This window comes from Sinohyriopsis cumingii, chromosome 12 (assembly GCF_028554795.1).
Source record: "Sinohyriopsis cumingii isolate HCF-2022 chromosome 12, ASM2855479v2, whole genome shotgun sequence".
Taxonomy (NCBI): domain Eukaryota; kingdom Metazoa; phylum Mollusca; class Bivalvia; order Unionida; family Unionidae; genus Sinohyriopsis; species Sinohyriopsis cumingii.
In genome coordinates this window covers 129,232,567-129,304,655 of record NC_142972.1, presented here as the reverse complement: position 1 = coordinate 129,304,655, position 72,089 = coordinate 129,232,567, and the positions used below count along the sequence as shown (strand labels likewise).

Below are 72,089 nucleotides of genomic sequence, written 5' to 3'. Positions count from 1 at the left end.
CCTTAGTGATTTCAACCCAATCATCATCAACATTACGCAGTCCAGAAGTAGACCTTGGCCGTGGCAAAGGCATAAGGCAGTTAAAGTTGATTGCTTAAACTCACCCCTTCACCATGAAGAAAAAAAGGCCCTTTTCAGGGCCACCCACATTTCTCGAAAAGAAATACAATTTCAATTTGCCAATAACTCAAAAAAAACTCACCCATTTTACCCTTATAGTACGTGTCTGTGTATGAGTGCGTGAGTGTAGCTTCTTATTTTAAAATCAAAACTCAAAGACACTTACCTTATATCATTCATTTATTCTTTTCTCCATTTTTTACAATCCAATTCACAATTCACAACACAACACTTTAATAAAAAGTTCATTGATTTCTTCTTGTTTAGTCTCTCTGTTTTTTGAATTTCTTCACCGTCACACTCTTTTCCTCTTCTTCTTCCTCCTCGCTTTCTTCCCTTCTTCTTTTTTTCTCCTGTTTCTTTTTCTTCACCTGTCTTCTTTCTTCCTCAGAAGAATCCCTCTCTTCCTCTGAAGAATCCCTCTCTTCTTCTGAAGAATCCCTCTTTTCTTCTGACTCCTCTTGTTTCTTTTTTGGGCAATCTGGAGACCAATGTCCTTTTTCTTGACAATAATAACAGGTATCTTGACTTTTGTCTTTTTTAGTCCCTGTTTTTGTTCTTTTTTGACGGTCTGGACACTCTGAAGACCAATGCCCTTTCTTCTGACAGATATAGCAAGTATCTTGACTTTTATCTCTAAAGGAAGGAGAGTAGTCCGTAGGCTGGTCTGAAGAGAATTTTCTAATGACCCCTCGCAAAGCTCTGACGAAACGTTCCATCTGGTTAGTCTCTTCCATCGTTGTGCTCGGCTTGAGAGTGAAATGAATAGTGAAAGGACAAGACACACACCCTTTTATATACGCTGGTCTGCTATGACTATAAAGTAGTTTATGGTGTTTGAACTTGAGTCATTTGACTTTTTGCTTTCAAGATGAAACGATCCCATTCATTCGAGAAGAAAGAAGAAGAAGAAAGTAAGAGGCAGAAACGTGATCTATCGCCTCGTACCAGGGCTGAAATCTTGGCACAAATTCATGCCAGTGATTTTGAAGAGGACATGAGTGAACCAGAATCCGAACCCTCTAAACCAAGTTCACCACCCTTTGTCAACCCTGAAAAGTACTATTCCATTCGAGAGACGGAAAAGCGCTCCTCTAGAAAATTTAGAACCACGGCTTACAAATACACGGTGAAGTTTAAAGATTTCAAGGCTGAAGTGCCGTTAGAGAAAGCAGAAGTGTTCATCACTGAGGTGTGGGATTCTTTGCTCACCTCACTCAAGCGACAATGTCAACCCAAAGAAGACGATCGCTTGAGACTTTCCATACAACACGACGGTTTGAAATCCCCTGTTTGGATCGAGTTTAGCACCCCTGCAGAATTGACTGCTTCCAAAGTCATGGACAAGATTCAACACGTACAACAATCTAATGATCAGTTTGACATCACCGATGGTAAAGCCACACTGGACATGACCCACGTCTTTCCTCCTCAAGGGACCGGACGCAAAAAGATGTTATTGGTGGACGACCTTCGCAACACCAAAAAGAGTCTCGTCCGAATTAACAACCCTCATGACCAGATGTGTTTAGCCCGTGCCATCGTGGTGGGACGAACCTATGCCAACAAGAACGACACGGTAGAATGGAAAAGAACCTGGGACACTATTCAACGTTCCGACCGAGCCAAACAACGAAACGAAGCAGAACTCCTGTTACAACAAGCCGGACTGCCCAAAGACACACCCTGCGGCATTCCTGAGATGCAAAAATTGCAAGATGTCCTAGCTCCACGATACACCTTGAAAGTGCACCCTCAAGAAATGCGCGGGCCTCTATTGTTTCGAGGCCAAGATTTTAAGGACGGAAAATACATTCATGTCTATCATCACGATGACCATTTCGAAACGATTACCAGTATCACCGGATTTCTGGGATACGGTTATTACTGTGAGAAATGTGACCATGGTTAAAATAATCGAGAGCAACACAAGCATTGTGGATTGAAATGCTCAGGATGTTTGGCCTCTTCACCCTGTCTGAGCGAAGAACCAGTGCCTTGTTCCACTTGTCTGCGCACGTTTGTCAGCCCTACCTGTTACCAACAACATCTGAAAACGCAAGGTTCACAGAAGAAATGTGCTTGTCAACTCCTGAGATTGTGCCCTACGTGTGAACAAGTCATATGTACCAATGCTGCCAAGGCACACGTATGTCGAGGAAAGAAAAAATGTCACATTTGTCACCACATCGTGGACTTGGAACACCAATGCTACGTGCAAAAATACCAACCCCCACCAGAGAAAGAGGACGGTCACAAGAAGAAAAGCAATTTCATCTTTTTCGATTTCGAATGCATGCAAGAGACTGGCATTCACATTCCTAATTTCTGCGTGGCTCATCGAGCGTGCGAGAAGTGCATTCAAGAACCTATCTTCAGTCATTGCCCTCACTGCAGCAAGATTCCCGGAGGGCGTGAAAAAATCTTTCGGGGACCAAACACGTTAGCCGATTTTGCCCAATGGGTCTTAGACCCCGTCGACAAGACGTGGAGCCAAGAGGACATCGAACGTTACGGAGATTGTCATCGTCATGCCACGGTGATGGCTCACAATTTCTCCGGATACGATGGACAGTTTCTTCTCAGATACTATACGGAACAAGGCACCGAGCGTCCTAAAGTGACTTTGAACGGAGCCAAAATCATTTTCATGCAAGTGGGACAAGTACAGTTTAAAGATTCGATGAGCTATTTGGCCATGCCTTTGAGTCGAATGCCTAAAACGTTTGGAATGACAGAAATGGCTAAAGGGTACTTTCCACACTTTTTCAATACGGAAGCCAATCAACATGTCGTTCTACCCCATTTACCAGAGGCTCACTATTACGACCCCGACAACATGCGTACCGAACAACGAGAAGCTTTCTACGCTTGGTACCAGATTCACGCCTCGGACCCTTTCGACTTTCAGGAAGAAATGCTAAAGTATTGTCGTTCCGACGTGGACATTTTACGGCGTTGCTGTGGAAAATTTCGAGAACTGTTCATGGAACACGGAGGGGTCGATCCTTTGAAAGAAGCTTGCACCATTGCCAAAGCGTGTTCCTTAGTGTATCGACAACGATTCATGCCTGAAAACACCGTGGCTGTCATCAGTCCTCAAACGACCCACTTTGTCAAACGTCAATACTCGGTCAAAGCCCTACGCTGGTTACATTACTTGTGCGACAAGGAAGACAAGTGGATTCAGCATGCCCGCAACGGAGGAGGCGAAAAGACCATCGGAACGTATTCGGTCGATGGCTGGGACTTAGAAAACCCCAAGATCGTGTACGAGTTTAACGGTTGCTTATTTCACGGATGTCCTGTTTGTTATCCTGACCGTGGCACTAAAAATCAGTTTTTGCAACGAACCATGGAAGACATGTACCAGGACACTTGTCAGCGACGCCTAAAGTTAGAACAGCAAGGATACCAAGTGGTGGAAATGTGGGAACACGAGTACGATCACCGTTTGAAAACCGATCCCGAGTTTAAACGCCTCGTGGAAAGTTACCAGTTCATGGACCCGCTGAACCCGAGGGATAGTTTGTACGGAGGAAGGACCAATGCCACCTGTTTGCTGTACCAAGCCGACGAAGAGAAAGGAGAAGAAATCAAATACTTGGACGTGTGTTCGCTGTATCCCTACGTGTGCAAATATTGTCGCTTTCCTGTAGGGCACCCGCAATTGCTGACGGAACACATCGACCTGAAAAACATTCGACAATACGAAGGCTTGATCAAGTGCAAAGTTTTGCCTCCCACGAACCTATACCATCCCGTCTTACCTCACCATTGTCAAGGCAAACTGATGTTTCCCTTGTGCCGTACTTGTGCCGAAACGTGCAACCAAGACCAACCTTGCCATCACAGCCAGGAAGAACGGGCCTTGACGGGAACTTGGGTCAGCGTAGAATTGTTCAAAGCTCTGGACATGGGATACCAACTGTTAGAAGTGTACGAAATTTGCCACTTTCCCAAGACACAACAGTACTGCAAGGGTGACCCCACGCAGAAAGGCATTTTCGCAGACTACGTGGATGCCTTTTTGAAACTGAAGCAAGAAGCCAGCGGCAATCCTTCCTGGTGTCACACTCCCGAAGACCAAATACAATTCAAAGAGAAATACTACGAACAAGAAGGCATCACTTTAGACCACATCGAGAAAAACGAAGGCAGGCGATCGTTTGCCAAAGTGATGTTAAATTGCTTGTGGGGTAAAATGGCACAACGACCGTGTTTACCCAAGACGGAATATTTGACAGAACCTTCCCGCTACTTCCAGATGATTCACGACAAAACCAAATTAATGAAACACGTGGACGTCGTTCGAGAGAATTTGATCTTGGTCAATTACGAAGAAGATCTGGACTTTGTACAAGACGACCCTTTTGGAAATGTCATCATTGCGGCTTACGTGACAGCCCATGCTCGCTTAAAATTGTACGAAGCTTTAGAACTGTTAGAAGAACGCGTCCTGTACTTTGACACGGACAGTTGCATTTACATCCATCACCCGATTCAACATCACCCTAGCATCGAAGGAGACCGTTTAGGAGCCTGGACAGACGAGCATCCCGACGACAAGATTCTAAGTTTCGTCAGTGGCGGTCCCAAAAATTACGGCTACGAATACCGTGACAAACAAGGAGAAGTGCACACGACGTGCAAAGTGAAAGGACTGACTCTGAATTATCGTACCAGTCGTGTGGTCAACTTTGGGGTATTGAAAGAAGCCTTGCAATCGGGAGAGGATGGAAACTTTAAAGTGACCACTTACCAACCGAACAAGATTGTACGTTTACCCACTCACCACATCGTCAGTCGACCCTTGCAAAAAGTCTATCAAATCGTGTACCAGAAGCGAGTGAGACTTCCCAATCATTTCACCTTACCGTACGGTCACGTCGGTATTGGTCTGTATATAAAAAAGGAACCCTAGGCAAGATCGATAGTTCATTGTGACTACCAAGACCGAGCGAACAAGATGAATACTTTGAAAGAGACATCGTTCCAGTTTGGGGATTGTAAAAAAGCTGTATCTTTCTCTAGTGTGACTAATACTGGATGGATAAGACCCAGGCATTGCGACGGAAAATGGCCGGAAGGAAACTGCGATTGTCCATGTGGTTACCATTGTAATTGCGTAACGGAGTTTGCAGACGAGTGCGATTGTGAGCCTTGCGATGGGACCGATGCTGTACGTTGTGACCTGAGCGATGCCGTAAAGCATCATGGGAACTTTAGTGCCCCTACCCCTATCATGGAAAGTGATGCTGTGCGTGTCAAACCTGTGGGGTGCGAAAGCGATGCTGCTCGTCCTCTTGGACATTTTACTGGGTTTCGTTTTAAAGGGGAATGTTCACCTTCACGTCTACCCCCCTACGGATGTCATCCAGCCCTGAGCAAACTCCTGTTCCTGTCACCCAACCCTTATCGAAACGAACCTGTGAAAAACGAATATTCGTTCCCTGTGCGTTTGTCGGAATACTGCGACTTTGAAAATCGTCTTCAATCGTTCAAAGGAAAATGGCCAAAGTATCTGGGAGGACCGACCCCCGAAGAATTAGCCAGAGCCGGATTTTTCTACTTGGGCGAAGGAGATAAAGTCAAGTGCTTCAGTTGCGGTGTGTCACTTCACCACTGGGAACCGCAAGATTCGGCCTACGTAGAACATGCTCGATGGTCACCGAATTGTCATTACTTACCTTTAGTGGGACCGAGACATTGAAGTAACTTTTTACCATAATAATCTGTTCATGGATACTTTACAAGAGAACATTCGTGCTTTCCCTGTGGAGTTGAGAGAACGCATTTATCGAGAACTGGTCAAAATACAAGTGAAACGTAAAGAACAATGGCATCCGTTACGTCACCGGTGTTTGAACCACTGGTACCTGAAGGCTATACAAGGATTGATTCAATTGAAAGTGTTCCATCGGACAGACATTGATCAACGATCCTCTAGTTTTAAAAAGGATTGGTTTGGTATGGACGATTGTAGTTACATCATTGTAAACGTACTGCATCGAATTCCAGAGGAAGAGTTAACGAATTACCAACATCTTGAACACAATGTCAACTTAGTGAAAGAGGAAACTTCTGAACGAATTGTAATGTGTAGATTAGTGACTCAACGATTTAAATTCGAAACTGAAGTGAAACCATGATTGTGCAAAGAGTACATTTCTTGTGTCAGACCAAAGAGGATTTAGTATGACCTATTCATGGATACTTTGCTAGAGAACATTCGTGCTTTGCCTGTGGAGTTGAGAGAACGCATTTACCGAGAGCTGGTGAAAATACAAGTGAAACGTAAAGAACAACTGCATCCGTTACGTCACCAGATTTTTAACCACTGGTACCTGAATGGTATAAGAGAACTGATTCGTCAGAAATTGTTTCAGTGGTCAGACCTTGTTCAATACTTCCAGGCCCCCGATGATTCACGTGTTGATCATTTTGGTTACTTCGAGATTCACCTAGAGCAACCCATTGAGGAAGACGAGGTAAAGGATTACCAACATTTGTTACGTGGAATCTACTTAGCGGAAGAGGAAACTTCTACACGAACTCTGACGTTTCGGTTACAGTATGCAAGATTTACATTCCCAACTGGAGAACGAAGATCACTGGCTAGAAAGTACGTGTATTCTTTTCGAAACAAAGAGACTATAAAAACAGACTGCTATTCCACGACTTATGTCGTATGTAATCCAACAGATTCCGTGGAAGGAACTCAATGACCATATTCAAACCGTGGATCATTACCATCGATTATTACAAGAATTGTATCCATTCAATTTGGGACGACAAGTGGTGTGTGTTTTAGTGACTTGTTTTCTGGGATTTCGTTTACCAGCCGATTCCTTGTGGACTCTTTAGGATCAGTACTTACCACCTCAATGGTCTTAAATGGTCACGAAAGACTCCTTTTGCTCAAAGCCTTGCGGTTTCATCTGGATACTTCTCGACCTCTACGGGAAAAAAAGATTCGTCAACTTTTAGGTACCCAAGACGTGTATGACGATGTGTGTGTAGCTTGTGACTTACATCCCCATTGGACAGATGTCCGTGCCTGGAAAGAATGGGATTTTGAGGCTTGGACCCAAGAAGTGGCCCAGTATGCACGAGAGTTGTTCAAGGAAAAAAGTTACTTTTCAACCTGTGTTAGTGACGGTGCCAGAAGAACCCGTCACCCAGGACGGGACTGTCGTGGACAGGCCTGAAAGACCCTTTCGGGAGGACACTTGTGTGACCTTACCCCTTGTTGAACTGGTTAGAACATTACCCAAAACATGTGGTTGTTGTACAGACACTTGTGTTTATTCCACATTCATCGTTATCATGTGCCTTTTATTCTTGTACTTAAGCCTTTGGCTTTTATGTATTTTTGTCTTTCGTATTCATGTTTGAAAAAAAACATTCAATAAACGTGTTCTGAAAAAAGTATATAAACTCTTGTCTTGTTTGTTTTTCGTGTCACAAGTGACATTTCTCACACCATGGCTACCTCTACTGTCTCTGCTCCCTCTTCCTCTTCCTCTACTGTCAAAGTCATCGACGAACACTTAGATCGTGCCAGTTGGGAGGCTTTGTATCTTCGACATCCCTTTAACATGCTCATTGCTGGACCTAGCGGTTCAGGCAAAACCGAATTCGTCAAACATTTGATCGAACATAAACATCATTTGATCGATCGGCCCCCTCAACGGATCGTGTGGTGTTACAAAGAGTGGCAATCGGCGTACAGCCTCTTGCGAGAAAGTCAAGGCGATTCCATCGTGTTTGTGGAAGGCATTCCTAAAGAAGACGACGGCATCGTCTCTGACTCCCGTCAAACCCATTTGGTCATTTTCGACGACATGTTAGGAGAAGACGAAGAAGAAATTAAACTGTGGTTCACGCGCAAAGGGCATCACCGTAATGCCAGTGTCGTTTACATCACCCAAAATTTGTTTCAACAAAGTAAAGCCCATCGCACCATCAGTCTCAATGCGCATTACGTGGTCTTGTTTAAAAGCCCTCGAGATAAATCGCAAGTGCAAGTCTTAGCCAAACAGTTAGGAACGCCTTGGCTGACTCAGGCGTACGACGATGCCACTCAAACTCCACACGCCTATTTACTCGTCGATTTGAAACCTACGACCCCCGAGGATTTGCGATTTCGTACCCACTTGTTTCACCACTGGTGCCAAGATGGAGGGCCTGTCCTGTACACGTCTCCGTCCTCGACTTCATTTCACTCCCCATGAAAAAAAAATCTATAAAAACCTCAGACCCTTTTTCGTCTGTCTCACACAGTGTGAACATGACGTCCCTTCAGTCGCATCTTCCCGTCAAATTGATTCGTGCCTTGTATGGCATCAGTCGAGAAAAAGATCCACAAACACGAGCTCGTGACTTAGAAGCTAGTCTCAAAGAAGTCTTACGATGGTTCACGGTGACGGCACGTCAAATACTCCAAGGAATCATTCAGATTCCTCATCAAACCCAACGCTTTTTCGATCGAAACAAAGTCGCTTTGGTCCAACTGGCCGATCCCCGCATCGACACTCAAACCAAAAAACAAATCATTTTGAAACCTGGAGGGAGCGGTACTCTAGGAGGGGTCATCATTCGCTCACTCTTAAGATGGGATCCTAATGCCCCCAAAGTTATCCCCAAGACAAAAGTTCAACGAAGCCCCAAGAAGAAAAGGAAAAAGACCAGGTCCCCAAGAAGAATAACTTCTCCAGTGGCAGGACCCTCCTCTTACCAGACACCACCACCATCACCCCGGAAAAAGAAAAGAAACCCCCATAAAAAGAAACAGAGAAAAAGTCCCCAGAAAAAGAAAAGTCCACAGAAGAAGAAAACTAGTCGCAAGAGAGGCACTTCGGCCAGGACGCAACCTTACACTCGCAAGCCACGACCTGCCACAGCGTCTCCGGCAGCCTCACGTTTGTCCACTTCTCCGTTGATGTCACCAGGAACTGAAGAGTACTTGGAGACGTTGATTACACCAAGAACTTCTCCGTTGATGACCCCCAAAAGAACTTCCCCAGTGGCAGGACCTTCCAATTTAGCGGCAGTGGCTGCAGCTCACAAAGTACCTTCTCCCAAAATCAAAGTCCAAGAAAGATCGGGCATGTTACAAAGTTTACTGGATTTGTCCAAACAAGAACTGGCTCGATTTAGTCCGTTACGTACCCCTGCACGACGTGTCATGCCTGTCCTCAAACTGATAAAACGTAAAGACAATCAGTGGCGACGCGTTCCAGTATAAAAAGACCTGTGACCAAGTCGGGGGTATCAGTGAACTTGTAAAAGATGTCACCTCCAAGAAGCCACAAAAGAAAGAGACAAAGGCAGACGCGTCATCCGACAAAGCGCTTAGCCAAGCATCGACGTTACCCTAAAAAAAGACACAGTCGTTCCAAGAAAAAGAGGCGCCAACAAAGGGGAGGATTCCTTGGCGATTTTCGGAAAAACATTGTCACCTTTATGACAAAGCGATAGTCCCAAAAAAAAGATAAAAGGGTGTGCGTTAAGTCATCGACGTTAGTGTCTGTTCGGTGAATGTCCCGGAACACACAAGCAAAAAATGTCACCCTCCAGAAAACCCCAAGGAAAAAAAAGGAAAGGACTGCCACCACGTTTAGCCAAACATGGGGACATGTTATCTGTCCTGTCCAAAGCTTCTCCACCCCTACGAAAAAAACTCATTCAAACGGCCTCCAAAGAGGTCATCGATACCGTGTGCGAATGTTGTTTGAACGTTTTGAAAGGTACGATCCCTTTGTCCAAACACCAGAAACAATGCTTAGGCAAACATCGTCACGTTCTTCGGAAAATGGTTCAAAAGAAAATTCCCATTCGTCAAGAAAAGAAGATGTTGGTCCAACGTGGAGGCATTTTACCTCTCTTGTTAAGCCCCATACTGAAAGGAGTCTTGGGAACCATGTTGGGAGGACTGGTGGGAGCAAGATAAAAAGGCCTTCGGAAGTCCCAAGATCTCAGAATTCACCCCTGACAACCCCATGGAAGGACGAAAACTAGCTTTAGTGCCTTACAAACGATGGATGGAATACCATCGGTGGCAAGAACAACGCACCCCGCATTTACCTCCCAATCCCAATTTGAGCGAGATGTCCCAGTTACAACACGAATTGCAATCCTTGATGGATCGCCAAGATTTGTTCGAAACAGAAAAATCGCAAAAGTACGGTCAACTCTTGCAAAGACTGCAACTCTTTCACCAGAAAGCTTTAGACGAAACAGCTTTACCCACTCTAAAAGATTTTAAGACCTTGATGAAAAGTCCAGCACCATCATCATTACAACCACCACCACCACTTCCATCCCCAAGGGTCACCAGAGATGCTACCCCACAAAGACCTGAGGAAGAAGAGATGCGCGAAGTGTTTCAAACACCGTCAGCAGCTCCCATTTCGAGTAAGATTGCAGCATCCTTGTTGACCCCGTCCCCCACACCCCAACGAGAAGAAATGAAAGCTTGGGTTAAAAAGATGATGTCCACGCCTCCTTCGACAGAAGTGAAAAAGAAAGAAGGGAAACCAGAAGCGAAAAAAGAAAAGAAAACCAAAGCCATTCCATTGCCACCTCCACCACCACCACTACCTTCGACTTCTACTCCCGTAGCCCATCGGACACGTAAATCCGTTTCCAAACCACCCTTTCGACCCACCCAAAGTAGCATCACCGAAGAGTGGGTGACTTATTAACACACCAACACAAAAAATGGAAAAAGTCTTAGCCAGCATTTACTACGATCCCTCGCATCCTGCAGGTTACGCAGGAGTTCAAAAATTGTATCGTGCTGCCAAAACGCGACTGAAAAGTCTCCGTTTACCTCAAGTGCAACGATGGTTACAAGAACAAGCTACCTACACTTTACACAAACCCATTCGACGCAAGTTTGCCAGAAGTCGCACCCGAGTGGAAGGCATCGATCATCAATGGCAAGCCGATTTAGCCGATGTCTCTCATTTGGCCAGCTACAATCGTGGTTACAAATATTTGTTTTGTGTCATCGACGTCTTTTCCAAATTTGCCTGGGTCGTGCACTTGACTTCCAAATCGAGCAGCGAGTTAGTGCGAGCCCTGCAACGGGTGTTGAAACAAAGCGGCCGTCGCCCTCTTCGATGGCAAACGGACAAAGGCACCGAATTTCTGAACCAAGCTTTCCAAAAAGAATTAAAGAAACGTGACATTCATTTTTTTACCACCGAGAATCCCGAAACCAAAGCCAGCATCGTGGAACGTTTTCAACGCACTTTGAAAGAACGCATGTGGAAATATTGTACGCATCACCACACTCTGAAGTACATCGACATCTTACCGCACCTGGTGCAAGCGTACAACCAATCTTACCATCGAAGCATCGGACGTGCCCCGCAAGACGTGACTCCCGACAACGAAGTGCTGGTGTTCGAGCGCCTGTTCGGTACGTCCCCGACGAGGGCTGTCCCCAAGAAAAGTGGAGAGTTGACCGTAGGAGATTGGGTGCGCATTGGCAAAACCAAACGCACTTTCGACAAAGGTTACTTACCTAACTGGACGACCGAATTGTTTCGCGTCACTGGACGAGTGCATGGCCGTCATCCTGCCGTCTATAAATTGGAAGACATGAACGGAGAAGTACTCAAAGGAACGTTTTATTTGCCCGAGTTACAACGTGTCACGAAAAAAGAAGACGACGTGTACGACATCGAAAGCATTCTCGAACGCAGAACCCGTAAAGTGGGCAAACGACGTGTCAAAGAAGTCAAAGTACGTTGGAAAGGTTATCCACCCAGTTTCGATTCTTGGATCGACGCTTCGCAAGTCATCGACTATAAAAAGAAGAAGTGACCATCATGCCCTTTCACACAGCAGCAGATGCAGCTACGTCGACCACTCCTTCTTCCCCTAGTTCTTCTGTGCAAGATTTACAAAAACAACCCTTGTGGGTGTGGTGTGGAGAACGTGTGCCTAAAACGCAAATCGTCTTTTTCTGCCAAATCTTCGTGGTGTATTGTGTCATCGGGGCAGCCATCGCCAATTTGAGTTTGCAACAAGGAGACAAACAATTGTGGACCATTTTATTGAGCAGTTGCATCGGCTACCTGCTTCCCAATCCCTCCCTGAAATTCTCCTCGAACGGGAACGTTGTGTCCAGTGCCAGTGCCAGTCACCACTCCAACATCCACAACCAAAACCCCATTTTGGGCGGAGACACGCCTCTGACATCCACTAACCCCTCGGACAGCCACAGAACTCTGGAATTATGAGTCACCAAAACCAATTTTACTTAACCTTACCCAGTGACAGTTCCATGGAGGTGTTTCCCAACAACACGTTGTGCCGTTACACAGCCAAATTACCTCAGGCCATCCCCTTAGATCACGAAGCCCATTGGGAAGTGGCTTTGGTAGAAATGATTCACCCGACCCAAGTCCTGAATGTCACTGGCGATCAAAGTAAATTTACGGTGGAAGTTTATGACGAACCATTGCAAAAGTGGATGAATGACAATAACAAATATCCCCATAAAACAAAAAACAAAGTCAATCCAAATTGGATGGACTATGAGTTGTTCATTCCCCAGGCTATTATTTTAGTGGTCAACATTTGGTCAGCGCCTTAGCCTCCAAGTTTAATGGCGTGTTTGGGGAAGCTTTTAAGACTTTCAAGTCCAAAGCTGTCACCCTGGAATACCACAAAACAGCTCGTCGCTTACTAATGAAATTTCCTGAGGAAAAAATCTTGGGTTTCTATTTCAGTGATGAATTGTTTGACATGTTGGGTGGTAACGTAAAGATGAGGAAGAAAGTAGAACAAACACTAAAACAAAAAACCATCATTTACAGCAACGAGTCTTTTGGCCAGTATTTTCATGCCCCGGTAGAACTGAACCAAGGACTGAATTTGATCTTTGTGTATTCCGATGTGGTGGAATACAACGTGGTGGGACACACCTCCGTGCCGTTACTGCGTGTCATTCCTTTCAAAGTGGACTCTGCCACAATCGCTGACGAAGAAGGTGGAAACACTTACCACGTTCACCGCGAATTTGTCCATCCTCACTATTTGCCTGTCAGCAAGTCGTATTTGGACACGGTCAACATTACTATTAAAGGAGATTTGGGACAAGATATTCCATTCACCAAAGGAAAAGTCACGGTGAAACTCCATTTTCGAAAACGGTTCTCTCACGACTCATAAGTAAGTCATGTATCCAGTGTACCGAGGGGTTGCTCGACAGCGAGGACACGGTTTAGGAGACATGTTAAAATCGGCCTTTCGTTCGGTGGCTCCAGTCTTGAAACCGATGGTGACACGAGGATTGCACGCCTTGAAAGATGCGGCACTGACACAAGGCAAAGAATTTCTCCAAAATGTCATCATCGACAAACAAAACCCTAAAGAAGCCTTCATGAGGGCTGGCAAAAATGTCTTGCTGCAAACGGGCAAAGACATTTTAGGCCGACGAGACACACCTATAAATGCCCTGCACGCTACCGAGTCAAGCATTCAGCAAGGACAAGGCAGAAAGAGACGACGAAGAAGAAAACACCCTTTCACCAGACTTCAAGCGAGAAAGGCCAAGAAAAGAAGAACCGTTCGAGACTTAGACGTTTTCGATTATTGAAACACAAAACAAAATGATGCACCGAGAGTCTTGCGCCTGTTCCAAGACGGAACTGGATCTGTTTGCCATGCCCCCCACCATGATGACCATGCAAGAATCCCAATGGGTGGAATTTCTTCCTATCTCCTCTTTGACCGATTCCGCTCCCATCGAGTTTGAAATCAAAGGACAACCCGAAGATTACATCGATCTGAATAGCAGTTACCTGTACTTGAAAGTCAAAGTAACCGAAGCGAACAACGATGCCATAGACAATGCTGATGCAGTAGCTCCCGTCAACAATTTCATGCATTCCTTGTTCAACGAAGTAGACTTGTACTTGAATAACAAACTGGTCAGCAGCAGCATGGATACTTACCCTTATCGAGCGTACCTGGAAAATCTCTTGACGTATGGAATAAACGCCAAGAATACTCATCTGGATGCTTGCGTGGTATGGAGACCTGACCCAGCAACTAAGTTCAACGCTATTGTACTTGCTGCGGATGCTGCACATTCAAAGGGATTTGTAGAACGACGAGCGAAAATTGCTGGAAGTCGTAGTTTAGAACTGATGGATCGCTTGCATTTGGACATGTGGTTGCAAGAAAAGTATTTGCTGAACGGGGTGGATGTCCGCCTGAGACTGAATCGCAGCAGTGCCGCTTTCCATTTGATGGCTGCTAATGATGCCACTTATAAAACCAAAATCCTAGAAGCCAGACTCTACGTGCGTCGTGTGGAAGTGTTACCTAAAGTAGGTAACGATATCAGTCAGACGTTGAGCAGAACGACGGCCAAGTATCCGATCCGACGCGTGGAAGTGAAAACGTTCACCATTCCTGCTGAACATCAATCCATGATCCAAGATCATCTGTTCCAAGGACAGTTACCCAAACGTTTGATTGTTGGTTTAGTGAAGAATTCAGCCTTCAACGGAGCCTACCACGAAAATCCTTTTGAGTTTCAACATTACAAAGTGTCCAAGATTGAAGTAAGTCGCGACGGCAAGACCTTGTGTACCCGGCCTTTAGAACCTAAATTTGGTGACGGGAATTATTTGAGGTCGTACTTGTCCCTGTACGAAGCTACCGGACAGTTAGGAACCAACACCAGTCACGGCATTACGTACGACGATTATGCAGGAGGCTACGCTTTGTGGGCTTTCGATTTCACTCCAGACCAAGGCAGCGACGAGGGACATTTCCACCCTATAAAATCAGGCCAGATTAGTGTGGAACTTCAGTTTGCACATCCACCTCCAGATCACACAGTGAACGTCATCCTGTATGCAGAATTTGACAATACCATAGAAATCAACAGTTTGAGAGAAGTTATTCTAGATTACTAGAAGTCATGGAAGACTGTTATCCCTCTTTACCTAGTGAAGAAACTTTGGAGATGAAATGTGAGGAAACTGTGGAAGAAGAAGTGATCATGATGAAGTCGAGATGGCCAGAACAAGAAGCCCATTTAGTCTCCTGTTTTGCCAAACACTTGGTCGACAAAATAACAGAACTGATCAAGAAAAACTGCTATGGATGTCAAAACGATCATCCCAGTCAAATTCAACACGATAAATGCCTAATGTTGAGTCAAGAAGAAAAATTGGACGAGTATCTGGACGAAGCTTGGAGCCTCATCTCGAACAAAGACGTGTTGCACCAGTGGTATAAAGACTTGCGTGAACATTCTTGTCCACCATTAACCACTCAAGAGATCCATCGTATCGAAGCTCTCCTGAATCAGAGTGAGGAAACAGAACGAATAACCGTTTATTCGTCAGACATTTTCAAGCAAAAAGTCAGGATCGAATTGACGACGTATTATTACCTGTGAAGAAGAAGAAAACAAACACAAATCAATGGATACCTGGGAACTTTATTACCTTTTGAACCACAGTTCGTATACGTCTTCTTGGAATCCTGTCGTCTGTGCTAAAGATGAACTCCCTCATCGCAAACCTAAAGACCATCAAGTTTACGTGATCAACACGGACGACAGTCATCTCCCAGGAACCCACTGGGTAGCCGTCTACTTTCCTCAAGAAGGATGTGTGGAATATTTCGATTCGTACGGATTGCCCCCTTTGGAAGACGATATCATCGACTTTATGAGAAGAAATGCTCAAACCACCCGATTCAATAACGTGAAATTACAAGGCACAGATTCCTTGGTGTGTGGACAGTACTGTGTGTATTTTCTGCATCATCGCAGCCTGGGCTATTCCTTAGAACATTTAGTGACTCATTTCGATCCTCGTTCTTCTTCTAGAAACGATGTGAAAGTAAATCGATGGTTTTGTGACCATTATGCTTATCTTTTGTCTCAAGCTAGGAAACGTAGTGTCCATCAATGGCCTAATGATTTCCAACAGTGGAAATCACAATTTCATTCACAACGTTGTCAGCCCTGTTCAAAATAGATTGTATTTGAAAAAAATTGTTTGATGTTATAGTGTTGGATTATTGTTAAAAAAATGTTAGAGTTGTTGTGAGTGTTAAGTGATTTTTGAATAAAAAATGTTGTGTTTAGAAAAAAAATGCCTTTGTCTTTTGTTTAGCTAGAAGAATGTTGGATTGATGCTCTTTCATTTCTTACTATCCCTCTCATGAACGTTGCGGCTCGAAAACCGTGTGGGGGATGTTTTCCTTCACGTCCGCGCTTTAACTTTAAGAACCGGGTTGTTCCCAGTCTAGCCATCCATTGTCGACTCATCCTCCTAAGAAGATGTGCTCCAAACTAGCTAAGCTCAACGAAGCCTACGTGAATTTGCATAGGGTCAGACACAGTCTGATACCGAAGCCAGAAGAAATAGAGAATGTGAGAATGTTAAAAATCACTGAAGACCTGATAGAAGAGCTCTTCAGAGAAGAAATGAACAGGGAGAAAGAAGAATGGACAGAGAAGTACAGACTTCAGAGACAGCAGCAACAGCAGCAGCAGCAACCTGAAGCTGACAGAGGCTTTGTCGATTGTCGTATCGACACCAAAGAATTCTTCTTCTCTTTCCGAAGAAGCAGACCTATCGCCAGAAAGTCTATCCTCAGAGGACATCGCATTCTTAGAAACTAAGAAAGAATGCCATAGCAAAACAAAAAACAGCCCTTTTCAGGGCTACCCCAATACTCTAGAAAAGAAATAACTATTAATTTGCCAATGTGCGTAGGTAGAGTAGTGTGAATATAAACACTAACTCTTTATTAAAAAATGTGAGGGTATGTGTTTGTGTGTTTGTGTGATTGTGTTTGTAAGTGATAAAGTAGGTTGGTGTGGATAGTAGATTAAAATGATGTTTGTTTTTTTTGGGGCTGTTTGAGGTGTATATTTTGGGTTAGATTGGATTGCTTTGCGCATGTGAATAGTCTATTGAAGTGATGGGTAGCATAAAAAAGTGAGCGAGTGTTTCTTTTAGGTCCGCGCGTTGTTGTTTCTTGGTCATGATCTAGGTAAGATGAATTTTATGTTATTAGGGGATGTTTTCCATCACGTCCGCGCTTTCAGTATAACTTGAAACTCGTTCGGCAGTCCAGCTACCCTTGTTGATTGATCAACACCAAAAAATGAACACGAGACTGGAGAAACTGTTGGAGCTTCATGTGCATCTGGAATATGCCAGGCGCATATTAAATGAACTGGCCGCGGAAGCCATTGTCGAGGAGGGAAGAATAAGAGAGGAGGAAAGAAGAAACAAAGAAGAGGAGGAGAGAAGATATAAAGAAGAAGAGGAAAGAAGATACAAAGAGGAGGAGAGAAGATACAAAGAAGAGGAGGAGGAAAAGGAGAGAAGAAAAAATTTCAGAATCCCAGAGAGCGAAAATTGGGATTCTGAAGCGACATATCCTGCCTCTGCTCTCTCCCCCCAAAAGGTAAAAAGTAACTGGGGGATAAGATGTGTATGTGGCGCCAGGCCTGGAAGGTGCAACCATTAACCAGGTGTCCATGAAGTTCCAAACAAAACAGCCCTTTTCAGGGCTACCCAATACTCTAGAAAAGAAATAACTATTAATTTGCCAATGTGCGTAGGTAGAGTAGTGTGAATATAAACACTAACTCTTTATTAATAGTGGAAGTGTATATGTTTGTGTGTTTGTAAATGATGAAGTAAGTTTGTGTGAATAGTAGATTATGGATTTATTTATTGATTCTTAGCGTATGTAGAGAGTATAGTTAGGGTTATATTATATGAAATGAGAAAGTAGGGGGATGTTTTCCTTCACGTTCGCGCGTTGTTGGGTCATGATCTAGGTAAGATCCATTTTATGTTTTAGGGGGATGTTTTCCTTCACGTCCGCGCTTTCACTATAATAACCCACCACGTTCGTCGTTCGAACCATTCTACGGAATAATAAAAACGAAGATGGTGGTTGCAAGTGACTTGTTCAACAATTTGGTACATATATACAACTGGATAATAGATGGCATCTATGTAGTGGAGAGACTGGAAAAAGAATGGAAGATAGCAGAGTACCTGGACTACGCTAAATGTCTAAACATAGCAAAAGAAGTGATAGCAGGAATGATTGAAGAGGAGGAAAAAAGATTGAGAGGTATGATAAATCCCACCTATGTCAGAGTGGGAAGCCTAAAGGAAGCACTTGACAATGCAAGCAAAGTCAGGTGTTTTCTTGAAAAAATGTCACATGGGACAGAGTGCTCTTATGTGGAGAGAGGCCAGGAAAGACTGAGGAAAGGAGAGGAGTTGATGAGAAAAGTGATGGAGGTAGAAGTCAAGAAGATTAAAGAGAGATGGTATAAAGAAAGAAAAGAAGAAGAAAATAGAAAAAAAAGGGATGAATTTGAAAAACTGAACACAAACTGGATGAAAATCCAAGAGAAGTTCCGGGCCATGGGCCACCCGGACTGGCTGCCGGAAACAGAAAAGAAAAAGAAGAAAGGAATGATGGACAAAATAAGAGGATGGTGGAAGAAGTTAAGAACTTAAAAGAAGAAGAAAAAACCCAAAGGCCCTTTTCAGGGCCCCATATATCTCGAAAAGAGATAGCCTTTCCATTGCCTACCCCTATTTTTTAAAAAAATTTTAAAAAAATTTTTAAAAAAAAAAAATCCCATGTTAAATTCCCCTTGTCCGTAGATTGTCCCACGATTTATTCCCATGTTAAATTCCCCTTGTCCGTAAAGTGTCCCACGATTTATTCCCATGTTAATTCCCCTTGTCCGTATATGTTCCCACGATTTTTCGCCATGTTAAATTTCCATTGTCCGTAAAGTGTCCCAGGGGTGTTTTTAATGCTAATTCCCATTGTCCGTAAAGTATCCCTATTCACTACTTATCGCCGATTTTTGTGTTAATATCAGCGAGTTTTACGTCAAAATTCAACGGACATCCTAAGAATTCATCTGCGATTTCAATAAGTTTTTGAAAATTTCTAGGAAGTCTTGTAAACACGCTTACGTGAAAATCATACTCAACTCGTAGTGTGGATAAATTAGTATCTACTGTGTCTACATATTTGGTTGTTGCATCATCTTCATCAGATGTTGGATCTCTTAAATCAACTATTTTATTTCCATTCATGCTGAGTTCACCTGTCATTATATCACCGGTAGATCGCAAACGATTAGCAATGTTTTATGTAATTTCATCTCTAATAGTTGCGATTGATATACTTGAGTCTCTATGTCTACCGCCATCAGTAAATACTGGAATATTATCCGTAGTAGCACAGAGAACTCTACAATCCATATCATTCCATTTGATATTAATCGTCTTTAAAACACCGAATTTATCCTGAAAAATAACAACTTCATCTCGGTCAACTCCAGAGAGGTTCATAATATCGGCATGTTCATCTTGAGTCCTGTAATTTAACAAATCAATATCATCTTTTTTTTTTCTTCTTGTCCTTTGTGGTACCCCTAAGAGAAGATCTTCCGTAAATATCAACAATCATTATACTTTAAGATCTGTTTAAAACGATTAACGGCTACTTGTATAATCGTGCACGACATTATGAGGTGGTAATGTTGATGAAGATATGGCACTGAGTACATTAATTACCTCAAGACCACATATCGATGGATCTGTCATTGTTTGTGTTGGTAGTGTTGAATACCAGACTGGAATATTTTGTATTGTATTTATATACTTTAGAAATTCAATTGGTGGCGCCAGCACATACCAATCAAAATAAACAATTCCACCTGGAACAATTGTGTATGCAACCCAGTGAGTTCTTGGACCAGAACTGTCATCAGGACTAATAATTCCTGTTTCAAAATTGTTTGATTGTTTTAGTAATTGGTCACGCATAAAAACATCTCTACAAAAATTTATATTTAACTTTTTAGCAGCATCGAGTAAATCAAAATATGAAATAGGCAAAAGTAGCGTAGTGTTCCTGAAAGTCTCAGACCTTTTCCGTATCGATAAGGGGCTCCCGGTAATCTTAGGCCTTTTCCCCTTTTTTAAATCCTTTTCCTGCTTATTTATCAACAAGCATACTACCAACCTTCCGGCAGTACCGCTTAAAACACCAAGTGCGGCTGTTTTTGCATTCGCTGGAGCTGCAGCGGCTATTAAACCTGGTATAGCTGCAAGAAGTGGAAATATGCCCCCTGTTTTAATTAAGTCTTTAATGGAACCCGGGGAAAGATGAAGTTGAACTCCGGTTTTTGATTCCGAAGCCTTATTAAAATGTTTGAGCTGAGTCTTAGTGAATGATAATTTGTTTCGACCGCCACTATAAATTTTCTCCTTTTTTTTAGTGATATTTTTGTTCCGAATTTACTTGCAAGTTTTAATTGTAACTTTTTCACCTGACCGGAAGTCAGAGTGACATTAACGTGACTATACGACATTTTTATAATATGGTAAGTGATTTAATTACATGTTTTCTACTGGAGCATCAATAACTCTCGTTCATCCACCAACACCTTCGAGTAACATTGCTTTGTCGCTGAGTATAACAGCGATTACTCTGTAACCACCAGCAGGCAGTCGAGTCAAACGGGCTCGAAACTGTATATCAACGACAGATTGCCTGAATAAATCTAAATGTTCCAACGAAAAGTAATAGATCGGATATAATGTTGTGAAATTCCGCTGAGATATTAGTAAACCATTTTGACCACGCCCCATAAATGTCATCAACCGATAATAAGCACGTGCAACATGATTTTGTTCAAAATTTAACAAAACTTCTTCACATGGTTCTTGATGTCTGTTTATCCTCAAGGCAACTGCAGAAACTCCAAGTGTGTCAAATACCACTGGATTTCGTTCCTGTGAATCTATTCTAGCATTTTCCTGAAATGCGATGAATAGATGTCGTGGTGCATAAACTCATTGTTGTGATGCTATTTGCGATGTGAATAACCCAGCCGCATTGCTTTGAACGCTATCTGTAGTCATTGTCAACCACGATAACAATGATTTACCACCTGAATTCATAAAAGCAAGTAGTTTTTCTTCTTCAGCAAGCTATGGAGTCATTACCGGCATCCACAGTGACAGTTTTGTTAATATTACTTTACCAGCATCAATTGCGTTAGGTCGTCAGATTGCATCATTGTCGGTGGCTTTTATTACAAGTACCACAGTGTGTTTAGCTCCAAATATAACTTTTCCAACATTTCTACAAAATCCAAAGATATGCGATAGTGGAATCGCACATGAAACATTTTCTTCGTCACTTAACATTGATCTGCCTGCTGCGAACCCTGAGTCGTAATTGTCATTCATCGATGCATCTGCGTCCCCAACTGCATTTAGTACAATGTTTCTACTCTCGGGTTGATCAATGGTATCCTTCGCTAACATCACTGACGGACCAGCTGACCTCGAGCAATCATCGCTGTATATTGCCAGACCCAATATCGTCGTAGCAATATCAATATTTTCGAGATATGATTCAATATTTTTCCGTCAATCATGTATATAGCACTGTTAAATAATGCCATAATACCGTTGCTAACAAAACCAGGTCGATCTAAAAGTCTGTATTCTGTATCATCTGCGTTCAAAAGTCTACCTTCTACCTAAATAAATGCTTCGGCGGGTAAGAAATATCTACTTGTATCATGAACTTGTAATTCGATTCTTTCTCGTGCGTTAGGTACACGTGCGTCATAAGAATAAAACTGATAATCGCGAATGGATTCTTCTTAAGAACCGGTGAGTCCATATCAAACGCTGGGTCGGATATATGCTTGAACATTTTTATTATAATTGGCATCGTCTAACACGAAGACCAATTCCTGCTATCAGACTAGCAGTTATATTTTTTTTTCTTATTCTTTTTCTGATAGTGGTACACCATCCAACTCTGCTAGTTTTTTATTTGCAGCTTGATTTATTGTTTTACTGACATTTGCAGGCATAACTTCAGTGCTTGCCAATTTCACTGGTGGCTGTGGTTTTCTTCGTGTTAATCGAGCTAATCTTTCTTTGATCGATGAAAATGCTTTACCGGCAACATTACCAATAGCACTAATACCTTCATCACGAAAAACCTCAATAGCCTTCATCCCTAATTGTTTTGCAATCGGTATTGCTCTTGGAGCCATCCTCTTAAAACAAACGTGAACAACATCACCGAGTCCATCACCGTAGATCGCTTTATAAGTAGGTAATCACAAATTTATCACTCTGACCATAATTGGTCCACGTTGAGCATTATATATGATCATCTTATTTGTTATTTATTTATTTAATCACTGTGATAGTCATCAGCAATTTCATCAATAAGAAAACGATAAACGTTGATATCCATGACGCTGCCTGTAAATAATCGTTGACAAATATCAGATATTTTATTAATTATTTCTGGAGGATTATTTCCAGCACGTTTTCCTCCAATCAGAATTTCTAGCCGTTCAACGTCAGAAAGGACGTTGTTAGGACAAGAAATAAGACCACTTCCTCCTGCCGTAGTTGAGTAAGACCCACTTGCAGCAGTGCCTGACTTAGGTTCGTAAATTTCATCAAGGTCATTATGTCGCTGTTTAACTTCTTCAACAGTCTCATTTGTTTCTTTAGCTAGTCTTTTATCTCTTTCCTCTCTGCGTCTCATTACTTCTTGTTAAAGTCAATAAAATCCTGACTAGTGGTATCTAAAGAATTTCGATTTTTACGGGCGGCATATACAAAAGCAATCCATTTCCAGGTTCTACCCATTCAACAAAATCTTTTTTCAAATAACTTTCTCTATTTCCAAAAAAGCAGCAATACCTGCTGATAACGCTCGATTATCAAGTACTTTATGGCTTTTTTATCAAACATATTTCCATAAGCACCAGGGTTTTGCTGAAGATGTTGTTTTTTGTTGTGACCGAGTAATTCGTGACCCAGGAGATTGTGGTTCTAACTGTTCTCGCTCTATGTGTTGCTGCGGTGGAGGAAGCTGATAGGAAGGTTCTTGCTGGGGAGGTTCTTCCCCAGGAGATTCTTTCTTCCTTGTCTTTCATGCTGGTTTTTCCCTTTTTATGCAAGATTTGCATAATATTGCCTTATTTGATCAGTATAAAATCTACATAAAATATCTACTTGATCAAGATCGTGATGTATACAAAAAAATCCAATTTTGCCATGCTTCACGACCTACACGATCGATATATTTGGGCTTTAAATATCTGTGTCCTTGAGCATAAGTTCCGGCAGCAAATGTTCCTAATTCACTTATGTCAATCTTTTTTATTACTTGTATACCTTCCTTAGTAAATTTGTCCTTAAAATCAATTCATTTCCTTCCTTTCTTTATTTTTATCTGTTTTGGTTCTATTTTTTTCTTCATCTCCACTTTCAGCAGGAGGAGGCTGAGTAGCAACTATTGCGGCTGAAAATTTCTTTAAGAGCTTTTTTTATTTTCTTAGTATATTTAGTAGTCTGTTCCAACGTTGGACGAAGTAGTTCAGTAACTGCTGCAGCTTTTTCGGTTGCTTCTGTAATAGGTTTAAATACCTGTATTTTATCTTCGGCAAATTCTACCTGAGATTCTTGACGTGCTTGAAGTTTTTGTCTAAGAGAATCGCGAGCAGGCAAAACCTTTTTGATTGCTACTAATCTTTCTCGAGCTAATCTAGCCGTATAAGACTCCGTACCTGGTGTCATTTATTGATATAAATAATGATCTAATTACAGCAGCAGAGAGGGTGCGACCTCATTGAGACGTTGTATGGTTTAAAAAAAGGCGCGTGCAAAATTTTAAAGAAAAAAAGACAAAAATAAAGTGTCAAAAAAAACTAACCCAGTTAGAGAAAATTTCGGTAAGTTAGAGGCTTCGGTGTAGCGTTAGTGTTCTTATTTTTTCATTTTTTTCGTATGAGGTTTTAGTTTTCAAAATGACTTTTCATCAAAAGGTCTGTTCACCCTTCTCTGCTGCTAACGGAGTGTGTCTGATGTTTATTGGAAACTGAACGATACATCTTGAATTTAACTAACCGTGCACTTCAGGAATACGGTCTGAACAAATAATATGACATCCACTGTCATATCTAAGTACTTGATCATTTGTCAGCATTCAGTTCCTAATGACTTCATTCACTTCGTGGAATTAAGTTCTCATTGTTGGTATTGCTGAAGCCAAGAATGGCTTCTGCAGCAAAAAAACTAGTGACGAGAATCAATGATTATTGCAATAAATGTCACTGTTAAACAGCAGTATATTTATATACATAACTTCGATGTTTACTTTACCTGACATAAAGTGGCTCCCGCACACGATCGTGCTCAGTTGGAATCCAGTTTTTTCTGTTAATCGCAGCCAACCATTTCTGCCTTTTAGATGGATCCTTAGGTAGGCGGTAAAAGGGTATGTCCTTTGGTTTAAAACGTCTAGCACAATTAGTGACACAGCAAGATACGACCATTGTTTCGGATTAAAAATTTCTGGTAACAAGCATATTCAATCAAATATGGAGTAAGCCATTGGGCTTTCTGCCAACCAGACTAGGGAAGAAAAAAAACCACGTGATCATGCCCCGTGACGTCATTGCGATGTTCCCTATTGGAAACCACCCATTCATAGCGCCACTTGGGTTTCCTGCTTATACGTTCATCGGGGCACCTGATAATTTAGACGATTGGAAATAGTTCCGCATTTCGTCTTGTAAGCATAAATGTCCGAGCGAGGAAGAGGAGGAGAGGAACTCGGCAGGAGGCGACAAACGCTAACCGGAGTATTGGAATCCCTGGCCGTATTCTAATTAAATTTAGTATAGTTATTCTAACGGACAATTTAAAATGATGTGTAATCCACATGTGCAATTAGCCAAATGAACAATAGTTAAACAATTTTTATAAATAATTCATTTAAGTTTTAATTTCGTGTACATAGTGTACATTTATTTTCCAAAATAAATCCAATCACGTGAGTTGTAGTCTAAGTGACCACTCGAATTTTGTTCAGTCGTGTTTAGTAAATTGGAATAATTTTGAGTGGTGGATAATAGATCATTGTTGTTTCGTAAGTATTATCGAATAAGGTTTTCAAGCCAAGCAGAAAACCTATAATGCTAATATGGCAATTTTAGCCCTTACAAGGGTTGTTTCTTGGAGATTCCAAATGTTAATACTTGAAGAATTTCTCCAGGTGCGCATATACTGTCAAATAATACCTGGAAGGGCCACTATGGTATTCTTCGTACAATACTTCGATTAAAGAAAGGTGGGCTAGTGCAGATTTGTTCAAAATTTAGTCTTCTAGTTCGTGATAATTATATAACAATGGTGGACAGGCGAGCGCACATTTGTTTTTGACAACATGACTCAAGAGTAATAGAGGATGTGAAAGAAACAAATAATCAAGTCGAGGTATTTAATTTACGAAAGTTACGACGTGGTAAACGTGGAAACTATGAACCCCCGCGACACTTTAGTTTAGAAACTGCACCGTGCAACAAATCTACTGAACAAAATGTAAAAATCAAATTGCCTTGCTCTCGGAGTCAGCTCCTTACGTGAGGCAAGTGCTTTACACCACACACTGCATGTGCAAGATAAGAATATTAAGTATACGAGCTATCTCAAGCGTTCTAAAATGCCTTCCTTGTGTCTTGAAGAATTGAATTATTCAGTAGAAAGACGTTCCTTTCAAAAGTTCAGAAGTACACAACATACAGAAGGGTAGTTTGTATAATACATGAAGTAGTCTTTATTAGACTTGACTCCTGAGACTTTAATACAGGCAGGCAGGCAGGCAGAAGCTCAAAACCAGTTTTATATGAAATTGTACAAAAGTAGAATTGCACATTTTGATGATGAGCTACTCAAGAAACTCGAAAGAGATTTTTTAATCAAAATATTAAACTTAGTCAAGAGGAAAGAGAATAATGCGAGGGTCGGCTTACAATCAATGAAATCGGTATGTCTCTAAAACGGATGGAAAATGGAAAAAAGTCCTGGCTCGGATGGATTCACTGTAGAGTTCTATAAATTATTTTGGAAGTCTCTTGGGGGATTTATATGTAGATCAATAAATTATGGATATTTTAAGAACAGGAGACCTATATTACTTTTAAATGTTGACTATAAGATTGATTCAGGAGCCATTGCAGCAAAGACTAAACAGGTTCTTCCATCAATAATCAGTGATACTCAGAAAGGATACATGAAGAGTAGATTCAGTGGAGAAAATGTCAGGCTATTATACGACATCATGGACCAACTTGAGAATGAAAACAGATATGGTTTATTATTGTTAATAGACTTTGAAAAAGACTATTAACTACAAATAAACTGGATCTTTGTGGAAGAAGCTTTACAATCTTTTAACTTTGGTGATTCCGTTTGTTAGTGGTTTAAACTGTTTCATAATGACTCTAAAAGTTTTGTTATATATAATGGGCATATGTCATCTTTATAGACTTTAAGGAGGATGTCGTCAAGGAAATCCCCATGCACCTTATTTGTTTATCATTGAGGTTGAGGTTTTAGCTATAACTTTAAAGCATAATGTGGATGTACGGGGAATAATCTTTGACGCCAGTGAATATAAATTGGGTCAGCATGCCGATGACGCTTTTATTCTTCTTGATGGATCTCAACTTTCTCTTGAAGCAGCTATGAATATCTTGCAATGTGTTTTCTATTATCTGTACTTAAATATAACTTAACAAAAACAAAAGCTATTTGGATTGGAAACAGGAAATTTTCTAATGAAAGAATATGTCTCGAAATGGGCCTAATTTTGGTCCTCTAACTTTACACTCATTGGCATATAATTTTCTCCAGATGTACAACAAATGGTGGAAATTAATTCTATGAAGAAACTAACAAAGGCAAAACGAATACTAGCAAGCTGGAGTCAAAGACATCTGTCAATAACTGGTAAAGTAATTGTTGTAAAAACTCTTGTTCTGCCCATATTCATACATCTTTGTTCAGCACTTCCATACCCATCAGCAAACGTTGAAGCAGAACTAAATCGCGCATTATTTAAGTTTGTATGGGCTGGATAAGTAGAGAGAATAAAACGTGTTATACTAGTTTCCCCAGAAAACGAGGGAGGACTAAATATGATACACATATTTTCATTCATTAGGTATATTAAGATAAGCTGGGTAAAAAGATTACTAGAAAAGGAAAATGGAACGTGACAGAACTTAGTCAATACAACTATACTCAGAAATAGAAAGGAAATTTGGAATTTAGGGAGAAGAAAATTAGAAGAATTGAGTAAGTTTATTAAAAACAGTTTTTGGAGAGATGTAATTTTGGCAGTATCTAATTGGAAAGAGGAACCGCAAAGTCCTAACGAGTATATCCATGAGTATTTTAAATTTTGTCCCCAACCCAACCTAAAATGTTATGTCAATACAAATCCTGGACAGAAGCCGTTTTGGAATTGTAAATAATCTGATAGATGATCACGGTAATTTAATACCTTTTGAAATAAAATAAAAAACTAAAAGCGCTGGTTTTTTGATATACTTCTCTTTAATATCCAAAATTCCACAAGCATGGATATATACGCCATAAAAAACCATTTAGTACATAATAATTCTGATAAGCAGGATGATAAAATAGTGAACTTGCAAAGCAAAATTCACTCAAGTTTATTTACAAAGATCTTTTTAAAAAAGCTAAAAGGCAACACACTGCGAAACAAGAAACTTGGATGCAAGTATTTAATAAAAATATTAGTGAGGAATTGTCTGAGATTTATAGCCGTGCGCAATGCTGTACCAAAAATATCAAGTTGATCTCTTAACTTTAAATTAATCCATAGAATAATCGCTACTCATGATTTTCTGAAAAGAATTAATATATTAGATGACAACAAATGTACTTTCTGTAAGAGTGAAATTGAAACCATTGAGCATCTCTTATGACTGCACTATTACGTCACAGTTTTGGTACCGTTTTATTGAAGTTTTCGCACCTTTTTGCCGAAATAATGTAGATTTGTCCAAAAGAGAAACATTCTGCTTATTTTGGCAAAATATTATATTTATACTTGCAGATTCAATATGAAAAATTATTTCTATTTTTTGCTTTTAGGCAAGTAATTGCAATGCATAAGAGCATTGAAAAATACACTGCTAAGGTAAATAAAAAAGAGGACCAATTTCTTCAAAAATGGACTTAATAATGAACATGTAACTTGTACCTGACTTGATGGTAAACAGGAACAAAATACTGTAATATCACAAAAGTCCATGTCACCTAGAGTGTGTGCCATATGCGTGGGTGTGTGTGTGTGTGTGTTTTCTTCTTTTGTAGATTATATTTATTCTCCCTAGATTATCTGATAACCAGAAATGTTTGATTGTAAGGTGACCTTGGAATGGTTCCCCGACCCAGTGGTCAACCTATTACGGGGTTAATAAAAAATATTTAAAAAAATATAAATGATCAAACAGTTTTGCGTGTTACTTCCAGGCACTATCACATAACGGTCCATTTTAAAATTCTGGCCATCATTTTGAATTTAACCCGTTGACGCAAGGACAAAGACAATACAACACTCAGAAATCCTACGTCATGCGTTTCTAGGGTAGTATACAGTTATTGCTACTACTCGTTATTTTGAGACGAATTCCACATATCTTCAGTTATTGCGATGCCGTTTATCATTGAATCCATCCACCCGCTCATCTATCCATTCATCCTTTCAAACATATTATTTTAATGGGCAATATGACAGTACTATTCAAAAGAAAGGACACAACACAAGAACCACACAGTAGTAGCAGCAACAACTACTACAGCCACCAACTGGCCAGGGGATGTTGAATTGGCCCGATAAAAGCAGACTGCATGTCGTAAGAGGGGACTAATCAGGTGTGCTGCCTATTGTATTCGTACTCCTGATTATATATATATATATATATATATATATATATATATATATATATATATATATATATATATATATATATATATATATATATATATATATATACCAGTATTGACATCGCGCAGTGAATTCAAACCCGTTGACTCAAGGGCAGTGACAATGCAACCTTGTCAGAAACCATACCTAATACGTTTCCCGGATATCTTGCATTTATTGCTGGTTGAAACATTAATTTGATTTAGATCATTTCCGCAATATAAACTGTTGAAATAAATGCATATGTGCAAAACATTTATCAGAATGGTAGTGAAATTTTGTTTCCTCAATGTAATTTTTTCTGCACATTACTGGTACATTCTGCATGGCATATCCATTTTCTCTGCACGTTACTGATACATTCTGTATGACATACCCATTTTTTCTGCACATTACTTGTACATTCTGCATGGCATACCCATTTATTTTATTCTATACTACAAACTCTTCGTTGAATCAATATTGTATACGTTGTAATTTGCAATTTGTGGAATTCGTGAAATCCACCTTGCACGAAATCCACCTTGCATGGATTCATATACATGTACGAGCTAGTACCGTGGCCTGATAGGCAAGACCCAAAAGCACGTGTTGATGTGGACAAATCATATAAAACCAACTAAATAAATTTCTTAGCGTCAGACTGCTTGTTCACTATATTTCAAAGCATAATACAGCAACGAGATTTGGAGAATATTCATCAGATTATATAATCCCAATGAATTGCATCCGCTGAATTTTACGAATAAGACTATAGATTCTTATCTACTGTCAGTAGGTCGAGTGGAACACCTTCCAACTTTGACCATATTGAACGGATCTGATGAACAAGTTTATCCTGGTACAGAAGCATCCTTGTATCTAGTACCCTGGTTCCTTCATGAGGCTTAAACCAATTGCGGTAATGATGGAGTAATCCAACACTGGGATCAACAACATGGGAGTTTTTTCCTTTTCTATATTCCCAAATATCGTGAACCCTAATAGTGACGGCATCGTTCACCTTTACTATGTACTTACTTCTCTGTCCATAAGGCAGAATGCCGCTTTCTCTCTGAAGTTTTTTTAAAGTTACCAGACAATAGCTGTCAATGTCATTGACATAACTTGCAGATACCAGTGACTTATTATTGGCTCCACGATAGTCTGGCCAATCTTTACGGAAAAATGTGTGGCGAATGATATATCCACTTGCTTCTGGTAATTGTTTTAACATGTCCACCCATTTATAACTTCGGTTGCCTCTTGGAATTATAAATTCATCAACATCAACATTAATCAAGAACTTGGTGTAAGACCTACTTCTATAAAGGCAATCGTTGAGAGCTGCTGTTTGGGCGAAATATGTGACTTCAGGGGTTGTATCTGAAGGAGGCCATGTATCCACATGCATGGGAAGTGACCATTGTATTACCTCCACTAAGCCTCGATCTGAATACAGTTTCATCACTTTTCGAATGTTGAATGCGGAAGAATAATTATAGACGAAAAAGTAGTCCGCACCAAGAATTATGTTGAGCTCTAGCCACTCAACTAATTCATAAGCCCTACTATAATTCATATTAAGAGGAGAAACACAAACAGTAAAATTTCTTTTGATCTCAATCTGTTGCATCCAGGGCTGTACTGGAAGACTGTTTAAAGGTTCCTGACATTTAGTTGTCACTATGGATACGGCATATGGTACAACATCATTTGGCAATGGACACAAGAAGTACACGTCTTTATACCTGAAGCAAGAGAAAAGTATGCACCTTTACCTTTACATCTGCACGGGACTCATTATGTTTTACTCCACATAAATATAGAACATCGAAATTAATGACGGAAATGTTGGTACAAAGAAAGAAAGAAAGAAAGAAAGGAAGAAAGAAAGAAAGAGATAGATAGATAGATATGTTGAAAAATAAAATTAACACTTGAATGCAAACGTGGTGATCGGTAACGGAGATACAGGTTTGATGCGGAAAACCGAAGGCTTTTGATTTTTAAGTTTACGTGCGTAAAACATTACAAGAGAAATACATATTGAGCAAGAAAGCACTCAATTTTGCGTTACATCAAACGTTGAAACCCTGAAGAAACGAACTGCTTCGTCTTTTTGAATTCCGTTTTCTAACTGAAAGCCTTGCAAAATCTTAAATTTGTCAACCGGTTCATTTTGCTCATACCATCTTAAAAGTATTATGTTCTGTTCCCAAGTCAGGTTATCGTTACGAGTCAAGAATGGGTCCTTAGAAAATTATATTGATTTTGATACTGAAAATAATGAGTGTGTCTATGACAACGGTACAAACACATTGGTAATTGTTTGCTTAATTTGAATAAAGCAACTGGATTTATAATTATTACTTGTAGGCTTCTTAAGGATCCTGATATTGATGAATTTGCAGTCACATATCCTCTTGAACGTATTGTTGTAGATAATGTTTCACTTTTTGAAAGTGTTGCTTTCCGATTTGTATGCCCATTGTATTTACACTTCTTTATGATCAGTCATCATTAGAGTTTGCTTTAAGATGTCGAGCGTTTACTTCTCATTACGTGAATACTGACTATATTAAAATTAGGTACAAATAGGATACACTTGTGGTTGCTGCATTTCGAAAGATTTGGAAAATAACTAAAATAACGTATCTACTGTTAGCAAATTTTTTCGGTTCATGCTGTTAATAGATATAGCTGTATGAGAGTTTATGGACATCTCAAACAAATATCCTTGGAAAACCGTATTTTGATAAGTTATATAGAAGACTTAGGCAGTACTCGTTTTACAGACTAAAGGAACAAAAAACAGAAATTATGGTATTTTTAAGTCAATCAAGGGATAGCTATAAGCACGATGTGGACCAATTAGCAATCTATCGGAACACTTTGAAAAACAGGATAAGTTGCTCGAGTTTGGATAAGAAATGCTTTAAAGAAATGTGTAAGAAAGGCAAAGTTACAATATAAAAAGACAGTAGTGTTGTGTCAATTTACCTTTTATAAGATCCACTTGCTATCAGTGTTGTTTTACCCTTTATTATCGCAAGAAACGGGTGTTTTGAATGTGTCGTACTAAACCATAAATGGCAGAAAATTGTTTGAAATCCGCCCTCTCCAAGACCAATTAAACGAATGTACGGCTTCCCGTCAATCTCGTCGTAATAGGCCGAGAAAATAAACATCCTGTTGTTGTTTTCTACTTGAAGCCATTTTTGTTCTTCTCGGAAGTTTAACGGTGGCACAAGTTCAGGACATTCAGAGGAAAAGTTTCGTGTCTGGTCGGATTTGTAAGGTGATGTATTGTTTAATTCTGAAATACCAGTGTGATCGGATTTAGAAGGTGGCGTATTTTTTAATTCTGAACTACCAGTAGAGGACTGAAATTGTCGCCGCATAATCCGCGTTTCATTCACAGCTTTTCCCGGCATGATAGATATAGAAACATGCACCTGTGGAGAGCCTCTTGGGTCCATGAATAATGAATAACTCATCCAAAGAGATAATGTCGTTACGATTACTATGAAAAATATAACTGCAAAATATTTCCTTCTGATCCGCATTTTCAGATTCAACTTCCGTAGCTTGAAAATAAGTTATGAGTTTCGAATTTGGAATGAGCCTGCAAACCAGATTATATATCCTACCGCATGGAAACTGCTCCACGAAATGGCTGAAAGTTAAAGTAGTTATTTAGCGTTGATGCTGTCTTATGGATCATGCATTAGTTTTATTTAGACTATGAATACAATCATCCACAATATTCAACGTCTGCTTCTATGATTTTGAAACACCTGGATACCATCCACAATTCGGAGCCATTTTCTGTATCTTGAAATACGTCCAGTCCGTAAGAAGCCAATTTGTATAACCTGAAACGAACGTCGAATCTTGAATCATATATAGAAAATAAAATAAAATTAAAACGACAAAGATGCTATGGTAAGACATAAATGTCCATTTTTCCATGGCCTCAGTGATGTTTGTTTAAGCTGCGAATTATATTAAAATGTCTGTAAAGAAATCTCAGAAAATATTGCGAAGAACTTTCATGAAAGAACAACTGTGTTAAGTAGGATTAGTCACGAAAAGTCCTGCTTTTTCAACTTTGATGAAATTGTTTCATGGAGTAAAGAACAACTGTGTTAAATAGGATTAGTCAGGAAAAGTCCTGCTTTTTCAACTTTGATGAAATCGTTTTAAAAACGTTGTGAGGAAAATAAGAAAAAAAGTTCACTCCCATTTAACAGGATACAATATAATAATTTGATGTGGTTTACTTTTCTGTACATTTTAGCAGAAAAATATTGATGTATTATATCATAACTAGTAAATGATTTGGGATCAAAGTTAATTTTATACCTGATGAATCTCCTTATTTATATTCGTGTAACTCTTATGTTACGTGTTTAGGCTCGAATAAACAGTAACACAAGAAAGAGTGAAAACAACAAGCTTTGAAAAATATAACAATTTATTTCCTTGGAAAATACTGTAAAAATAAAAAATAGAACTTACTGTATCCAAAATTAATACATGAATAATCCACGAATGAAGTTTTTGCAGTACTAATATTGAAATGTTCTAATGATTTCAAGTTTGAGTCCCGACGAAGAATCGAAGATGGAAGGCAATGACTATGTTGTAGACCGTATTGTGTTGACGTCTACATTTCCTTGTACAAACAATAATTTATCCTCCGGTCTTGGTAATCCAAACAGAATTTTCAATAAATGTCTTTGTTCAAGAATTCTGTATGAATACAATAATATTTCCAGAGAAACTAATTAATCTTTTAGAGTCCAAATAGTTTGGAGAAAAATTAAATAATAACTAAAAAACTCAAAAGTTCATTTCTGGTCACAACAGAAGAAAACAACTTGACATCATGTAAAGTGTTTAAAAGCCCTGGACTCTGAGATCTCTCGCTGTAAACATCACTAGTAATACTAAGCATTTCGCGATTTTGGAAATGCCAAATTGCGAAATATATTGCTAAATAGAGACTGAAGTGATAATGTTTACATGTAAAAGTCTCATAGCTCCTACATGTCCTTGATAAGAACCAATCATTTTATTCCTAGATAAAAAAAAGTTGTTTAATTGACCCTCAAGGTCAGGAACTATACCAAAAATAGAAAAATTGTTCTATTATTAGGTATCAAAGGAAAACCCAGGTCAAACTGAATTTTCTGGAAAATATATTCCTCGTAAACAAAATTGCCTTATATTGACATGTAAAGAAAATAAAAGAGATTCCAAAACCTAACAACAATCAAATAAAACACAACTTAAATCAAATATAAATTAAATCAAATATATGTGACATAACACCATGAGAATATTAGTTCGACATTAAAAGCTGTAAAACCAAGAAATAAATTATGTCTATATTTGTTCAAAATGCTAGATTTTGATTTGTCATGTACGGTTGTTGTTGTAGGGTTTAACGCCATTTTTCAGCACACGATAGGCTATACATGGCGGCTAGTATTAATGGTGGAGGAAGAATCCGGGAAATCCCCGGAAAGAACCACCCACTCTCGAGAAGCTACTGGCAAGCTTTCTCACATACCCACATTGGCCGAATCCAAGACTCGAACCCACGCAGACAGACGTGGGATGGCAGTGATCCGTAACGGAGAGCGCTTTAGACCACCCGGCCACTCGGGGCCCCCGCCATGTACGGTAATAAATGAGGGGTTTCTAGAACTTTATCGGATGTCAAGGGTGTATCAATGTCAGACAATAATTTCGTGGTATTCAATAACAATTAAAAATTCATGCTATTAGGATTTAACGTTTCTTTATCAATCCTTTTCTTAGACAAGGGGCTCTGTAACTAAGTCGTATAACAAGTAAAGTGGGGATTGTGCGGGATAAAGTGCGGGGAGGATATGGAACAAGGGGTGATTGGAGTGTATGGGACAAGGAGTGTGTGAAGTACACGGAAAAAAGTGCGGGGAGGGTATGGAACAAGGGGTGTTTGGAGTGCATTGGACAAGGAGTGTTGGGTGTGTTATGTATATTTAGTTGCGTCTGATTTGTTATATAATTATTTCAATTTTAACTGTTTGTTTGTCGGGGGTTTTTTCATTACATGCTATTGTAATGTAAATTTATTCACTGGAGATACTTTTTCCATAAATAGTTTGACCTTGACTGTTCGTTTTGTAAACACCAGGTGCTGATCTAGATCCTGAACTTGATTCAAAATTAGTAGCAACCACGTAAATAAGTTCTATTTTCATTTTAAAATGATTGGTTTTTGTCAAGGTCATGATGGGACTACGTGTATTAAGATGTAAACATTTTTGTTTTTTAATTTTATTTCTTAGAGTAAAATGATTGGTTTTCGTCGGGACCACACTAGGTGTGCGTGATTTTTAACAAGTAATTAATTTCGAAGAGGTTCTGGACCATGATCACGTGACCCCTTTATGCATTTTAGAATACGACAAAACCGTTGTTTTTTAGAAGATATTCTCATTAGTAGTTGGTCTATTACACTGGAGAGTGACTGTTGTGCCGTTTGGAGTTATTTCAAATTACTTGGACTGAAAAGGATTAATTATTTTTTCATGGAAAATACTAGTGTTCATATGAAATTGTTGAATAAGGACAACTTTTATAAAAATTGTATTCAGATTTCCAAAACGGGAGTGATATTGCTTGTTTCTGCAAGGAACCGAATACTTCAGCACTTTAGATTACAGCATACGTCATCGTCTTCCATCTTGATTTCTTTGTCGGGACTCGAACTTGAAATCATTAGAACCTTTTGGTATTAGGACTTCACAAGTTGTATTCTTGGATTATTTTTGGATTTGATTCTATAAAACTAAATCCATATTTTTTCATTTTTACGGACATTTTCCAGGGAAATAAATTACTATATTTTTTTCAAAGCTTGTTGGTTTCACTCTTTCTTGTGTTACAGTTCATTCGAGCCTAAACACGTAACATAAGAGGTGCATGCGGAAGAAAGTGTGGGGATATGGAACAAGGGGTGTTTGGAGTGTACGGGACAAGGACTGTGTTAAGTATGCGGCAGAAAGTGTTGGGGTGGGTATGAAACAAAAGGTTGTTGTTGTGGGGTTTAACGCCATTTTTTAGCACACGATAGGCTATGCATTGCGGCCAGTATTAATGATGGAGGAAGAACCCGGGAAATCCCCGGGAAGAACTACCGACCCTCGAGAAACTACTGGCAAGCTTTCTCACATACCCACATTGGCCGAATCCTAGACTCGAACCTACGCAGACAGAGGTGAGATGGCAGTGATCCGTAACGGTGAGCGCTTTTGACCACTCGGCCCCCCCTGAAACAAGAGGTGTTTGGAGTGTATGGGACAAGGAGTGTGGGGAGTATTCGGAAGAAAGTGTGGGAATATGTAACAAGGGGTGTTTGAAGTGTATGGAACAAAGCGTTTTGGGAGTATGTGGGAGAAAAAGTGTGGGAGAGAATATGGAACGGAACAAGGGGTGTTTGGAGTGCATGGGACAAGGGGTGTGGGTAGGGTTCGGGAGGAAGCTTAGGGGGCTATGGAACTAGCGGTTTTTGGAGTGGATGGAGTGTGGGGAGTATGCGGGAGAAAGTGTGGAGGAGGATATGGAACATGGGGTGTTTGGAGTGTATGGGACAAGGAGTGTTCGAGAGTATGCGGGAGAAAGTGTGGGGGAGGGTATGGAACCAGGTGTTTTTGGGAATGTAAGGGACAAGGAGTGTGGGGAGTATTTGGGAGAAAGAGAGGGGAGGGTATGAAACAAGGGGTATTTGGAGTGTATGGGACATTGAGTGTGGGAAGTATGCGAGAGAAAGTGTTGGGAAGGGTATAGAATAAGGGGTGTTCGGAATGTAAGGGACAATGAGTGTGCGTAGTGTGTGGGAGAAAGTGGGGCGAGGGTATAGAACAAGGAGTGTTTGGAGTGTATGGGACAAGTAGTGTGGGGAGTGTTCGGGAGAAAGTTTGGGGGTTATGGAACGATGGGTCTTTGGAGTGTATGGAGTGTTGGGAGTATGCGGGAGAAAGTGTGGTGAATGAATTTAACAAGAGGTGTTTGGAGTGTATGGGACAAGGAGTGTGGAGAGTATGCGAGAGAAAGTGTTGGGAAGTGTATAGAATAAGGGGTGTTTGGAGTGTGTGGGACAAGAAGTGTGGGTAGTATTAGGGAGAAAGTGTGGTGGGGGTATGGAACAAGGAGTGTTTGGAGTGTATGGGACAAGGAGTGTGGAGAGGATGCGAGAGAAAGTGTGGGGGAGGGTATGGAACAATGTGTGTTTGGAGTGCGGGACAAGGAGTGTGGGGATCATTCTGGAGAAAGTGTGGGGGAGGATATAGAACAAGGTGTGTTTGGAGTGTGTGGGACAAGGAGTGTGGGGATTATGCTGGATAAAGTGGGGTGGGGATATAGAACAAGAAGTGTTTGGAGTGTATGTGTAAAGAGTATGGGGATATTATGGGACAAGGATTGTTGGAAGGGTATGGGGCAGTGTGTGTGTGTTTGTGCAAGTGGATGAAACAAGGAGTGTAGGAAGAATGAGGGACAAAGTGTGTGCAGGGTGTTAGACAGAGAGAGTGGGGAGGGTGTTAAACAATGAGTCTGTAGGTGGTGTTAAACAAGGAGTTTATGGAGAGTGTGGGACACCGAGTGCAATGACAGTGTCGTGGGGTGAGGTGTAGAACAATGGGCGTGGAAATGGTGAAAATATATGTTGTGTCTTTACAACGTTTGATTACACTGGTCAACAGTGAAATCATTACTGACTTGAAAAGGCCCTAATCTGTAGTATTTTGGTGTGCCGAACACGAATATAACCGTGAAAAATTTGTATTGGCTCTCGTTTTGAAGATATTCATATACCTCATTTTCTATGTTTCACTGTGTAAATTTCTCCAGTAGGACTGCAGCAACATCCGGAATAATGATGTAACATTGCATAATACCATCATGCTCACATCATCCACAGTTGATTGCATCATTTTCTGATGCAATGCAATACTAATGCCATGCGGCTGCTGAAGTAAGTTGACGTCAGCAGTGTACTATACATGTGTAGGCCTATTATACTAATGCCAGGCGGCTGCTGAAGCTGACGTAAGCAGTGTACTATATAAAGCCCAATCAGATAGGTTCAGCATTTAAAATATTTTAGACGTTGTGCGAGACAGTTCAAGCTACTGTTACATAAAACTTATTATTTTATCCATTTACATACAATAAAGAACAGTAATGCCTCGAAAGTGTGTTAATACCCCGGACAATTTTTGCTATATTTGTGGGGAAGTGACATTTGCCAACCAGAAGAAAAGTATCAATTCTCAAGTGAAGAAGGCATATCATCTTTACTTCGGATGCAAGGTTGGTGACCAAGACAAGCCTTGGGCTCCGCATATATGCTGTGCTACATGTACAACACAGCTTTCACAGTGGTTGAATTGCAAAAGGTCATCAATGCCGTTTGCAGTCCCAATGGTGTGGAGAGAGCCAAGCAACCACCTAAATGACTGTTACTTCTGCTTGGTTCCTCCTCTTTCCGGCGGAATAACGAAGCGAAAGAAGTCGAGAATAGTCTACCCAAACATTCCGTCTGCATTGAGACCAGTTCCACATGGTGAGGGACTTCCTATTCCAGAACCTCCAGCAGAATATTCTCTTGATTCATCTGACGAAGACAAAGGTGAGTCGACCTGTTCTTCTCCTGGTCCATCAGCATGCAGTGATCCAGATTTTCACTGTGGTGCATCATCAACCCCACACAGAATAACACAGGAAGAACTAAATGACCTGATTCGTGATTTGGACTTATCAAAGAACAAGGCAGAATTGCTAGGATCAAGACTCCAACAATGGAATCTTCTAGAAGAAGATGTCACAATTACTGCATATCGAAAGCGCCACCAGCAATTGGAGCCTTTCTTCAGAAAGGAAAGTAATCTGATATTCTGTTCCGATATTGAGGGCCTCGTGAATGCTTTAAAAATCACTCATGACCCACAAGAATGGAGACTATTTGTGGACTCTTCGAAACTGAGTCTCAAGGCTGTGCATTTGCACAATGGAAACATTCTTCCATCTATTCCAGTAGCGTATGCTGTCCACATAAAAGAGACATACGATAACTTAAGGCAGCTACTGAATTCCATTGAGTATAACAAGTACAGCTGGCACCTCTGTGGTGATTTGAAGGTAGTTGCCCTTTTAATGGGACTGCAGCAAGGATATACAAAATAAATGTGTTTCTTATGCGAGTGGGATAGCCGAGCAAGGGAAATGCACTACATGAGGAAGGAATGGACTCACAGGCAGAATGTAGCCATTGGAGAGAAGAATATCCAACACCCAGCTCTGGTTGAGGCTCAGAAAATCTTGCTACCACCCCTTCACATCAAACTAGGTTTGATGAAGAACTTCGTGAAAGCCATTGACCGGACTTTGCCAGCATTCCGATACCTGCATGAAAAATTCCCTCGACTCAGCGAAGCAAAGATTAAAGAGGGAGTTTTTGTGGGTCCTCAGATTCGAGAGCTTTTCAAAGATGACCGGTTCAACAACTTGCTGGAAGGTGACGCGAAACAAGCATGGAATGCTTTTCGCCTAGTTTCTACAAACTTCCTCGGAAATGTTAGGGCAGAAAACTATAAGGAACTAGTAGAAGACATGTTGATGAAGTATAAGAAACTTGGCTGCAATATGTCTCTAAAGATTCACTTCCTTCATTCCCATTTGGATTTCTTTCCTAGCAACTGTGGTATTGTTAGTGATGAACACGGCGAACGTTTTCATCAAGATATCGCAACAATGGAACAAAGATACCAGGGAAAATGGTCCACTACAATGCTGGCTGACTACTGCTGGACACTCCTCAGAGATGCTCCCGAACAGCTGTACAAGAGACAGGCGAAGAAATCTAAGATGTAGTCAATGACTTGATTTTTTATAGGTAGGCTATTACAGTTGACCTTTTACTATTGGAATGCATTTCGTTATGTAAACATTAATTTCTTGCAGATTACAAAAAAACTAGAGCCAATTTTGCAATTTGACTGTCATATTCGTGTTCAGCACATAAAAATTGATAAGAATTGACTAATTTTATTTCAGTAACATGACTTTTGTAAAAATTTGTTGTCCAGTGTTATCTTATGACAGGGATATCCGCAACTTCTGAGAACAAATGTGCAACGTTTAATGGACTCCTGGCTTAATGAACATGTAGGTAATTGGTTTGAATGCTCTACATAAAATAAATAGGTTTGTATTACTGGCTGACCTGTGCAACGTTTGTCACCGCTATCAATACACTTCGAGCGAATGGATGCTCTTCACTTTTGGTTGGTTGTTTATGGTTCGATGGCCATTATTCAGCTCTACATGGCGGTCACTATTGTAGGAAGAACCCGGTAAGGACCACCGACCCATTGAAAGCTACTGGCAAGCTTTCTCACATACCCACGCTGGCCGAGCCCGATATTCAGACCCACGCTTATATGTCAAGGCGAGAGCCTTATGACTACTCCGACACCTAGGCATTCTTCATTTTTGTAAAACGTTTCATCAGAAGGGACAACCTTTGATTTCCATGAAAATATTGGTCAGCTGAAAGGAGTATGTAGGTTTGTGAATATTTTACTAATGATCTTAGGTCTTGGTTATCTTTTCTGTGTTAATAGTTTGAATAACGTAAGTAAATAGCTCACTTTGATGACCCATGTCAAACGAAAACAAAAGTGGTATTAGCTTCTTTTTGAATGTCTATGGAATTTAACCATTTCATAAGGAGCTTCGTCCCTTATGTCTTGATGAAGCCGAAGTGATCAGAATGTTGGTGTTGTTGTTGCTGCTGCTGTTGTTGTTATATGGTTTAACACCATTTTCAGCACAAGATATGCTATACATGGCGGCCAGTATAAGTGGTAGAGAAATAACCCTGCAAAAACCCCGGGAAGAACCACCGACCCACGAGAAGCTACTGGCAAGCTTTATCACACTGACTTTGGCCGAACCGGAGACTCGAACTAACGCAGACAGATGGCAGTGATCCGTAACGGTGAGCGCTTTAGTCCACTCGGCCACTCCAAGGCATCAGAAATGGATGTAATTTATTTTGAAAATCGTGCAATAAAAGGACTGAAAACCAAATGTACATCTGTAGCATAGCTACGATTATGAAAATACCAAACGTACATCGGTAGCATAGCTCTGCTTGTATAAATACCAAACGTACCTCGGTAGCATAGCTCTGATTGTGAGAATACCAAACGTTCCTCGGTAGCATAGCTCTGCTTCTAAGAACATCAATAAGTAATTATATCAAACCGTTATCGAACAGTTCTGGATATTTGTTTTGCTTCAAAGTTTCAAAAGAATTGCTCTAGATTAAATGTGGTTTCATATTTGGAAATGTATAAATGCATACAGTGTTAAACTTAGATGCTTTTGATGAAATCGAGGATGATCTACATATCAGACATCATGAAACTCAGCGTGTTCTTGTTAGGCGATTGGACCAGTGGACTTTAGATATTGATGATTTTTATTACATTATCAACCAATATCAAGAACACTGATAATCTTGACCTAATCGTTCCCGATCAGTACTTTAACGACGTACAGAGAATAAGCATATACGGTATCGCAGTGAAAAAATATCCCTGTGAAAAAAGACATGCCTGTGAGAAAAAGACATACCTGTGATAAAAAGAAGCCAAATAACTGTGGCAATCGCATACAAATTGCAATATGTATATGGCTAATACAAGAAGCGGAAACTGTCAAATAAACAGGAAAATGTACAAGTAAAGTTATAAGTATAATAGACTTCAAGTTACCCTGAAGGTTTTAATTCTATGAAACAATTTTTTGTGTCCATGATTTTTGTTCAGTGCACTCTTGGCATTCATAATGTGGTGATTTTCGTTGTAGTGAATACATGATTACCCGAGGAAAACCCCGTCAAGGAATAACTGTGGAGATTTGATAAGAAAACTATATTTATAGCAAACGTTAGTAGAGACCAATTGTAAGCAATAATTAACAAAATACATGGCTAGGGAGAAGATATAAATGTCGATAAGCAAGTGGTAAATGATATTTATAATGAAATTGGAACAAAACTCTTTCATTTGGTGCTAGGAAAACATTTTCAGATAGGAACATTAAAGAAATATATCATAATAAGCTAGCTTGAAACAACAATCACTCACTAACCGCTCAAGTGGCCTAGTGGTTAAAGCGTCCCCCTCGGATGCGGGAGGTCGTGGGTTCGATCCCCGGCCGAGTCATGCCAAAGACTTACAAAAATGGTACTAACAGCCGCCTCGCTTTGCACTCAGCATTAAGAGATTAGTGTTAGGACTGGTCGGCCTGGTGTCAGGATCATGTGACTGGGTGGGACATCATGCTATATGTATGCGGCATGATGCCCCAGTGCTATATAAACTGCCACATTGCAGACATCGTAGCCATATGACTGAAAAATTGTTAAAGCTACGTTAAAAATCCGAATCAACACAAACAATCACTCACTACACAAAGTCAGAATGATATGCTTTCCGCTAGTAGAGATTACAAGAAAACTATCAGAAAATTTACAAATTTGCATAACAATAAATCCCATATTAAACTAAGAAACACGCAAACAACAAATCCAAAACAATACTATGATAAATAATTTTGCTGTATCAAATGGTGACACCTTTCGAAATGAACACATGCTGTGATTAGTTAAGGACCATATGCTCGTCTCAAAGGAATAATGACGAGACAGGTGAAAATGATGAACCATTAAATATAGAACATTACACAGCACTAAATGAACCAATCTCTTCAGAGAAAATATAGTGCTGAGAAATGTAACTCTAATAGGTCGCCAAGTGAAGATTCCATCGTGAATGAATATTTTAAATATATAACAGACACTTTTCATCCTGTTTATTTAAGCCTTTTTAATCTGATTTTAAATACGTGTTGCTTCAGAAACCTGGACCACGAAGTTGATTTAGCCGATATATAAAATTAAGGGAGATAAATAAGATCCCTACGAATTACAGATCTATTATTCTATTGAGTTGTCTTTGAAAGACCCTGACTACTCTTCCTAACAAAAGAATTTAGCTTTTTCCAGAAGAAGACAATGAACTATATCTGGCACAGGAAGCTTTTTGCAAAGAATACACCCCAACTGGTAATATTTTTGTCGTATAATCCTTAATAGAACTTTTAAATCGAACACAATACTGCATTGTACTTTGTAGATTTTTTCAGGTTTTCAACAGGGTATGGAGAGATGGATTACAGATTAACACTGCAATAAATGGGAAAATACTCAATGTGATAATGAACATGGATATTATATGGTTGTAAAAGTCTGGTATCGTTCACCATGACAAGAAACCAGTGCTTTTAATTGCAATCAAGGAGTTAGACAATGTAAAAATAATTTTCCTGTATTATTTGCCTGTCATCTAAATGACATCGATAGTCATTTTTGTTAGCTCGAATCGTATTGGGATTATAGTTGATTCAATGCATTTAGATATCATCAGACATTTAGAAATATTTGTTTTACTTGATGCATACGATACCGTTGTATATTTCGATAATCCAAGATATATGGAAAATAATCTATGTATTCTTTAATGTCTGCAAAAATTTAAACTTATCTATAAAATGATTTATATTATTTGATCAAATTTCGTTAATTTCAAATTATGTTTACTCAATGTGTTGTTCTTTCCAGCTTCTAACATATTTTAGGAAGAGAAAAGTGCCGTATGTTTATTTTGTAAAGTATTGAGTTTACTACAGATTAAGCTGTGTTCCATTTATCGTAATTTATATAAATCTCTTTCCAAGTATATCAACAACCTTGTATTTAAGTTGTGTTCCAGTTATCGTAATGTATATAAATATCCTTCCAGGTATATCAACAACCTTGTATTTAAGTTGTGTTCCATTTATCGTAATTTATATAAATATCCTTCCAGGAATATCAACAACCTTGTATTTAAGTTGTGTTCCATTTATCGTAATTTATATAAATCTCTTTCCAAGTATATCAACAATCTTGTGTTTAAGTTGTGTTCCATTTATCGTAATTTATATAAATCTCTTTCCAAGTACATCAACAACCTTGTATTTAAGTTTAACCATATTCGCATTCCATAAGAGCAATGGCTGTGATATTGCTGTAAATCCGAATTAAATTGCAATTACTGTGAAACAAATTGTATCGTCCTGGCTGATGTATGCGCATGTATCTCCTGACTTTGCATATAACCACAAGAAAATGTGATCTTTTAAAGAAAAAGCACATTTTAAACATTGATTCTTGAAGACGAATTGCATTGTGACCAACAAAATGAAAAATTACAAAAAATATTGTTCAAATTCCCTTTTTATGTATGGATGTGTGCGTGTCCGTCTGCTTGTGTATGTGTTGATGTATTTATTGGCTTATATTTGCCCTGCGAAACTATAAATTGGACTCAGAAACAGTAAATATTGATAAGTGTATTCAACGAGTGAAAAATCACCATAGATATTTACAGCATCTATTCAGTCCGACGGCTTAATTATTTTAAGTTGCCTTTGCTATGTTCGACACGAGAAAACCTATAATTAATTTTTTTTAGAAAAAGAATTGTAGAGTTTGAGGGTTTAATCTTCGTGGTAACCGTTATGACACCTACTACATTATTTATTGAAGCGTGAATGTATCCCAGAGCTGTTCATCCGGGTTTCGTCAAAATTAGAATGGTTTGAATGATATACAACTAAACAATAATAATTTATTCCAAAGACTGGTAGCTTAAATTATTTTATCTTATAAATACCTAGACATTGCATAATTGTATTATTTGTGTTAGGCTGCTGACTTCATATTACGAATAGCGTGATCCTCGCTGATTGACCATCAGGCCCATCAGTTATTAGTGTTATGCAGACTGGTACTTGTATTAGTAACCGCCTTGGTGGATGCGTTGTAACACGAGCCTATGTGCATAAACGGAGCACTGTGCCATTCATACCCAGCGCTTTTTTCAGCCTACTTTATAATATTTTGAACATGTTCCTTACATGTACTGAAAGAAATTAAATAGTCCTCATAGTTAATAACAGAATTCCTGCATATGATTGTAGAAATAAGAGGAAATATTGTTTACCTACTTTATCCGATATTTTATTTTGGATCTTCCACCATATTAGTTCATCGACGATGAAATCAGATTGTTTATTTTTAATGTACGTAATGTTGATAAAGGTTTGTCAAGGAAGCAAAATGACGGCGCAAGATGTGCGCGCGTTGCATTGTAAGTATTTGCGTACAGTCTGCGAAAACAACCCATTGTTCAGCGAGGAATGAGTAGAAATGTTTGCCAATTTGACATCCCATAAGTTGATATTATAATTAATGCATACTAGTACGATAGCAGCTGTCTTACCTCAAATATGGAGTTAATAATAAGATAGTAGTTGTCATACCTCAGATATGCAGTTAACACTAATAGTGGTGATACATGAATGATGCTTGTAAGCAAAATATTTCAGAAATTTCAGGAGGCAATAGTCGAAGTTCTATAGATAATTATGTACAGATTGATTAATAATTTAAAAAAATAATTTACTTACCTATCTTTTGTAAGAAACTGTTTCACACTGGTATCTCATACAAATTGTAATAGTCCACTTTGATTGCATGGTCTAACCATCAATGCTCCTCCAGAGAGTACTCTTGCAAACAATATGAGCAAATGACTAAGTTTGTAAATGTTTAAATCTTCTTCATTGATTCCACACATGAAACCGCAGCATGTTTACAGGTGGGGAGTAAATCAGAATTACCCAGTATCTAATAGATGTAGTCATCTAGCGATCACTGGCATTACAATGGACAGAAGTAGATGACCACTGCGCGAATAGCTTAATTCTCGCCCAATATTCAACGCTCTGGACAACGCTTATAAGGTAATTTAAGTAATTGTCAACAGCGTGTTGTGAATATCAACGCGCACAACTTCAAGCGATTCCTCACTCATGAATTATCTACAAAGAATATTCTTCAGCTGTACTGTGACAATATCTGCTCTATTTTGTTTAAACAGACCGACTTGAATTCAAGTCGCTTGCTGACCGTTCGGTGATGCGTTATTATTAAAATACTTATATATGTTCAGAGCACACCCTCTATTCCATAGCGAGCTAGTGGTTTTCTATATTGCTGACTTACTACGTCCCTTGCTAGTGTGCTAAAATAACCCTAACTGGGTAACCGACGACTATGGGCAGCATGTTCATATACATCCATAAAGACACCGATGACCAACCTCGACTTCGAACATAGTGCACAATAATATGTATGGTAGTACGGTGCTCAAACGCGGCGGATAGACCACCGACCAATACTCATGCCGGCACAGGTGTGAGCATCACGTGATTTACAAGAACTTGAATAGCTTGACTGACTTTTTGAGGTATAATGTCAGTCACAGGTGGATGAATGTTGAAAACAAGCAATAGCCTGAAGGGAATAAAAACACTTCTACCAAGTGACAAGAGTTCCTCATATTATTCAATTTACTTCCATGATCCGTTCTAATCCTAACGGTGGCTTAATGACTAGAAAATTATCTCGGGCGTATATTGAACCATAAATTATGGCTAAGTACCATCTTGGGCAGTAACATCAATCTTAGATGGAGTGTCGGGTGTAGAAGGGAGTGCTTGTCCGGTATCAGAATCGAAAATAGAAGTTATCTGAGGAACTTTTGTCAATTCCTTGTGACTTTTCGTACCGTTAGGCGACCTTTTTAACATTTAGCTTGCGCAGCCGTCAGTAATGTTAGTCAACTATCAGACTGCAGTGTACTGTATATCATATTCAAAATTCTCATGGTCATAAAGTAAACGAGGGTCATTACCAGAATAACAGACGCAACGACATGGAAAACATGATTTTATTTGGAGAGGCAATGGTGTTTCAAGCGAGAAATTTTTGAAAAGTAAAAGACAGGTGAAGCGATATCACTTATGCAAACCGCCTTTGGTGAATAAACCCAAAAGGCCATGTTCAGGGCCAACCGGAGATCTAGCGAAGATGGATACTAATCATATTTGCCAGCACGTTTTGTTTTATGCTTTGTGTATGTATGTGTTGTGTATGTCTTTGTCTGTCCCTGCAGAACAAACTCTAAAACCTCTTTTATTCTGATATTACGTATGAAAATTTATAGTAGTGGTCTCTAAAAACTTCCTATCTTTGTGTGTGATACTATATGTGTGTGTTTGTAAGTATAGAGTTTGTGTATAAACGCTCCTACTCTTTTTGTTAAAGAGTATGGATGTGTGTTTGGACTGTAATACAAAAGTGGAAGTTGGATAGTACCTGTGATGTGTCTGGATGGTATTAAAATTATCGAGTTGGATAGAATATGCGGTGTTGGACTGGAGAGGTCTGTGTTGGATTGTATATAGAACATTACAATTACCTTTACTATTCGTTTTGTCCCCATAAACGTTCGATCCCTTTTCCCTTAACAATTTTATCATAACCATTCCGTGTGTCCCCATAAATACTTTTGTCCTTGATAAACACTCGTGTCCTCACAATACAATTTCCATGTTAAACCTTTTGAATTCTTTGGGTTTTTTTCGATTCCATATCGATGCCCGCATGTTAACCTATGGGCTAACGTTAATTCCCGTACAGCATCAATACGGTCATATAACTGTCACATATTTGGAGCATCTTGAGTAAACGGTGTGTTTTCAAGTAAAAGGATATCGTCGGCTAAAGTAGGATCTGAAGATGGAGTGGAGCTAATAAGAAGCCCTAGTTTTGAGTCCTGTAATCCTTGTAAAAGATCATTGATATAAATAAGATTTCACAATGTAGATAAAAACACATTCCTACCTAATCTCGCGTTCTATTAGAAAATATTTGGATTATGTTTTGTTCATAAGGACATAGCTTTGAATATTTTAGTATGATTCCGTAACACAAAAAAAAACAAGTAAAATCTTTCATTGAATGCTTAGTTATTTAGTTTTAGGAAAATTCCGTCATGATTCACAGTGTTAAAGGCCTTCTGATTGTGTAAGAAGGCAACGAACAACCTGGAACCTAGTTGGAAAATGGAAAATACAGCTTCGTGTACATTGCTGCGATATTACCCAATCCCTTTTCAAACCCTTTATGTTCGGCGTTAGGTAAGCTATACTGTGGTATTGCGTCATCTAGTTAATCTATTAAATAAACACATTTCCAATAAAGGCAACAAAGAAAAGGCTCTATAATTGCCAGGGTTACTTAAATTTCGTTCCACTTTTAAAGCCCCAATAACACCGTTACATGAAAATAGTACAATATGCCAAATCATCGGAATAATACTGAATCTTGAAAGATATTTGTCCTAAACACCGTCGTCTTCCAATAAAACCAGATAACAAGTACGTTTCGTTACATTATGAGTCATGTAAATACTCTCTAGAAATGAGAAACCCTGACATTTTCACACATGTAAGTATTAATCTGAGTGTTATTTTTATCTAATGCACGCTTTTTCTTCTCACTTAACACAAGAGGGTTTGTCTCTCTTCATCCCTGTCGAATCAATTTGTGCGCCATGTGATATTAATGTTGTTATTAGATTAGACACTAACGGAATTTGTCGAATGTTTCATGTCACTACTTTTGGAGTACTCCCGAAAAAGAACGGTATTGCGAGCGATTTCGTTGACTTAATTAAGGGATGGCACCCCTTAATTCTAAACTGAATATTGGAACCTCATTTAAACCTAACATCTTGATTATTTCAAAGAACGATTTATGTCAGATGGCTGGATTAATAAAATCATTTCCATATTTTCAAGCTTTAGTTACACTGTAAGAATGGTGACATTTAAGATAAAAGGCGGCATTGGGTTTTGAAATATTGGCATAAGAAAAAATACTTAATAATCTAGAGGATGTAAATCTCATCTATTACCTCGTTAAAAGCTATATTTATGAATTATGTTAGGTTTTATCCCCACCTTAATGTACATTTTAATTGTGAATACAACCAATATCTGGGGCTTTCCTATGTTTGAGTTGTTTATTGACAATGGCTATTTTTGTTAACGAGGTTTTGTTTCACAAATTCGTTCATCATTACAAAACCCATTAATTTGTTCGTGATTTAGAAATGTCTGTGGATTTAGAGTACAATTTTAAAAAAAATATCTAGCAAACAAACGAGATATCTCATCTGGATCAGAAGCTAATTCACCGTCCTATTTTAATTCAAAGCAACATTTGTCTATTGCACAACTTCCAGATAAAGCAAACGTCTAATTCGGTAGCTTTTTTGAAAGATGGCTTTTTGAAAGCTTGTATCACATATTCTTGAGTACTTTATAAGTTCCTTTTCATTTTTGCATTTTTATATTTGTAAGATTCATGGCCTTCCATTTTCTGTCCACTATTTCTGAAAGTATTGAGCTTTATCGTGAATTTCAGGCAACCAATAAATTTTGTTTGAGAATTAAATGTTTCGACTTTGTTATTGATATCTATATTATGTGTATTCTTTTCATAATAATAGTTTTGACCGGGTCATTTAGCAATGACAGTTTGAATGCTAATAGCATATGAAAGGGTTTGCTCTGCATAGTGCGTACGTCAACTATAAGTAAAGTCACGTGATCAGACAAGGACATGATAGCATGGTTCGCCAGAATTTAAACAGCTGATTTCTTTACTATGTGTGTGTGTTTCGGGGGGTGGGGGGGAGCTTTAACAATTTTTCAGTCATTCGCTGCGATGTCTGCAGTGTGGGAGTTTATAGTGATGTCTAGCGTAGAAGCATCATGCCGCAGACGTGTTGCATGATGTCCCACCCAGCTACATTATTCTGACACCAGGTCGACCATTCCTAATACTAACAGCTTAATGCTGAGTGCAGCAGCTGTAAGTACTAATTTCTTTTATGTCTTTGGTATTACTAGGCCAGGGACCGAACCCGCGACCTCCCGCATCAGAGGCGGACGCTCTAACCACTAGACCACTGGAGCGGTCTGAGCAATGTTTATTCTGGCTTATATATATATATATATATATATATATATATATATATATATATATATATATATATATAATATTTAGCGGAAAGTTCATTGCTAGCCTTATAAAGAAATTAAGAATCAAAAAAATATTTTGAAAAATACAAAAAAATATATAAAGCCAGAATAGACATTGCTCAGACAGCTCCAGTGGTATAGTGGTTAGAGCGTCACATGGAATTTTAAATCGTCGTAACAAAAGCACGTTTCAACTATTGTTCATGACATTATCAATCTGCACTACAACATTAATACAAATTCACTTGAGGTAGATGCCAAGATGAATTGCTTTGATTTATACGTGATGTGCTGCTATTCTAATGATTACAGAGTGGTTTCTTTGATCTGGCGATGTGCCAGTTAATATAATTTATACTAGGTGTTTGAAATGTTAAGTTCTTGAGGGGCATCTATCATTATAAATTTAAGATAGTGAAAATGCTATAAATAGACTAAGGCATGGGACATCACTCTCAATCCATAAAACTGAAGCCATTAATGACTAATACTAATATTAGCTATGTTATTACCAGAAATTTTAATTATGATGGTACACCAAAATAATCTGTCAATAACTAGCCACCCACCCACCCACATGCACATACACACGCACAGAGGTACATTACTTTTAAGCATCTCGATGATCTTATTATAAAAGGTTTCTAAAATTATTGTCAATATGAAGACATTCATTTTTAAAGGAAGTTGACAATCTGTAAATAAACTGTATGAAGCTTTCGTTACCCATATGATAGTGAAACCTGGAATGGATGTAGTGAAACGTATTCTAATAGATTACACAATATTCACACAAAAAACTCAAGAATGGTAACTGGATTGACGAATCATAATGTCTGTACAATAAATCTGGATGACAACCCTTTAAAAATACAAAGACTGACTCATAATTATAACAGTTTACAAAGTCTTTCATCACTTTGCAGCAGATCGTTTTTGAAAACTACTTTTTATATTTTTGGGATTCTTAATTTCTTTATAAGGCTAGCAATGAACTTTCCGCTAAATAATTTTTTCATGTTTACTTTCTGAATGATTTGTCACACTTTTAATGGCTTGTACTGTTAAGCGGTTTGCTCCATGTATTGAAATGCAGGTGTGGTGCATGAGCATCACTTACTTTAGCCGTCGATGTGCATTTAAGTAATTGGGTGCATGCGTGACGTGCTTTGGACTGAACAATGTCGAGGTTTTGTAGCTCCCTGACGCTCGTTAATACGTACTCTTGACATCCATAGTCAAGTTTAGATGGAATCAGTGCAAAGTATAGTTTAAAAGTGTGGCTTGCTCTGTCCCAGTCGGTGCTTTAATATTAGAGATCGGGATAATGTTTCGATTACATCGCTTTATTAACTCATTGATATAAGCTTTCCACATTAGTCGAGTATCATGTCCAGGAACGTTGATTGTTTCTGTTTAAATATGACTTGGATTCCATTTAGATATAGTTTAGGTGGGGATTGAAAAGTGACTGACTAATGACACTTCCTTGCTGAGTCCCAGTATCTATTATGTAATGTTCCTAGTATTTCACTCGACATTTTCTTTATTGTTATGTCTATTTTGATACATTATATATTTAATTTAATTTAATTATTTGTAAGTTTTAAAATCCTTTTATTTTTAATTTCATTACATGTCAAAGTAATGTAATTTTGTTTACTAGAATTTTTATATTTTCCAGAAATTAGTTTGACCTGACTGTCCAGTTAAAATTTCTGAAGAAAAGAAATTGGATCTTTTTGCTGACCTAGTTCCTGGCCTTGATGCATTCTTAATGTGTGAATGATAATAGTGAAATCGAGGTTGCACTGGAATACGTGACCTTAGACATGTAAATAGCTTCTAAAATGTTCTGGAATGTGATTACATGGCCATCATACGGGTATCTGTTTTGCAAACTATTTGACTGTATAACCTTTGTTTATAGAGAAATTAGTTAGTTTGGGCTTTTACCTTGTATACTGGAAAGTGTTCCGTTGTGACCAGTTTGGAGATACATTTAAATTTTTATTCAAATTATTTGGATTCTAAAAGGTTAATGCTTCTTCCTGGAAATATTTGAGTGCTCATACAGAATTGTAGAACAGAGACATTTCTTTAAATTTTATTCGGAATTCAAACAACGGAATGTTATTTTCTGTGGTTCACAAAGAACTGTAAACACATCAGCGATATACTGACTACAGAATACGTCATCGCCTTCCATTTGGGAGTTTTCGTCGGGACTCGAACTTTAATTCATTAGAACATTTCATTACTAGGACTTCTAGAATTTATTTCATGGATTATTCTTGGAATATTTTTGGGTTTGATTTCTTAAAACCGCAAGTTCTTATTTTTTCATTTTTACAATATTTTCCCAGGAAATAAATTATTTGTTAAATTTTTCAAAACTTGTGATTTCGCTTTTTCTTTGTTACTGTTTATTAGCGCCTAAACACGTAACATTATTCTCAAGCGAACAAAAGTGACTACTCAAAAAACATCACAGTTAGAATATGCTACCTCCCATAAAATCCATTCAAAAGACAGAACAAAGCAACACCAACCACAACTTCAATAAATGCACGTAGACATTAGGAGAAGTCTAATCGGCAACACTAGTTTAAGGTCGGAAAACCGTCTGGTGGTGAAGTGACAATAAGTTCCTAGAGTTCTACTAACAAGCAGTTAGGAGTACCATATAGCAATAGTTGGTTTTAAACATAATCCAGACGTTGGTGTATTGCAACATTAAACAAAAATAAGAAAATATATATAGATAAAAATGATTTCGTCTTATTCAAAAATAAACTCTAATTATTTTCAGTTATTCTGTAAGCAGTTTATATCGTTCCAACCAACCATCGATCCATCAGTTTAATAAAAATGATTTATTATTTTTAGGCTGGCTAGACGGTTTTGGCAGGCGGAAGGCTGTTGCTGATTATAAAATCCTGTTCCATTGTTATTCCTCTTAAGGAGGAGTCCGTTGTTGTTGCATTTGTCCAAGCCATTTCTGCCAGTAACAGTTGACCATATCTGGTGGCCTGTGCCAACTCTAGCATTGATAGATATCACCTAGTATGATTCAGCCTAGCAGACGACCACAAGACACAAAACGCGCCGCAAGAGCTCAACATCTCCAAAGTGAAACATGAAAATATGATAATGGCATTTGTAGAAGAAGTATGCAGCCAACTCGAAACAGACGATACGAAATATCGAAGTATGCAGGCAACTCGAAACAGACGATACGAAATATCGAAGTATGCAGTCAACTCGAAACGGACGACACGAAATATCGAGGAAAACGAATCCTACCGAGACTTTGAATAATCAACTGCATTCAACATCCTTAGTCTCACCGTACGTAAATATCAAGATTGGTTTCATGAAAATAACTCTGCTAAAAGAGACATCTGTAGGAGAAACGTCAGCTACAAAAGGCATGTTTAGAAGACAGCACTGAATCTATTAATGAAGCCTTCAATAACATCAAGAGGATAGTTGTTGTTGTTGTAGGGTTTAACGCCATTTTTCAGCACACAATAGGCTATCCATGGCGGCCAATATTAATGGTGGAGGAAGAACCCAGGAAAAAAAAACGGGAAAAAAACACCGACCCACGAGAAGCTACTGGCAGCCTTTCTCACGTACCCACATTGGCCGAATCTGAGACTCGAACCCACGCAGACAGAGGTGAGATGGCAGTGATCCGTAACGGAGAGCGCTTTAGACCACTCGGCCACTCGGGGCCCCTCAAGAGGATAGAACTGACAAGAAGAACTCTGATGCTTCGAAGCCAATCTATGGGACAGTCGTCAGGAAAAACGCCAATATCGACCGTTGACATCGACACGATGCATATTGAGTAAGAAAATATATGTTGTTAAGTGGGAACGCACCAGGAGCTGTACCAGCCGAAGTCTACAAAGCAGGATGGTCGCACATGGCACACAATTTGCCTGAACTCTTCCAGCCAATGTGGATACGAGGAACTATACCCCATGAGTACGAGGATTCATCCATAGCCTTCTTGTACATGAAGAAAAGCAGCAGACGATACTGCGACAACCATTATGGCATCTCCATGTTGTCAGTAGTTGGCAAAATACTCGCCAAATTCTGATGAATCGCCTTGGATTTTGGCAGACGACATTCAGATGTGTTGGAACGGAGAGTCATCAGTCTACAAATAAAAGCAAGGTACTACAAAGCCATTGTATTCACGAACACACTGTATGATGCAAAACCTGGCTGATGTACAGACACCATACCAAGAAGCTGAACCCTTTTGTCACCGGGAAACTCGTGAGGATAAAATGACATGCCTGCAGTTCTCTCACGGACAGTCGTTTGAAGTATTCATACTCTGCTGATCAGTCATATCGGCAAGCCACGTCGAAGGTCGAACAACGTCAATAATAAAGAAGACAAGAAAATACATACATATAGACAAAGACCGAAAACGACTCCATATCTTTACGTACACTTGTTGTTTACTACGTTTCAGCTAGTTTTTAAAGAAGTGGATTTTGCAGTGCACAAAAGTATACAAAGTAGTAAAGTGAACCTAGTTATGCGCTTTAATGAACAATGTTGTAGATAATGGTAAAGCAGAAGATCAGAGTATGTATGTATGTATGTATGTATGTATGTATGTATGTATGTATGTATGTATGTATGTATGTATGTATGTATATATGTATGTATGTATGTATGTATGTATATTTATGTATGTATGTATGTATGTATGTATGTATGTATGTATGTATGTATGTATGTATGTATGTGTGAGTGTGTGTGCATGTTTGTGTGTCTATGTATGTATGTGTGTATGTATGTATGTATGTATGTATGTATGTATGTATGTATGTATGTATGTATGTATGTATGTGTGAGTGTGTGTGCATGTTTGTGTGTCTATGTATGTATGTATGTATGTATGTATGTGTGAGTGTGTGTGCTTGTTTGTTTGTCTATGTATATAAGTATGTATGTATGTATGTATGTATGTGTGAGTGTGTGTGCTTGTTTGTGTGTCTATGTATTTAAGTATGTATGTATATATATAAATATGTATGTATGTATGTATGTATGTATGTATGTATGTATCTATGCACGTCAGCACAATCATGGCTTCACTGAGCCGATTAAACGTGGAGCGATCAATATGTAGAAAGGGTTAATTGCATTCAGAATGTTGGTTGTGCACTGGAATTGTTTTGGTAATTGCATTCAGAATGTTGGTTGTGCACCGGAATTGTTTTGGTAAACTGGACACGTGAGGGATTGAAGTTATTTTCTAAATGAAAATGTAAACCGTGGCATAATGAATGAATGAACGAATAAATTAATGAAAAAACACCGAAATCATTTAGATAACCACATTAATATTAAAGAAAACATTACTTTTCTGATCACATTTGCAAACAAAAGTGATTTTAAACATTTCATTTGATGCATATTAGAGATAGAAAGTGACAAGATTTTGTCCCATTTTCTTGTGCTTCGATCATTGTGTCATGTGACGTAAGCTTTTAGTTAACCCTGTGTCCCATAACAACATAAGACTTTGTGACACCAAGCTCGAATTGCCACTTGTTTCTGCAGGCGTAGGGAGGGGGAGGGGGATGTCAATAAGGTGTTGCAGATTAGTTGCATAAGTAGCTAGAACTGAACTATATTTAGCTAGAGTTGTTTCGCTTATAACTATGAACCCAAATTTAGTTCCTAATCCTCTATTTTTTTACTGAAACAGTAACTTATTTATAAATATTGAATACAGCAAGGTTAACAAAACCCTCCTTGTCGCACTCCTTGGCCCATTGACAAGGACTTCGCACATTTGTTTCGATCTTCGTGAACTACAAAAGAGATTTAACCGTAATTCTCAACATTAATAATCCAAAACGTAAGTCTTTGGGCCACGAGGTATCGAATGCCTTTGTGCATAAAAAGGCAGTAAAATCACAAGAACCTACCTTTACGTTATATTGTACTGTTTGCAACCGCGAGAAACTAGCAGTTGTGATAGGGAAGGAGTTTGCCGCCATAATTCTAGGCATGTATTTTATATTAGCATACATGTATGTTTTATATTCTTTTCTGGTTTATTCTATTTTTCCATTTTCTATGTGTGCAAGATGTACGTTCAAGATTGCATCTTTATATCTGCTACTAAATTTGATGTGCATGATATTGGAATACTGCCATTTCATATCTTCAAAATCAATGTGCATATTTTTTATTTCATATCTTCAAAAACGTCAACATTTTACATGGCACTCTTCCATTTCCAAGTCTTTCCATGATGACGGTTTATTTGACTACATATTAATTGCCATACAGATAAAAATGTACAACATTATGGAAGCTCCACTGTAGCATGGTAACAGTTACAACGAAGATTTTAGAGTAATTAAAGTAGGAATATTGTAAACAACGCCGTCTGTTGTCATAATGGGCAATTACTGTAATGACTGATTATGATAACCGATGATAGTGTTTGATTGATCACTGAGAGGCAGAACTGTCTAGTATATTGCAGATTCTATGCTTTGAAGACACATCCACAGAACCTCTGTTCCACCAACAAACATTAGTTAATTTGCCTTATCTCGATCGAGAAAACACTTATTTATTTATTATCGTCCTAGCAATATCAGTCTAACTTTACTGGCAAAATGGCATACACTTTCCTTAAAAAGACAAAAATATTTATTCATTTATTCAATTAGCAGGTTTATCGGAAACCGGGATCGCTCATTGCGATCTCACTAAAATCGGATAATCTTCAGACATACTCATGAATAACGCGGTTAAAAAAACGTTTCTTTGTCAAGATAATTATTGACTAGCCACTTTTGTCTTTACGCACGTTCTATCAGTAAATATAGCTCATTCTAAATAACTGCTGGAAATTGACCAAATTACACACACACACACACACACACACACACACACATTTTCAAACGTTTCAGGTCATGTTTAAATTTGCATGTTATCAGGCAGCTGATTTTTGTCATGCTATGGTATTTCTCTTAATTGGCTGTCTGAACTCTTTCCCACATATAACTGTACAAAGGGGAGTGTACATATGGAGGTGGTAAGGTAATCAAGAGCTCTTCAAAGTCTGAAGAAATATGCCAGAGGTCAAATAGAGAACTATATAATGTTATTTTCATGGAATTATTTATTCGTGAGTAGTGAATGGGGTCACCCTACGGACAATGGGAATTAGCATTAAAAACACCCCTGGGTCACTCTACGGACAAGGGAAATTTAACATGGAGAAAAATCGTGGGTCACTCTACGGACAAGGGGAATTTAACATGGCAATAAATCGTGGGTCACTCTACGGACAAGGGGAATTTAACATGGCAATAAATCGTGGGTCACTCTACGGACAAGGGGAATTTAACATGGCAATAAATCGTGGGTCACTCTACGGACAAGGGGAATTTAACATGGGATTTTTTTTTTTAAAAATTTAAAAAAAGGGTAGGCAATGGAAAGGCTATCTCTTTTCGAGAAATATGGCTGGCCCTGAAAAGGGCCTTTGGGTTTTCTTCTTCTTCTAATTTCTTCTTTTCCTCCACCAAGTTCTTATTTTATCTCCTACACTCTTCTTCTCTTTCTTTTTTTTCTTCTCCTCTTCTTTCTTCTTCTCTTCCTCCTCTTCTTTCTTCCTCTTTTCATTTTCTTCTTCTTTTTCAATTTTTTCATTCCATTCTCTCATCCTTATCCTTTCCTCTTCATCCTCCTTTTCCTCCTTGATTTCTTTCAACAGATCACTAATGATTACCTTCATTTTTCTTAAATTATTTATCTCCATCTTCACTCTATGGGGACTATATGAGTAGTGATCCTCGTTTAGGTTAACCAACATTTGCTCAAACATTCCTAAATTGTCCATGACGTTTTGCAATTTTTCCATTTTGTTAAGGTGGTTTGACGCCATCTTCTTTGTATTCTTTGCAGAATGGTTTGAACAACTAATACTGTGGGTTCTTATACGAAAAGCGCGAACGTGAAGGAAAACATCCCCCTAAAACATAAAATTCATCTTACCTAGATGATGACCCAACATCGTGCGGACGTGAAGGAAAACATCCCCCTACTTTCTCATTTCATATAATATAACCCTAACTATACTCTCCACATTTGCTAAAAAACCCATAATCTACTATTCACACAAACATACCTGAGTTCTTACAAACACATACACTTCCACTATTAATAAAGAGTTAGTGTTTATATACACACTACTCTACCTACACACATTGGCAAATCGATAGTTATTTCTTTTCTAGAGTATTGGGTAGCCCTGAAAAGGGCTGTTTTTTTTTGAACTCCTGATGCACCTATCTAATGGTTGCACCTTCCTGGCCTGGCGCCACACACGCATCTTCTTCCCCAGTCTTCTTTCACCTTTCTTCTGGGGAGCGCAGAGGGAGGATGATTCGCTTCAACACCCCAATCCTCTGTCTCGGGAATATTGAACGACATCCTCTCTTCTCTTTTCTTTTCCTCTTCTTCCCTCTCTCTTCTCTCCTCCTCTTCTTTCTTTATTCTTTCTTCTTCTATTATAGCCTCCGCAGCCAGTTCATTGACCAGGCGCCTTACATATTCCAGATGTATCTGGAGTTCAAGAAGTTTGCTTATTCTGCTACTATTCATTCTTGTGTTGATCAATCAACAAGGGTAGCTAGACTGTCCGGCGAGTTTCAATTTATAGTGAAAGCGCGGACGTGAAGGAAAACATCCCCTAAAAACATAAAATTGATCTTACCTAGATCATGACCAAAAACAACAACAACGCGCGGACCTAAAAGAAACACTCACTCACTTTTTATGCTACCCATCACTATTTTAAATTTTTTTCATAAATCACTTCAATAGACTATTTACATACGCAAAGCAATCCAATTTAACCCCAAATACACACCTCAAACACCAAAAAAAAAAAAAAAAAAAAAAAAAAAAAAAAAAAAAAAAAAACCAAACAAACATCATTTTAATCTACTATCCATACCAACTTACTTTATCACTTACAAACACAAACACTCCAACACATACACTTCCACTATTAATAAAGAGTTAGTGTTTATTTTCACACTACTCTACCTACACACATTGGCAAATTAATAGTTATTTCTTTTCTAGAGTATTGGGTAGCCCTGAAAAGGGCTGTTTTTTTTGCTATGGCATTCTTTTTTAGTTTCTAAGAATGCGATGTCCTCTGAGGATAGACTTTCTGGCGATAGGTCTGCTTCTTCGGAAAGAGAAGAAGAATTCTTTGGTGTCGATACGGCAATCGACAAAGCCTCTGTCAGCTTCAGGTTGCTGCTGCTCTTGTTGTTGTTGTTGTTGTTGTTGCTGCTGTTGCTGCTGTCTCTGAAGTCTGTACTTCTCTGTCCATTCTTCTTTTTCCCTGTTCACTTCTTCTCTGAAGAGCTCTTCTATTAGGTCTTCAGTGATTTTTAACATTCTCACATTCTCTGTTTCTTCTGGCTTCGGTATCAGACTGTGTCTGACCCTATGCAAATTCACGTAGGCTTCGTTGAGCTTAGCTAGTTTGGAGCACATCTTCGTAGGAGGATGAGTCGACAATGGATGGTTAGACTGGGAACAAACCGGTTCTTAAAGTGAAAGCGCGGACGTGAAGGAAAACATCCCCCCACACGGTTTTCGAGCCGCAACGTTCATGAGAGGGATAGTAAGAAATGAAAGAGCATCAATCCAACATTCTTATAGCTAAACAAACCACAAAGGCATTTTTTTTCAAAACACAACATTTTTTATTCAAAAAATCACTTAACACTAAACAACAACATTTTTAACAATAATTCAACATGATAACTTCAAACCATTTTTTTCAAATGACAAACATTCTTTTCTTCAAATACAATCTACTTTAAACAAGGCTGACAACGTTGTGAATGAAATTGTGATTTCCACTGTTGGAAATCATTAGGCCATTGATGGACACTACGTTTCCTAGCTTGAGACAAAAGATAAGCATAATGGTCACAAAACCATCGATCTACTTTCACATCGTTTCTAGCAGAAGAACGAGGATCAAAATGAGTCACTAAATGTTCTAAGGAATAGCCCAGGCTGCGATGATGCAGAAAATACACGCAATATTGTCCACACACCAAGGAATCTGTGCCTTGTAATTTCACGTTATTGAATCGGGTGGTTTGAGCATTTCTTCTCATAAAGTCGATGATATCGTCTTCCAAAGGGGGCAATCCGTACGAATCGAAATATTCCACACATCCTTCTTGAGGAAAGTAGACGGCTACCCAGTGGGTTCCTGGGAGATGACTGTCGTCCGTGTTGATCACGTAAGCTTGATGGTCTTTAGGTTTGCGATGAGGGAGTTCATCTTTAGCACAGACGACAGGATTCCAAGAAGACGTATACGAACTGTGGTTCAAAAGGTAATAAAGTTCCCAGGTATCCATTGATTTGTGTTTTTTTTCTTCTTCTTCACAGGTAATAATATGTCGTCAATTCGATCCTGACTTTTTGCTTGAAAATGTCTGACGAATAAACGGTTATTCGTTCTGTTTCCTCACTCTGATTCAGGAGAGCTTCGATACGATGGATCTCTTGAGTGGTTAATGCTGGACAAGAATGTTCACGCAAGTCTTTATACCACTGGTGCAACACGTCTTTGTTCGAGATGAGACTCCAAGCTTCGTCCAGATACTCGTCCAATTTTTCTTCTTGACTTAACATCAGGCATTTATCGTGTTGAATTTGACTGGGATGATCGTTTTGACATCCATAGCAATTTTTCTTGATCAATTCCGTTATTTTGTCGACCAAGTGTTTGGCAAAACAGGAGACTAAATGGGCTTCTTGTTCTGGCCATCTCGACTTCATCAAAACTTCTTCGTCTTTGTCTTGAGATTCTTCTCCTTCCACGGTCTCCTCACATTCCATCTCCAAAGTTTCTTCACTAGGTAAAGAGGGATAACAGTCTTCCATGGCTTTCTAATAATCTAGAATGACTTCTCTCAAACTGTTGATTTCTATGGTATTATCGAATTCTGCATACAGGATGACGTTCACTGTCTTTGATAGTTTATCTGCAAACTGAAGTTCCACACGAATCTGGCCAGATTTTATAGGGTGGAAATGTCCCTCGTCGCTGCCTTGGTCTGGAGTGAAATCGAAAGCCCACAAAGCATAGCCTTCGTCATATTCGTCATACTCAATGCCGTGACTGGTGTTGGTTCCTAACTGACCGGTGGCTTCGTACAGGGACAAGTACGATCTCAAGTAATTTTTCTTGGCAAAGTCGGGTTCGAAAGGTCGGGTACACAAGGTCTTGCCATCACGACTGACTTCGATTTTCTTCACACCGAAGTGGTGAAAGTGGAAAGGATTTAGATGAATGGCTCCGTTGAAGGCTGCATTATCGACCATACCAAGGATTAAACGCTTGGGTAGCTGTCCTTGAAACAGATGATCTTGGGTTATGGATTGCAGGTTAGCGGGAATGGTGAACGTTTTCACTTCCACACGTCGTATGGGATACTTGGCGGTTGTTCTGCTCAACGTTTGACTGATGTCGTTACCTACTTTAGGTAACACTTCTACGCGTCGTACGTAGAGTTTGGCTTCTTGGATTATGCTTTTAGGAGCCTTAGCAAGATCAGCAGCCTGCAAATGGAAAGTGGTACTGCTACGATTCAGTCTCAAGCGGACATTGACCCCGTTCAGCAAATATTTCTCTTGCAACCACATGTCCAAATGCAAACGATCCATCAGTTCTAAACTTCTCTTGTCTAAGATTTTGCTTTCTCTTGCCTCAAAGCCTTCATTGGTTGTATCTATTGTGTCGAACTTGCCCGCTGTGTCATCTGCCCACAGCACACAGGCATTGAGATGACTTGTCTTGGCATCTGTTCCGTACGTCAAGAGATTTTCCAGGTAGGCACGGTAAGGGTAAGTATCCATGCTGCTGCTGACTAGTTTGTTATTCAAGTACAAATCCACTGAACTGAACAAGGAATGCATGAAATTGTTGACGGGAGCTATATTATCTTCGTCTTCTACTCCTTTATCATCTTTTTTTAGAACTTGGACTTTCAAGTACAAGTAACTGCTATTCAGATCGATGTAATCTTCGGGCTGCCCCTTGATTTCAAACTCGATGGGAGCGGAATCGGTCAATGAGGAGACGGGATGAAATTCCACCCATTGGGATTCTTGCATGGTCATCATGGTGGGGGGCATGGCAAACAGATCCAGTTCCGTCTTGGAACAGGCGCAAGACTCTCGGTGCATCATTTTGTTTTGTGTTTCAATAATCGAAAACGTCTAAGTCTCGAACGGTTCTTCTTTTCTTGGCCTTTCTTGCTTGAAGTCTGGTGAAAGGGTGTTTTCTTCTTCGTCGTCTCTTTCTGCCTTGTCCTTGCTGAATGCTTGACTCGGAAGCGTGCAGGGCATTTATAGGTGTGTCTCGTCGGCCCAAAATGTCTTTGCCCGTTTGCAGCAAGACATTTTTGCCAGCCCTCATGAAGGCTTCTTTAGGGTTTTGTTTGTCGATGATGACATTTTGGAGAAATTCTTTGCCTTGTGTCAGTGCCGCATCTTTCAAGGCGTGCAATCCGCGTGTCACCATCGGTTTCAACACTGGGGCCACCGAACGAAAGGCCGATTTTAACATGTCTCCTAAACCGTGTCCTCGCTGTCGAGCCACCCCTCGGTACACTGGATACATGACTTAAGAGTCGTGAGAGAACCGTTTTCGAAAATGGAGTTTCACCGTGACTTTTCCTTTGGTGAATGGAATATCTTGTCCCAGATCTCCTTTTATAGTAATGTTGACCGTGTCCAAATACGACTTACTGACAGGCAAATAGTGAGGATGGACAAATTCGCGGTGGACGTGGTAAGTGTTTCCACCTTCCTCGTCAGCGTTCGTGGCAGAATCCACTTTGAAAGGAATGACACGCAGTAACGGCACGGAGGTGTGTCCCACCACGTTATACTCCACCACATCGGAATACACGAACATCAAATTCAGTCCTTGGTTCAGTTCTACCGGGGTACGAAAATACTTAACAAAAGAATCGTTGTCGAAAATGCCTGGTAATTCGTTTTTTTGTTCTACTTGCTTCCTCATCTCCATGTCACCACCCAACATGTCAAACAATCCAGGACAAAATACAATGGTTACGATTTTAGACCGTTCAAATTTCATCAAGAAGCGACGAGCTACTTTGTGGTACTCCATGGTGACACTTTTGTTCCTGACATTGACATTGACATTGGCATTCTTAAAAGCTTCCCCAAACACACTATTAAACTTGGTAGCTATGGTGTTGACCAAATGTTGACCACTGAAATAATAGCCTGGGAGAATCACAAAGTTGTAGGTCCACGTTTTAGTTTTCTCATTATAGGTTTTATTGGTATATGTGCTACTAGTCTTATCCAACTCTTGTTGCAAATGTGAGTCATGAACTTCCACCGTAAAACAATTTTGCTGGGGAATGACATTGAGGACTTGGGTCGGGTGAATCATTTCCACTAAAGCCACTTCCCAATGGGCTTCGTGATCTAACGGGATGGCTTGAGGTAATTTGGCCGTGTAACAGCACAACGTGTTCTTGGGAAACACCTCCATGGAACTGTCACTGGGTAAGGTTAAGTAAAATTGGTTTTGGTGACTCATAATTCTAGAGTTCTGTGGCTGTCCGAGGGGATATTACTGGATGTCAGAGGCGTGTCTCCGCCCAAAATGGGGTTCTGGTTGTGGTTGTTGGAGTGGTGACTGGCACTGACACTGGCACTGGACACAACGTTCCCGTTCGAGGAGAATTTCAGGGAGGGATTGGGAAGCAGGTAACCGATGCAACTGCTCAATAAAATGGTCCACAATTGTTTGTCTCCTTGTTGCAAACTCAAATTGGCGATGGCTGCCCCGATGACACAATACACCACGAAGATTTGGCAGAAAAAGACGATTTGCGTTTTAGGCACACGTTCTCCACACCACACCCACAAGGGTTGTTTTTGTAAATCTTGCACAGAAGAACTAGGGGAAGAAGGACTGGTCGACGTAGCTGCGTCTGATGTGTGAAAGGGCATGATGGTCACTTCTTCTTTTTATAGTCGATGACTTGCGAAGCGTCGATCCAAGAATCGAAACTGGGTGGATATCCTTTCCAACGTACTTTGACTTCTTTGACACGTCGTTTGCCCACTTTACGGGTTCTGCGTTCGAGAATGCTTTCGATGTCGTACACGTCGTCTTCTTTTTTGGTGACACGTTGTAACTCGGGCAAATAAAACGTTCCTTTGAGTACTTCTCCGTTCATGTCTTCCAATTTATAGACGGCAGGATGACGGCCATGCACTCGTCCAGTGACGCGAAACAGTTCGGTCGTCCAGTTAGGTAAGTAACCTTTGTCGAAAGTGCGTTTGGTTTTGCCAATGCGCACCCAATCTCCTACGGTCAACTCTCCACTTTTCTTGGGGACAGCCCTCGTCGGGGACGTACCGAACAGGCGCTCGAACACCAGCACTTCGTTGTCGGGAGTCACGTCTTGCGGGGCACGTCCGATGCTTCGATGGTAAGATTGGTTGTACGCTTGCACCAGGTGCGGTAAGATGTCGATGTACTTCAGAGTGTGGTGATGCGTAAAATATTTCCACATGCGTTCTTTCAAAGTGCGTTGAAAACGTTCCACGATGCTGGCTTTGGTTTCGGGATTCTCGGTGGTAAAAAAATGAATGTCACGTTTCTTTAATTCTTTTTGGAAAGCTTGGTTCAGAAATTCGGTGCCTTTGTCCGTTTGCCATCGAAGAGGGCGACGACCGCTTTGTTTCAACACCCGTTGCAGGGCTCGCACTAACTCGCTGCTCGATTTGGAAGTCAAAGGCACGACCCAGGCAAATTTGGAAAAGACGTCGATGACACAGAACAAATATTTGTAACCACGATTGTAGCTGGCCAAATGAGAGACATCGGCTAAATCGGCTTGCCATTGATGATCGATGCCTTCCACTCGGGTGCGACTTCTGGCAAACTTGCGTCGAATGGGTTTGTGTAAAGTGTAGGTAGCTTGTTCTTGTAACCATCGTTGCACTTGAGGTAAACGGAGACTTTTCAGTCGCGTTTTGGCAGCACGATACAATTTTTGAACTCCTGCGTAACCTGCAGGATGCGAGGGATCGTAGTAAATGCTGGCTAAGACTTTTTCCATTTTTTTGTGTTGATTGGTGTGTTAATAAGGCACCCACTCTTGGAAGAGGCTACTCTTTTTTTCTTGGGGTATTTTCTTGGATTGCAAGGCTTTGCGTGTGCGGCCAGCAATAGGTGTCGAAGAGGAGGAGGATATCTGAGCAGGGGATATCGGTTCTTGTTTCACTTCTGTCTTCACTTCTGTCTTCACTTTCTTTTTCTCTTGTGAGGAAGAAGGGGTCGCCATCATCTTTTTAATCCATCCAATTCTGGAGGTAGGTGGTGTTGTTAACTTGCGTACTTTTTCTGGTGGAGTTTGAAACCCTTCTTCTTCTTCTTTTCCTTTTTCTGTCTTGGTCACGGGTACTGGTGGTACTGGTACTGGTACTGGTACTGGTGATGGTGCTGGACTTTTCATCAAGGTCTTAAAATCTTTCAGAGTGGGTAGAGCTGTTTCGTCTAAAGCTTTCTGGTGAAAGAGTTGCAGTCGTTGCAAGAGTTGACCGTACTTTTGCGATTTTTCTGTTTCGGACAAATCTTGGCGATCCAGCAAGGATTGCAATTCGTGTTGTAACTGGGACATCTCGCTCAAATTGGGATTGGGAGGTAAATGCGGGGTGCGTTCTTCTTGCCACCGATGGTATTCCATCCATCGTTTGTAAGGCACTAAAGCTAGTTTTCGTCCTTCCATGGGGTTGTCAGGGGTCGATTCTGAGATCTTGGGACTTCCGAAGGCCTTTTTATCTTGCTCCCATCAGTCCTCCCAACATGGTTCCCAAGACTCCTTTCAGTATGGGGCCTAACAAGAGAGGTAAAATGCCTCCACGTTGGACCAACATCTTCTTTTTTTGACGAATGGGAATTTTCTTTTGAACCATTTTCCGAAGAACGTGACGATGTTTGCCTAAGCATTGTTTCTGGTGTTTGGACAAAGGGATCGTGCCTTTCAAAACGTTCAAACAACATTCGCACACGGTATCGATGACCTCTTTGGAGGCCGTTTGAATGAGTTTTTTTCGTAGGGGTGGAGAAGCTTTGGACAGGACAGATAACAGGTCCCCATGTTTGGCTAAACGTGGTGGTAGTCCTTTCCTTTTCTTTCCTTGGGGTTTTCTGGAGGGTGACATCTTTGAGTCTTTAGGAGCACCTAAAAACACTGATACCCTACTCGGTCACAGGCCATTTTTATACTGGAACGCGTCGCCACTGATTGTCTTTACGTTTTATCAGTTTGAGGACAGGCATGACACGTCGTGCAGGGGTACGTAACGGACTAAATCGAGCCAGTTCTTGCTTGGACAAATCCAGTAAACTTTGTAACATGCCCGATCTTTCTTGAACTTTGATTTTGGGAGAAGGTACTTTGTGAGCAGCAGCCACTGCTGCTAAATGGGAAGGTCCTGCCACTGGGGAAGTTCTTTTGGGGGTCATCAACGGAGAAGTTCTTGGTGTAATCAACGTCTCCAAGTACTCTTCAGTTCCTGGTGACATCAACGGAGAAGTGGACAAACGTGAGGCTGCCGGAGACGTTGTGGCAGGTCGTGGCTTGCGAGTGTAAGGTTGCGTCCTGGCCGAAGTGCCTCTCTTGCGACTAGTTTTCTTCTGTGGACTTTTCTTTTTCTGGGGACTTTTTCTCTGTTTCTTTTTCTGGGGGCTTCTTTTCTTTTTTCGGGGTGATGGTGGTGGTGTCTGGTAAGAGGAGGGTCCCGCCACTGGAGAAGTTCTTCTTGGGGACTTGGTCTTTTTCTTTTTCTTCTTGGGGCTTCGTTGGACTTTTGTCTTAGGGATAACTTTGGGGGCATTAGGATCCCATCTTAAGAGTGAACGAATGATGACCCCTCCTAGAGTACCGCTCCCTCCAGGTTTCAAAATGATTTGTTTTTTGGTTTGAGTGTCGATGCGGGGATCGGCCAGTTGGACCAAAGCGACTTTGTTTCGATCGAAAAAGCGTTGGGTTTGATGAGGAATCTGAATGATTCCTTGGAGTAATTGACGTGCCGTCACCGTGAACCATCGTAAGACTTCTTTGAGACTAGCTTCTAAGACACGAGCTCGTGTTTGTGGATCTTTTTCTCGACTGATGCCATACAAGGCACGAATCAATTTGACGGGAAGATGCGACTGAAGGGACGTCATGTTCACACTGTGTGAGACAGACGAAAAAGGGTCTGAGGTTTTTATAGATTTTTTTCATGGGAGGAGTGAAATGAAGTCGAGGACGGAGACGTGTACAGGACAGGCCCTCCGTCTTGGCACCAGTGGTGAAACAAGTGGGTACGAAATCGCAAATCCTCGGGGGTCGTAGGTTTCAAATCGACAAGTAAATAGGCGTGTGGCGTTTGAGTGGCATCGTCGTACGCCTGAGTCAGCCAAGGCGTTCCTAACTTTTTGGCTAAGACTTGCACTTGCGATTTATCTCGAGGGCTTTTAAACAAGACCACGTAATGCGCATTGAGACTGATGGTGCGATGGGCTTTACTTTGTTGAAACAAATTTTGGGTGATGTAAACGACACTGGCATTACGGTGATGCCCTTTGCGCGTAAACCACAATTTAATTTCTTCTTCGTCTTCTCCTAACATGTCGTCGAAAATGACCAAATGGGTTAGACGGGAGTCAGAGACGATGCTGTCGTCTTCTTTAGGAATGCCTTCCACAAACACGATGGAATCGCCTTGACTTTCACGCAAGAGGTTGTACGCCGATTGCCACACTTTGTAACACCACACGATCCGTTGAGGGGGCCGATCGATCAAATGATGTTTATGTTCGATCAAACGTTTGACGAATTCGGTTTTGCCTGAACCGCTAGGTCCAGCAATGAGCATGTTAAAGGGATGGCGAAGATACAAAGCCTCCCAACTGGCACGATCTAAGTGTTCGTCGATGACTTTGACAGTAGAGGAAGAGGGAGCAGAGACAGCAGAGGTAGCCATGGTGTGAGAAATGTCACTTGTGACACGAAAAACAAACAAGACAAGAGTTTATATACTTTTTTCAGAACACGTTTATTGAATGTTTCAAATATGAACACGAAAGACAAAAATACATACAACCCAAATAGTGATGTACAGGAATATAAAACACAGCAAAGCGATCAAAGTGGAATATAAACAAGTGTCTGTACAACATGTTTTGGTTAACCAAGATGTCCTAGGGACAGTGTGTAATGTTCTTACAGTCTCTACATGAGGTATTGTCACACAAGTGTCCTCCCGGAATGACCTTTCAGGCATGTCCATGACAGTCCTGTCCTGAAGCGAGTGGTTGTTCTCGGTGACGGGTTCTTCTGGCACCGTCACTAACACAGGTTGAAAAGTAACTTTTTTCCTTGAACAACTCTTGTGCATACTGGGCCACTTCTTGGGTCCAAGCCTCAAAACCCCCCTTTTTCCAATCACGAACATCTGTCCAATGAGGATGTAAGTCACAAGCTACACACACATCGTCATACACGTCTTGGGTCGCTAAAAGTTGACGAATCTTTTTTTCCTGTTGAGGTCGAGAAGTATCCAGATGAAAACGCAAGGCTTTGAGCAAAAGGAGTTTTTCGTGACCATTTAAGGCCATGGAGGTGGTAAGTACTGATCGTAAAGAGTCCACAAAGAATCGGCTGGTAAACGAAATCCCAGAAAACAAGTCACTAAGACACACACCACTTGTCGTCCAAAATTGAATGGATACAGTTCTTGTAATAATTGATGGTAATGATCCACGGTTTGAATATGGTCATTGAGTTCCTTCCACGGAATCTGTTGGATGACATGTGACATAAACCGTGGCATGGCAGCCTCTTTTTATATTCTCTTTTTTTCGGATGCAATAGACGTACTTTCTAGCCAGAGATCTTCGTTCTCCAGTAGGGAATCTAAATCTTGCATACTGTAACCGAAACGTCAGAGTTCGTTTAGGTGTTTCCTCTTCCTCTAAGTAGATTCCACGTAAAATATGTTTGTAATCCTTTAACTTGTCTTCCTCAATGCGTTGCACTAGGTGAATCTCGAAGTAACCATAATTATGAACATGTCGATCATTAGCGACCTCAAAGTGTTGAACAATGTCTGACCATTGAAAGAATTTCTGACGAATCAGTTCTCTTATACCATTCAGGTACCAGTGGTTAAAGATCTGGTGACGTAACGGATGCAATTGTTCTTTACGTTTCACTTGTATTTTCACCAGCTCTCGGTAAATGCGTTCTCTCAACTCCACAGGCAAAGCACGAATGTTCTTTAGCAAAGTATCCATGAATAGGTCATACTAAATCCTCTTTGGTCTGACACAAGAAATGTACTCTTTGCACAAACATGGTTTCACTTCAGTGTCGAATTTAAATCGTTGAGTCACTAATCTACACATTACAATTCGTTCAGAAGTTTCCTCTTTCACCAAGTTGACATTGCGTGAAAGATGTTGGTAATTCGTTAACTCTTCCTCTGGAATTCGATGCAGTACGTTTACAATGTAGTAGATAGAATCGTCAATACCAAACCATTCCTTTTTATAACCAGGAGGTCGTTGATCAATGTCTGTCCAATGGAACACTTTCAATTGAATCAGTCCTTGTATAGCCTGAAGGTACCAGTGGTTCAAACACCGGTGACGTATCGGATGCAATTGTTCTTTACGTTTCACTTGTATTTTGACCAGCTCTCGGTAAATGCGTTCTCTCAACTCCACAGGCAAAGCACGAATGTTCTCTTGTAAAGTATCCATGAACAGATGATTATGGTAAAAAAGTTACTTCAATGTCTCGGTCCCACTAAAGGTAAGTAATGACAATTCGGTGACCATCGAGCATGTTCTACGTAGGCCGAATCTTGCGGTTCCCAGTGGTGAAGTGACACACCGCAACTGAAGCACTTGACTTTATCTCCTTCGCCCAAGTAGAAAAATCCGGCTCTGGCTAATTCTTCGGGGGTCGGTCCTCCCAGATACTTTGGCCATTTTCCTTTGAACGATTGAAGACGATTTTCAAAGTCGCAGTATTCCGACAAACGCACAGGAAACGAATATTCGTTTTTCACAGGTTCGTTTCGATAAGGGTTGAGTGACATGGGTAGGAGTTTGCTCAGGGCTGGATGACATCCGTAGGGGGGTAGACGTGAAGGTGAACATTCCCCTTTAAAACGAAACCCAGTAAAATGTCCAAGAGGACGAGCGGCATCACTTTCGCATCCCACAGGTTTGACACGCACAGCATCACTTTCCATGATAGGGGTAGGGGCACTAAAGTTGCCATGATGCTTTACGGCATCGCTCAGGTCACAACGTACAGCATCGGTCCCATCGCAAGGCTCACAATCGCACTCGTCTGCAAACTCCGTTACGCAATTACAATGGTAACCACATGGACAATCGCAGTTTCCTTCCGGACATTTTCCGTCGCAATGCATGGGTCTTATCCATCCAATATTAGTCACACTAGAGGAAGATAAAACTTTTTTACAATCCCCAAACTGGAACGATGTCTTTTTCAAAGTATTCATCTTGTTCGCTCGGTCTTGGTAGTCACAATGAACTATCGATCTTGACCATAGCCCCTTTTTATACTAGTCGCAATGCAGTCTCCAGCTTGTACATCTTTCCTTTTTTACGTTTTTTATGACTTGTTTCGGAAGGTACCGTCTCTAAAGTACCGTCAACATTGTACCGTAGTGTGATGGGTGGATAGGCTATAGAAAGGTAAGGGCAGTGCGGAGACCATCGAGTATGTTCCAGAATAGCTGAATCTTTATAGATACATAGATCCATTCGTAACTTCAGTCCGCAAGCGAAACACTGTACCTCGTATCCCAATCCTGACTCAGGTCCCAAGTAGACAAATCCTGTTCTAGCTAAAACATGCGAAGAAGGTAATCCTTCCCTATCCGTAGACCATTTCTGAAACGTGTTCAATCGACGGGCACAATCACAATAGTTAGGTAAGAAAACTGGAAAATGGTAGGGTTTGAACTTGGAGTTCTCATCGGGTTTCTCACTCGATTCTTGCTGTGGCGAAGTCATCTTTCTGGTGGGTGGCTATCCTCTTACAACCAATGTTTTATACCAACGTGTCCATACGGTAAGGTGAAATGATTGGGAAGTCGCACTCGCTTCTGGTACACGATTTGATAGACTTTTTCCAAGGGTCGACTGACGATGTGGTGAGTGGGTAAACGTACAATCTTGTTCGGTTGGTAGGTGGTCACTTTAAAGTTTCCATCCTCTCCCGATTGCAAGGCTTCTTTCAATACCCCAAAGTTGACCACTCGACTGGTACGATAATTCAAAGTCAGTCCTTTCACTTTGCACGTCGTGTGCACTTCTCCTTGTTTGTCCCGGTATTCGTAACCGTAATTTTTGGGACCTAAACTGACGAAACTTAGAATCTTGTCGTCGGGATGCTCGTCTGTCCAGGCTCCTAAACGGTCTCCTTCGATGTTAGGGTGATGTTGAATCGGGTGATGGATGTAAATGCAGCTGTCCGTGTCAAAGTACAGGACGCGTTCCCCTAACAGTTCTAAAGCTTCGTACAATTTTAAGCGAGCATGAGCTGTCACGTAAGCCGCAATGATGACATTTCCAAAAGGGTCGTCTTGTACAAAGTCCAGATCTTCTTCGTAATTGACCAAGATCAAATTCTCTCGAACGACGTCCACGTGTTTCATGTATTTGGTTTTGTCGTGAATCATCTGGAAGTAGCGGGAAGGTTCTGTCAAATATTCCGTCTTGGGTAAACACGGTCGTTGTGCCATTTTACCCCACAAGCAATTTAACATCACTTTGG

General features: G+C 40.0%; 1 protein-coding gene across 1 annotated transcript; it reads right to left on the bottom strand.

Moving 5' to 3' along the window:
* Positions 1-27,635: 27,635 nt before the first annotated feature.
* LOC149787445 (uncharacterized) lies at positions 27,636-46,332 on the bottom strand. Its single transcript, XM_089978381.1, has 3 exons — positions 45,634-46,332; positions 31,996-32,870; positions 27,636-30,743 (listed from the first exon to the last, which is right to left on the bottom strand). Exons 2-3 carry the CDS (start codon positions 32,559-32,561, stop codon positions 29,765-29,767), a joined length of 1,545 nt encoding a protein of 514 aa, XP_089834507.1. The 5' UTR covers positions 32,562-32,870; positions 45,634-46,332; the 3' UTR covers positions 27,636-29,764.
* Positions 46,333-72,089: the final 25,757 nt, after the last annotated feature.

Bases quoted from the DNA above. Each gene is read 5' to 3' on its own strand.
- LOC149787445 (XM_089978381.1), bottom strand. From the start codon at position 32,561: ATGCGGATCAGAAGGAAATATTTTGCAGTTATATTTTTCATAGTAATC. The intron at 30,744-31,995 runs GTAAATTGACAC...CTCTTGCTTCAG, and splicing joins GCAAGTGGATCTTATAAAAG to GTATAAAGACGTGTACTTCT.